This window comes from Geotrypetes seraphini, chromosome 6 (assembly GCF_902459505.1).
Source record: "Geotrypetes seraphini chromosome 6, aGeoSer1.1, whole genome shotgun sequence".
In the NCBI taxonomy this organism is placed as follows: domain Eukaryota; kingdom Metazoa; phylum Chordata; class Amphibia; order Gymnophiona; family Dermophiidae; genus Geotrypetes; species Geotrypetes seraphini.
In genome coordinates, this window is record NC_047089.1 from 196,356,767 (window position 1) to 196,418,646 (window position 61,880).

General features: G+C 42.2%; 1 protein-coding gene across 1 annotated transcript; it reads left to right on the forward strand.

Moving 5' to 3' along the window:
- The first annotated feature begins 21,918 nt into the window (after window positions 1–21,918).
- LOC117362757 (indoleamine 2,3-dioxygenase 1-like) lies at window positions 21,919–60,432 on the forward strand. The gene is made up of 10 exons (XM_033949669.1): window positions 21,919–22,030; window positions 35,852–35,947; window positions 36,071–36,190; window positions 38,779–38,897; window positions 46,833–46,847; window positions 49,643–49,742; window positions 50,865–50,982; window positions 55,637–55,688; window positions 58,186–58,334; window positions 58,450–60,432. The coding sequence occupies exons 1-10, from the start codon at window positions 21,938–21,940 to the stop codon at window positions 58,815–58,817; spliced, it is 1,230 nt and encodes a 409-aa protein (XP_033805560.1). The 5' UTR covers window positions 21,919–21,937; the 3' UTR covers window positions 58,818–60,432.
- Window positions 60,433–61,880: the final 1,448 nt, after the last annotated feature.

Below are 61,880 nucleotides of genomic sequence, written 5' to 3' on the forward strand. Positions count from 1 at the left end.
CTGTAAACCAACCCGGCCTACGATGGTATCCTAAGGCAGTATCACTCAATAAGGACCGAATGTGATACAAATGAGAAACGAATGGAATGTGAGGAATATTAATATTGAGTGAGATTGCCTTGGATACGTGGCAGTTGTTACAGGGAAAACACAAGTACTCTGAAAACAAGTCGTAAACACATACTGATTGGTGATCACAAAAGCACATCAGCCCAGCATGCACGAGCCAGGCTAGGTGTTTTTAACACATGCGGATTGGTAATCACAGATCAGCATGCGTTTAGCACGCATCTGATTATCCAATCCACAATGAGGGGATGGGTACTCAGCTATCCAATCCACAAGGAGGGGATGGGTACTCAGCTCACAAGTCAAGCCAGATGTTTTTAACACATACTGATTGGTAAACATCAGATCAGCATGCGTTTAGCACGCATCTGATTATCCAATCCACAAGGAGGGGATGGGTAAAAAGTACAATATAAATAGTGCTTTCCCTGAAAGAAAGGGAGGGACTTTTCCACTGCTGACGAGCTGTGTGATGACATATTGAATAAGCCTTCCGATCGTGGTCCCCCGACGGAGTGATGATGCAATAACCGGTAACGTATTGATTCAAACTCTGTACTTAATTAATGATTATGGCTAGAAATACTATATTTATGTAATAAAACTTAATTTGTATACTATTTTGAACTCCTGGTATTCTTCCCAGTGAGGAACAGTGACCGAAGGTCTTTGATAAACCCTTTTAAATAGTAATACAAGTATACAAACCCTCAAATAGCAAACGCATACTCTAGCTCTACATAGAAAACCTTCATAAGAGAAATTGAAACCGAAAGGCAAGATATCAGAGATACACATTTTTTGAAAGCTGACATACTACCTTTGTCTCTCTTTTCTCTGGTTGGTTGTTGGTTTATTTTTTTCCTTAAATCTCTTTCTAGGAGTTTCCTGTCCTTTTAACATTTCTCTTTTTATGTGCACTATCCATTTTTCCTCTGCATCCCTATCCCTATCCTCCCCCATGTTCAGCACCTGCCCTCTCAGTGTCCCCCAAACTTCCTCCATTTCTAGCATCTCTTCTCTTTGTCCCTTTCCCTCTGCTTACCCAGCCTTTCTCTTTCCCTTTTTCTACACGTCTCAACCCAGGCCTATCTCTGTCCTTCCACAGTCTGATATCTCTCCCTCTCAGCTTCCAGTCAGTTTCTCTCACTCTTTCTTTTCCTCTACTTACTCTGGGATCCTCATTTCTCCTCCTTTCCCTTACTGGTCTCTCCTGTATCTCTTCCCTCCACAACACTCCCTTAGATCCAGCTTCATCTCTCATCTTTTCTTCCCCAGGTCTCTCCCTCTTCCCTCTTCCTTGTTCCCCCACCTCCCTGCAAGTTTGTTATACCTCTCCTTCATTGCCCCTGCTTCTCTCTAATCCCTTCTTTCTCCCCCCCTGCAGGTCCATTATTTCCTCTTTCTACCCCCATCCTCAGAAGTCAAAGCATCTCTCTAACCCCCCCCTCTGTTCTCACCATAGCTCTTGAGATCTGTAGTGACCAGTGATCAGAGGCAGTGAGATAGACTGCCTATTGGCACTGCCAGGGTTTTTTCACTACCCACCCAAGGAACTGACAGCAGTGCTAGGGCACAGCAGTGGAAATGACCTGGAGGTGCCTATAGACAGTCTGTTTTCCTTGCTTCTGATGGCTGCCCGCTGTGGGAGGATATCGGAGCTTTGTGTGTGTGTGTGTTGGGGGCGGGGGGGGGGGGAACGGGACATGTCCAGGCATCTGACGGCTTTTCAAAACCTGGCACTTTTTCTGGGTTTTGAAAAGATTCCAGCTTGGGATTACGTTGGGATGGCTTCTGTGCATGTGGGGATGCAACACAGTTACATCACATGCATGCGCAGAAGTCCTCCCGACGTGGCTCCGAGCACAAGAACAGGTTGAGGGGGGCAGGGCTGGGGTGGAACGGGATGGGCCTGGGAGCGGGGCCATGGGTCCAGATTTTACAATAGTAAAATCTGGTAACCCTAGGGGGCATGAGAGGGGAGAAATGCTGTGACCTATAGAGGGAGAGAGAAAGAGAGATGCCTGGATGGGCAGGAGAGGGGTGCAACAGCAGGCAGTACCTACCTTTGGGTGGCCCTGGGCATTTTGCTGGGCTTGTTCAATGGTAGCTATGCCCATACATTATACCTTAGGGGTCCTTTTACTAAAGCTTAGCTTGTGCTAATGAACAGCAGCATACACTAAGGGGTCCTTTTATCAAGCTGCGGTAGGGGTTTAACGCGCATAATACCGTGCGTTAAACCACCTGCCGCACTAGCCGCTAATGCCTGCATTGAGCAGGCATTAGTTTTTTAGCCGGCCGCGGGGCTTAGCCCGTGATGAAATGTCCAATGCACTAACCCCGCTAGCGCGGCTTGATAAAAGGAGCCCTAAGTGCCATTTGGCCCATAGGTATAAAATAGGATGCACAGTAAAAGGGCTCCTTAATTTGATATACTGCTAAATCAAAATGTACAGTATATGTAAGTGGTTTACAACTAAAAATAAAAGAAACATAAGCATTGCCATACTGGGACAGACTAAATAACTGTCCATCAAACCCAGTATCCTGTTTTGCAGACAATTCAGATCACAAATATCTGGAAAGGGGTGAATAGTCACAGTAGAAAACAAAAGGAACCCTAAATTACAATAATATATAATAAGAGGTAATGATGTATTTATTGCAGCATATTTTTCCACTTGTATCTTATACAATGTTATAGCTATTTCTTCACACATTAAGCCCTGCTTTATGGGCATATAAAATTACCCAAAGTAGTACATGCATAAATATACATAGAGGGGCATTTTTGATAGGAAGTCTAGTTTTTTTCTTTTTTTGAAAATGACTCATCTAGATATTCTGCGGTAATCACTCCAACGTCCATAGGGAATTAATGGATGTCAGAGTGTGTGTCATGCAGCAGCTGCTAGTGCGGCTTTGTAAAAGAAGTCCTTATTTATGATTGATTTTTATTTATGGTTTTATTCATTTAGGGGTCCTTTAATTAAGGCACACTAATCGATATAGCACAAGCTAAATGCTAAGACATCCATTATATTCTATGGGCGCCTTAGCTAAATCGATTAGTGCACCTTAATAAAAGGACACCTTATTTGTTTATATTTTATTTCATTATTATTCATTCATCTATTCATTTGCCTAGTTATTTAGGGGTCATTTTACTGAGGCACGCTAGCCGTTTTAGTGCACGCTAAATGCTAATGCATCCATTATAGTCTATGGACATAAGAACATAAGAATTGCCACTGCTGGGTCAGACCAGTGGTCCATTGTGCCCAGCAGTCCGCCCACACGGCGGCCCTCTGGCCAGAGACCAGTACCATGAGACTAGCCCTACCTGCGTACATTCTGGTTCAGCAGGAACTTGTCCAGCTTGGTCTTGAATCCCTGGAGTGTGTTTTCCCCTATGACAGACTCTGTATTATAGAAGTTCAAATAAGGCGGGAAGATTATTGGAAAACTACTGTATCTTAAAGCAAAGAAAATAAGGACAAAAATTATTGCAATAAAGGATGAGAAAGGAGTTACACATGGAAAACTCAAATTGGAAATATCTTAAGTCAATTTCTAAATTTTTATAAAGACCTATATTCTTCTGAGCCTTATGAATATAGGAAAAAAGATGATTTAGAATTTTTGAATCTAATTATTAGACCGAAGGTTCCTGAACATATAAAAAGAAGTTTGGAAGAGCCTATATCACTAAAAGAATTAGAAACAGCGTTGAAATCTCATAGAATTGGATCCGCTCCAGGTGGTGATGGTTTCACAGTAGAGTTTTATAAATCATTTCAAATTACCCTATTACCTCATTTATTAAATTTATATCAGTACCAACTAACTAAAGGTTGTATTACTGGTACTATGGCAGAATCATTAACAATCGTTTTGCCAAAGCCAAACAGAGACCCCACTTTGGTTTCAAACTACAGGCCTATCTTGTTAATCAATGTTGATGGTAAACTTCTAGCTAAGACATTGGCTTTACGCTTAGCTAAGGCTCTCCCTTTTATTATTGACATGCACCAAATGGGATTTGTTGCCAAGAGACATTCCTCTAATAATACCAGATTGTTTTTTCATATGTTAAATTTAACAAAAGCCATGAAAGATCCGGCTTTCTCTGTCTCTTTGGATGCCGAGAAAGCCTTTGATCGGGTTGAGTGGACTTTTATGTATCAAGCATTAGATTGGTTTGGTATAGGTTCGGGATTTACACAGAAGTTTCCGCAGAAGTTTCGTCAGCAAGAGATCTGAAGTTATGGTGCCGTTGTACAGAGCCATGGTGAGGCCTCACTTAGAGTACTGTGTTCAGTTTTGGAGACCACACTACCGAAAGGACGTGCTGAGGATCGAGTCGGTTCAGCAAACGGCCACCAGGATGGTCATGGGGCTCAAGGATCTCACATATGAAGAAAGACTAAATAAATTGCGGCTGTACTCACTTGAGGAGAGAAGAGAACGGGGAGATATGATTGAAACGTATAAGTACATCACGTGACGCATCGAGTCAGAAGATGATATCTTCTGGCTCATGGGACTCTCGACCACCAGAGGGCATCCGCTGAAAATCAGGGGAGGGAAGTTTCATGGCGACTCCAGGAAGTACTTCTTCACCGAAAGAGTGGTGGATCACTGGAACAGACTCCCACTCCAGGTGATAAAGGCCAACAGCATGACGGATTTTAAGAAAAAATGGGATACTCACGTGGGATCTTTAAGGGAGTAAATTCAGGGGGGGGGATACTTGGAATGGGCAGACTTGGTGGGCTATAGCCCTTTTGTGCCGCTTTTTTCTATGTTTCTATGTTTCTAAATGATTCAGACGTTGTATAGCTCCCCTGCTATAAGATTGTATATTAATAATAATTTATCAGAGCATTTTAATTTGCAGAGGGGGGTTAGGCAAGGCTGTCCATTATCTCCTTTGCTTTTTGATATTATATTAGAACCCTTATTATTAGCCATTCAACAAGCAAAGGGGATACAGGGTATTCCCCGTACAGATTGGGAATATAAAGTTTCTGCATATGCAGATGATATACTGCTTTATTTGTGAAATTCATAAATTACCATTCCATGCTTGCTAGAGGTGATAGAGAAATTTGGAAATTTCTCAGGATATAAGATAAATTGGAGTAAGTCAGAAATTGTTCCACTTAATGTGCATTGTACTAAAGGCTTATTTGATTCATTCTCATTTATATGGAAAGAATATGGATTAAAGTATTTAGGTATTAGAATAGAAAATACACTAGAGGACACAATGAAAGAGAATGGAAATGGCTAGAGGGCGCGATAGGAAATGGCAGCGTAGTTGGCTAGCTCCGGCGATACACACTAAGAATCTATTAATAATCGCTGATATTCCTCATAGATTTTCTACACTTATAGCCCTTTTTCTTCGCCTCAATCGATGGCTTCATCTAAGGTAGGCAAAAGGCATAAGCCTGAGCCCACCTCGCCACAAAAAGCAACTGAAGACAAATCGGAGCCGGAATCCAACCAGGCCCTGTTGACTGAACTGCGTGCCATAAAAGAAATCGTTAACGAAATGAAAGAAGACACGTCGGAAATTAAACAAGACCTGTTGGAGTTGAAGCAGGATATGGCACAGCTTACCACCAGGCTGGATAGCGTAGAAGCCACACAATTGTCGGCTCAAAGCTCCATAAAAACCATGCAGGGCCAACTGAAAAAAGTGCCACAACTAGAAAAAGACCTGGAGGACCTCCAGCTTCGCTCGCGGCGGAACAATTTACGTGTTCTAGGAATTCCGGAGGGCAAAGAAGGAGCTTACATCCTCTCTTTTATGGAGAAACTAATCCTGGATATTCTTGACATACACTTCTCGAGGGAATTTGAATTAGAGCGAGCCCACAGAGTCCCTTCGTTTAGGCCGGCGAATGCTAGATATCCCAGGGCTATCATTGTCAGGTTCCTGCGTTACACACAGTTATCTGAAGTTATGCAACGGGCCAAGATAAAATCGCCACTCAAGCTGGACACCCACACCATTCTCTTCGTTCCAGACCTTACAAAAAATGCAGCTCTAAGAAGAAAGCAACTCCTCACCTACCGTCCGAGACTAAAGGAGCTTAAGGCTCAATATGGCATGCTCTTTCCAGCCACGATGCGGGTCACGATCAACAACCAAACTAAAAACTTCACCGACTCTCAACTACTATCAGATTTTCTAGAAGAAATTCAACCGACCAACATCGATAGAGTTTAACATTTCTCACCACACTGGGAGGTTCATCGGAACTTTTTGATTTCATCGCTCAATAATTCTTGCGGCATGGCGTCCATATTTCTACAACCACGTGGAAGCTGGTTCATCTCCACCATGTCTGGGCAATGGCGGACAGATCTCTGTTAGACTTTCTCTGCGTACAACCTCATGCTAACCAAAGTAGAAGTGCTTGAAATGGACACTCTTCATCACAAATTTGACATCCTGTGTTCTTCTCCATTTATTATTAACTACCTGGTTTATTAGCTTGTCTTTGCAAGTGCTTTCATGAATTATTATATGCATTTCTTTTTTTTTTTTATTAATTAATTGATATTCTTATGTTGATCTTAAAGAGGCATTCAGTTTGGTATCTTTAGACTTCAAGCGTTATCTTATCAATTAATTTTAAATGCGATGAATGTGTTTCTATATCATTTCTAAGGCTGCTTTAACAAATTTTTCCCTTTATGAATTATTAATGAATTTTGGTTGGTCACACTATCCCATGTGCACTGCTCACTTTTTCCTCCTTACATATTAATTGGATTTATCTCTCTGTTGTTCTATCATCTATGCATAATTCTCCTCCCTATTTATGGTTTAAGTACAGTAATTATGGTTTAGGACGATCGCTAACACAACATAATTCACCTATAAAATGCTTCTTTTCTTTCCCATGCTGTAGCGCCTCCTATACATTATTAATTTGTTTATCCCCTTATCGCTCAACTGCTCTCTGCTCACTGCTTTGAATTGTAAATTTAATTTTAATTAATATGCTGCTATGACGGTTTTAATCCTGATATGAAATTTGCTATCTATGAATTGTGTCCCGCGCCCCTTTTCTAACTTTATTGATACTCCGTATCCAGGTTATGATGTGTTGCCTACACGGCTTTTATTATTATGAATTACTACATATTTGTCACCCCGCTGTGTTGGCTACAACACTTATATTAACTCGTTTTCCTCTCCTATACCAGTTCTTTCTTCTTTACCGATTAATTTAATGAACTCTTACTCAATTAACTTACTGCTTTGATTACTTTAACTTCAACCATGAATTTTACTCACTATTGATCAAGCGTTGTGCCTTTTCTTGATAAGGGATGCATCTTACACCCAAAATGAATTGTCCTTCATATCCCATTTCCTACATTCCTACTCTTTTTATGGACTGTTGTTTTAACTTCCAAACATATTTCTTCTAGACCCATTAATGCACACACTCTATATTGATGTCACTATATCATCACCTTTTCATCAACTTTATACTTATGAATTACCTCTTTCCCTCCAAACATGAAGTGTTGTCTCCTGTATCTATGATAAATTAGTTATTTCTCCCTCTCAGTAGATTTTTGTTTAGAGCGTATTTTAACGTATATTCCATTAGTTATCTTGCTGCTCTATATATTATATATACACAATGAACTTAGTTGTTTTTAGAATTTGTGTTCTGATCTTCTTGGCAATATACTTTACTAATATCAATTATGTATTACTTAAATATTATAATTAACCGCTCTCTATTGTATCAACTCCATTGACTCATCAAGCTACTGCCATTATATTAGTTTTAAATATCAACCCTCTAACCTACTATTATATAATTTATGTGTTTACATATGATCTCTTACATTTATCCCTATTAGGAGTGGGCATTATTTTAATTGCATATCTTTAATTATTTTACTATGTTCCTGACATTACAGGTATAATATAAGTATAATTATTAATTATTACGAATTAGACATTCTATTATATATATCAACATACTTTGATATTATAATTAATTATTATTCATCATAAGTATTTCTTAGTATAAATATGAGGATCTGACATGCACTGTCTGCTTAAAGTTTGTAGCACTATATTTTGGTTACTTTGCCTGTCATTGTTCCTTTTCACAATAGGTCGGACACTTATGCATAACAATTGGCTAAGCTACACATATTGTACAATTGAATAGTCTATCTACAATCTAGGAGGTGTCTGTGCTAATGTCGAGACGTGTTTACCCTGCTTTTATTATTGGTGTACTGCTCTCGGGCCTCCTAGATGACGTCATGCTAGATTTGAACATGATAGCCGCATACCAGACACCTTGCGTGCTGCAAAATTGTATTATTGTGGTTCCTCCCATATGATCTAGTTTATGATCTAGTTTACTGTTTGTTAACAATTTGTTTTCATCATTATACACTACGATAGTGCCTCAGAGTTAGCACTCAACATGTAAGCACTAGTTATTGATATCATTGCTTATCATCTTCGTTGATGTTTACACATAGTTGATTATATAACTTCCCTATAAATCTTAGGGTCAACTATTCAACATTAGTTGCTTAATTATTATCTACTGGGCACATATGTCCATCTTTATGAGGATATCATACATAGTTGTCGGAGTGCTGAGTACTCTGCCCTTATGTTCTCTCTCCCCATGGTGTTTTACTGCACAAAGTCCTTTTCAGGACTGGGCAGTATTTATGTGTGTTTGTATATTACATTAATGTTCACTCATTTTGATCATTACAACATACCACATTATATTTATGTTGATTGTTTCACCAGAAATGTCTCTCTTCTTACTAATCTTTTTCACATTTATTCATGGTAAAAATACTCTCATTGAATGTCAAGGGGTTTAATAATCCTATCAAAAGGAAAAAGATTTTGGATTATGTATCTAAAAAATCACCAGATATTGTATGTTTTCAGGAAACACATCTAACTATGCTCGAATCAGCTAAACTAAAGACCAGCTGGTCACTACCTGTTGTTGCCTCACCTGTAGCCCAAAAAAAGAATGGTACTGCCATACTGATTAGGAATTGTGATTATATCAGGCTTTTGTCACATACTACTGATACAGAAGGACGCTGGATAGCGGTTAAACTTCTCATTCATCAGAAAGAGATTACATTGCTAAACATTTATGCTCCTAATCTGGATAAACCAGAATTTTTTGATAATCTATTGGCCTCAATACTTGAGGATAAAGCTCACTCGCATATACTAACTGGCGATTTCAACTTGACCTTGGATCCAGCGATCGACAGGAAGTCATTGGTCAATCATAAACCAACCAAATCTTGGCAAAGTCTTCACAATCTGATTACACATTTGAAACTTGTTGATGTATGGCGTATCATGAACGGAGAGGATAGACAATACACCTTTTACTCTGCTCCTCACAATTCATATTCGAGACTTGATTACTTTCTAATTAGTAATAATCTACTGAATGCTGTTTCACATTCCAATATCCATGAGATATCAGTCTCGGATCATGCTGCCATTGACTTATCATTCGACAGCCATTTGCTTTCAAAAAAAGGAAAAGTTTGGAGATTCAACAATGCCCTCTTGCTAGATGATGAATTCAAGAAAATTATCAGATCAGAGATTGCTGAATATTTTGAATTTAACTCTACAGATGAAGTTGGGTGGCCAATCTTGTGGGATGCTCTCAAGGCTACTCTCAGAGGTACCATAATATCTTACCAGTCCCGACTATCTAAGCTGTTGTCTAAACAAATCTCAACTCATGAACAATCGATTAAAGATTTGGAAAAATGCCATCAATCCAATCCTGCGGACATGATAACTTTAAAGTTACTGCATCAAGAGAGGCTGAGTTATAATTTGATGCTTAGCAAAAGAGCAGGGAATGCCATCTTTATGCAAAAAGCTAACTATCATTGTTCATCCAATAAAGCTGGAAGTGCCTTAGCTCAATATTTAAAGATTCAGGATGAGCGATTATCCATATCAGCCATTAACAAGGAAGATGGTTCCCTTACTACTGATCCTCACACAATCTCTCAAACTTTCAGTCAATTCTATGAAAACCTATACTCAGCGGAAATAACCCACTCTGATCCGTCCAAAATTTTAACAGATTCACCACATCCTAAGATTACACCTGATGACAACAACTTTCTTTCGTCTAATATAACTGAATCGGATATTTATTCGGTTCTACAAAATATGGCAAAAAGGAAAGCTCCAGGACCGGATGGCTTCACATCAGAATTTTACGCAGCATTCCATCAAGAGCTAGCACCATATCTAGTTAAACTTTTTGATTATTTTGTAAGTTCTGGGGATGTGAGAGGCACTTTTACTGAGGCAAGTATAATAGTGTTGCCTAAGCCAGGCAAAGATCATCTACTAGTTTCCAATTTCCATCCACTTGCTTTAATAAATGTCGATGCAAAAATTTACGCAAAAATTTTAGCTACTCGCTTGCAAAAATTGCTTCCTAAATTAATTGGAGAAGATCAAAATGGCTTCATGTTGAATAGACTATCAAGTGACAACTCTCGAATGTTTGCAAATGTTATTCTACATGCCAATTTACAAAAATCCCCCATGTTGGCGTTAGCACTCGATGCGGAAAAGGCATTCAATAGGGTGGAGTGGGACTATCTTTTTAAAACTCTACGTTGGTTTGGTTTTGAAGATTCTTCCATACAAATGATCAAAGTACTATATACAGCTCCCACAACAAATGTAAGAATCAATGGACTTACATCTACTCAATTCAAACCCACCAGAGGAACGAGACAAGGGTGTCCGCTCTCGCCACTCCTATTCAATCTTGCCTTGGAGCCCTTCTTACACTCCATAAGGATTAACAGAAGTATCACTGGAGTAAAATGTATGGATTCTGAAATAAAGTTCTCAGCATATGCAGATGATGTCCTATTGTACCTCACACCTGATTCTATTCCTCCATTGCTTTCTCTTATAGATGACTACGCGGCTGTATCAGGTTATAAACTCAATAATAGCAAAACTGAAATCATGCCACTAAACTCACATGTGCATCAACACTCCATCACTCAATATGGCTTTCGTTGGACAGAATCCTCATTGACGTATTTGGGTGTCCCTTTTGGCAAATCCCTGGACCTCACCATTGAAAATTGTTCTTCAAAACTACTGGATACCATCAAGGCTCAAACTTTTAAATGGAATCCTCTGAATCTTTCGTGGTGGGGAAGGTTAGAGTCGATAAAGATGGTGTTGGCTCCCAAAATACTATACACTTTAAGCATGTTACCTATACTCTTCCCGCTGTCAGTCTATAAAAAACTGGAGTCTTTGCTAACTAAATTTCTTTGGAATAATAATACACCCAGAATTGCTCTTCACAAACTGAAACAGTGTAGAACACATGGGGGTGTAAATTTTCCGGATTTATTGGACTATCATCTTGCTTTTCTGTCTCGTCAAGGTGCTTGTTGGTTGATCTCTGACTCCTGTTCGACACAAATCGCTCGCTGGCTAACTTTTGAACAAGCTAGATACTATCCTCACAGTTTACAACTCCTTCCTTTCATGCTACCACCCTCATCACCTATTGTTCGTGATCATATATTACTATCCATGATTCAAGTTTTTAAACGACTAGAATTGACACTTCATACTAAATGGATGGACACATTGCATACACCCATCTGGCGCAACAATGCCATTCGTATACAAAACAATGTTGTTGACTGGAGAATATGGCAATCTGCTGGAGTATACCAACTAAATCAGTTGTATGATGGTTCTGTATGGAAAGCCTTTGATCAATTATGTGCTGCTACTGGTCTGCCGAATACTCAGCAATATCATTGGCTGCAACTCAAACATGCTATCACCGCACAAAATAATCACCAAAGGTTGATGGCAACTACACCTGATATACTTTTGCTCTGTGCTTCCATGTCTAGTTGTAAAAAAGCAGCATCTAGATGGTATAAATACATGCGATTAAAAAAATTGTCTCGTCCTTCTGAAACAGAACATAAGTGGTGTCTGGATCTTCAAATTGAAATTGATGAAGAAAAGTGGGAATATTTGTGGGCACGAACCCATATCATTTGCAAATCGGCATCCTTTCTCCAAACCTCATTATTTCTTACACACAGAGCTTATTGGACTCCTAGTCGGCTGGCTCGTTTCCATCATGGAGTATCTGACAAATGCTGGTCTTGTGGCGCTGCTCAAGGTAATCTCAGACATATGCTTTTTGAATGCTCACTACTCCTTCCCTTTTGGACTAAAGTGATAGCTGATATTAATAACTTATTTCAGGCGTCCATACCACTGACTTACAGCTCTATTATCGTGGGAAGTGTTGAGTCAACGGAAGGATTTACTAAAGATGAAGATTGCCTCATTCATTTACTTCTCCTTATAGCAATCAAGACTATACTCTCGAACTGGAAAAATCTTGAATCTGTGAGCTATGATTCCTGGTGGAACACTGTTTGTTTGGTAGTTAAATATGAAAAAATTGCGGCGGAAAGATTAAGTTCAATGTCTAAATTCAACAGACTCTGGAGTCCACTTCTTCAATATGCCGATTCGCCATTTATTAATGACTAAAGCCCTCTACCATAGCATTAATAATATTTCAATGACCCCTCAGACGCTAACACTTCATCATTGTCATTGTCAATTTTATCTTCTCTTTTTCTGGTGATGTTATTATATTTAGATGTGGTATGTTCTTTTGACTGATTGTATACAAATGACACATCATTGCTATAGGTCATGTATCATCCACTGTTTCTTTCTCCCTTTTTCTTTTCCCTTTTCTCCCCTTCTTTTACACTGTTATGGTGTGCTGAATTTTTATTGCCTGGTTCAGGGCTTTGACTTGTACATCTAATGATTTCCAGTACAGGTAAATTTGTCTAGATCTCTTGTTGTGTATTAGTATTGTTTTATTTTTCTGTTATGAAAAAATTTTCAATAAAACATACTGAACTTAAAAAAAAAAAAGAGTAACAGAAATGTGTGAACAATGGAATCCCTTACATCTTTCTTGGTGGGGGAGATTCCAAACTATTAAAATTATGATTTTGCCTGTGGTTTGTTATCAAATGAATATGATACCAGTTTTTTTTCAAGAGTCCTTTTATAAAAAGCTAAATGGTATTCTTACAAAATTTATTTGGCTGAGTAAAATGCCTAGAATTGCTATAGTATCTTTACAAAAACCAGTTGTGGAGGGTGGGGTAAATTTTCCAAACTTTTATAGGTATCATCAAGCCTATATTTTACGCCAGGGTATGTATTGGGTCCTTCCAGAGCTCAAGGAAAATACCCCGGATTGGTTGTATTTGGAATGGCGACTCTTGTTTCCTCTAAATTTATTTCATGTTCTCAGTATTAAGATGCCTAGGAAATATAAAGAGAACAGAATATTGATGGATACATGGAAAACATTGCGATATGTTAGTAATTTAACACCTAACCCAATAAATAAATCAACAAATCAATCTATTTGGATAAACTCCAAGATTCAAATTGGCGGATTTGGAAGCATTGGATTATTGCAGGTATACGGACTTTAAATGATGTTATTTCAAATGGTAAACTGCTTGATTTTTCACAGTTGCAACATAAATATGGTATTAATAAATCATAAGTTTTAGATGGTTGCAACTGAAGCAGGGCTATTCAGGAGGGTTCCCTGAATGGAAAAATCTCAATAATCAGTATAGTCTGGAGTTCTTATGCTTTCAGGCGGATTTCTTGGGACACCAAGATGCACAGTGGTATAAATTGATATCTGGATTTATGAATAAAAAACCAAGGACTAGACTTAGAGACATTTGGAGCATTGAGATTAAGCATCAAATTTCTGCATCTCAATGGCCATGAATTTGGTCTTGGAGAATGAGATGCACAGTGTCTGCATCTATGAGACAAACTTGGTTCTTTTTGTTACATAGAGCACTTTGGACCCCAGTTCAATTACAAAAGTTAGATAGCTCTAAGTCTAATAGATGCTGGCATTGTAATCTCGAAGCAGGGACCATAGATCATTTGATATTTTATTGTCCCTATATCTTAGTCTTTTGGAAATCAATTTGGTCTCAAATAAATTCTTTATTAGAAAACCATGTAGCATTATCATATGATACAATTCTGTTTGGTATGTCAATGAGAACAAAAAGTCAAATTTCATCAAGCAATAATAAACTTCTATTGATTATGACAAGAGTCGCCATGCAACATATCACCAGTAACTGGAAAAATTACAATAATCTTAGCTATGCATTGTGGTGGAATTCGTTGTGCTACATTTACAAAATGGAACGAACAATTGCTATACAGAAAGGGAATTATAATAATTTAAAAAAGATTTGGGGCCATTGACAAATTATTGTAATGATTAGACATCATTTTCTACTGACAATATATTTATACGTAGGGGGGAGGCGGGATGGTATAAAGTTCTATTGAAAGTTTAATCAATAGATAAGAATACAATATTTATATGATATTTTTGATTGAAATTTTTGTAGGAAGGGTGGGTGGGAAGAGAATAAATTTATGTACTTACGATGACAATAGAAAGAAATTCAAGTGATGTGTAAAAGTTTTAAATAATATAATATTGTGTACTTGTTGTAAGATGAAAAAATGAATAAAGAATTTGAAAAAAAGACTCTGGAAGAGCGTTCCAGTTTTCTACTCACCCAGTTTTCTACTCACGTTTATACGGAATCTATCCCCTTTCAATTTTAGAGAGTGCCCTCTCGTTCTCCCTACCTTGGAGAGAGTGAACAACCTGTGCTTTTCCACCAAGTCTATTCCCTTCAGTACCTTGAATGTTTCAATCATATCCCCTCTCAATCTCCTCTGTTCGAGGGAGAAAAGGCCGAGTTTCTCTAATCTTTCACTGTATGGCAACTCCTCCAGCCCCCTAACCATCTTAGTCGCTCTTCTATGGACCCTTTCGAGTAGTACCATGTCCTTCTTCATGTACGGTGACCAGTGCTGGATGCAGTACCCTAGGTGAGGGCGCGCCATAGCCCGGTACAGCGGCATGATAGCCTTCTCTGATCTGTTTGTGATCCCCTTCTTTATAATTCCTAGCATTTTGTTCGCCCTTTTTGCCACCGCTGCACATTGCGCGGACGGCTTCATTGACTTGTCGATCAGAATTCCCAAGTCCCTTTCCTGGGAGGTCTCTCCAAGTACCGCCCCGGACATCCTATATTCGTGCATGAGATTAGTAAAAGGACCCCTTATTTATTTATCTACGGGTTTATGTTTACTGTGTGTATATATATATATATATATATATATGTGTTTGGATATGGATATTTTCCTAATCAATGTATGATGGGTTGTTGTTTTTTTTTTATTTGTTTTAATGTCTCAGCTCATTGTCCCCTTCTTTTACAAAGTTGCTAGCTGCTGCTGCAATAACTGCCCCAAAGCCTACAGAGATTTAAAGGGCTTTGGGGCTTTTACTATGTGGCTTTGTAAAAGAGGGGGTGTACTTAGTTCTATTCATGTTTTTACTATTTTTTTTTTTTTAATCAAGGCTTATGTTGACTTCCTGATGCAGGTTACCTGCCGAAACACGGTTGTGTTGAATCCTCCTGAATTAATTGCCCTTGTGAATAAAGACTGTTTTTATACTCTCGATTTCACCACTGCCTGAAGGTCTTTTGAGCTTCTATACCTCATTTTGTAGATCTTTTTGTGCATACTGCCTTGAGGGGTCTTCTCCTTTGTTTATTCAATTTTCTATACTGTTCTCTCAGGAGAGCTCAGAACAGTTTACTTGAATTTATTCAGGTATTGAAGCATTTTTCCCTGTCTGTGCCGGTGGGCTCATAATCTATCTAATGTACCTGGGGCAATGGGGGGATTAAGAGACTTGCCCAGGGTCACAAGGAACAGCGTGGGTTTGAACCCACATTCTCAGGGTACTGCGACTGTAGCTTTAACCACAGCACCACACTCACCCTGAGTCAGAAAACTCATTCATACACCATATAATAACAGCATGTGACTGTGAGACATGGTTCCTCTGAACTCAACAGAAGGCATTTATTTCACAATCAGACTGTCTGTTATGTGTCCTTAGATACTTTTTATTGGCCTGCTTTGCACTGATTCTCAAAGCAAACATGCGCTTAATTCTACTTTAAAACTTGGTGATATAACGTTCTCATGGACATCAGCAGCTACTTTTAGTGCATGTACTTTTTTCATGAAAACTAATGGGCATAGAATTGCATGTGCATGCTACATTTCCTCCCCAACCGAAACTTGTCTCACAAGTCTCCTTTAAATGCATTGGTCTAGCCAAATTAAGGAAGGACAATTTTCAGACAGTTGGTTTTCATACTATTAATTGCCCTGACATTGGAGCTAATCTATGACAGTAAGACTTTTGCAATTGTGGGGTAGTAAAGGATTGTACTGCTTGATTATCCTATCACTTTGGGAAGAAGAAACATAAGAATTGCCACTGTTGGGTTAGTACTCCAGGTGAGGGCGCACCATGGTTGTGTGGAAGCTGTGTGGAAACTGGGAGGACTCCAAATACTACATAGCGGTTATTGATAGACCACTACAGTGGTACCATTGCCTTGCAGATCAAGAAATTAACTCTGCAAGGGTGGTTAGGAGAAGTAATGTAATGTAATGTAATTTATTTCTTATATACCGCTAAACTCCGTTAGGATTCTAAGCGGTTTACAGAAAAAATAGACAATAGGGTGCATTAAAATTATAAGTAAAATAGGTACTTAGATATTCCCTTACTGTCCCGAAGGCTCACAATCTAACTAAAGTACCTAGAAAAATGACAATTAGTAGAGTAGTGAAAAAATAAAAATAGAGATAGATGAGAAAAAAAATAAGAAAATAAACATTCTAATAAGACTACAATGGTCTAAAGGACTTTGAAAGGTTGAAAAAGAGGGGGAGATAGGAAATAGAAGCAGAAGGGAGAACCGTTGAAACTATAGAATTCTTGGGAAATTTAAATTGAAATTTAAATAATAAAGTAGGAAACAAAAACCAAGTGGCAAAACAATGAATGAGATTTAAAAATAAAAATATCATAAACTAAAAAAGAAAGTGAAAAAATAAAAAACAAAACAGTCAAGACTGAAGTCCAGCTTGAAATGACTTCACTGCGAAACTTCTCCAGATGTCATCCGAATCCTTGTCAGCAAACCGGAAGCCCCAAATCCAGTGTCTCCGGTCATCAACTCGCTAAGATATTCACATCTCCTCCGCCTGCATGTCAAATTCGCTGAATCTGTCTCCTTTCAGGACAGGCACCGCTCGCGTCTCTCTTGACCATTTGCGGCGCCAACCATGGCCTCCCCCTCGTGGTGACGGTGGTGGTCGTGGGGGTCGCTCCTCATCCTGGCCGAAGCTAGCGGCTGCAGCGCCTTCTCTGAGTCGATGCTGCTCAGCAGGCCTAGGCTGGCGTCAGGGCCGGGTGCCTCTAGCAGCGGGCGAGCACCGGGTTGGCTGCCGGCTTCTCGGCAAAGGGGTGACGGCGATGATTGCGCCGGAGGCATCTCCTTGCCCGCATACTTCAGCTCCAACTTGGCAATCCTCACCGACGCGACCTGCCCAACAATGCCCGATAAAACTGAACAGTGACATCATAAGGGAGGGGAGCGCGTTGTTCTGGGCGCCATATTGGTCGGGGGAACATTAATTCTCCTCTTTTTCTGCAGCAGAGTTGGCAGCTGCGCTGAGGTGCAGGAAGGACCAGTGATGACTCACTCACATGCCAAGCCCTGGAGGAAGGGAGGTGGCTGGGAGCCCTGGAGATGTCAGTAGAACATCTTTTTGGTCAGTGGGTAATGCAAGCCAATTTCCAGTTCCATATTTTGTATGAAAATAGTTTATAGTAAATTACAGGGTAAAATAACGCTACAAGTATACAATGTGCAATGAACAAACAAATATCTATTGCACTATAACTACACAAGGTGCATGAAACTAATATTAAATACAAGGAAGGGCTTTATAAGAACATAAGAATAGCCTTACTGGGTCAGACCAATGATCCATCTAGCTCAGTATCCCATTTTCAGGAGGCCAATCCAAGTCACAAGTACCTGGCAAAAAACACAAATTATAGCAACATTTCATGTCATGCGATCCAGGGCAAGCAGTGGCTTCTCCCATGTCTGCTCAACAGAAGTTTTATGGACTTTTCCTCCAGGATCTTGTCCAAACTTTTTTTTAACCAGCTACATTAATCGCTACTTACCACATCATCTGGAACGCGTTCCAGAGCTTAACTATTTTCTGAGTGAAAAAATATTTCCTCATATTGGTTTCAAAATTATTTCCCTGTAACTTCATCGAGTGTCCCTAATCATTGTAAATCTTGATGCAGTAAAAAATCGAACCACTTGTACCCATTCTACACTACTCAGGATTTTGTAGACTTTGATCATATCTCCCCTCAGCTGTCTCTTTTCCAAGCTGAAGAGCCTTAATCAATGATTATGTGTTGGTTGGCATGGATGTTTTACTGATAATCCATGCTAAAGCATTACTGAGATCTTTTTCTTCCTTTAAAATGTTCCTCTGTAATAATATATGAGTGGTATATACTTACTATTGGTAGGGTTATCTTATTTGACTTTTGCAAGTTTTTTAGGCTGTCAGTAGGTTATAATAAAATACACAATATGCAAACACTATGAAGCAACTGCTGAGAATGTTTTGTTTTCAATTTTTAATTTTAATTTTTTGTTTGTTTATTCAGAATAATTTCATTTCTTCCTGAGGAAGCTTCATAGCAAAACTTAGATCTGAATAGAGAAAATGATGATGTTTGAGAATATGTATAAGGGTAATTATTTGCGGAACCCATTATTTTTAACTATCACATCTGCCTGACCAAGATAGTCCAATCTGCTCATTTGATTTATGGATTAACATCTATCACATAACCAAAGATAAGCTTATAATTACATTGTTGATGACTTTCTATGATATTGTGGATTCACTCTTGATTGTGAAACTGGTATTAAATAGAATGAGTGAACTAACAGTTCATAATGGAAATAAATATTATGCAATGATGGTCCCCTAAATGCTAGCATTCATATTTTTGTGACTGAAGTGTGATGAACTGATCACATTAGTACATTAAAATTAAAAATTTAACCTTAACATTAACTCCCTCTTCTACGAAACCGCGCTAGTGGTTTTTTAGCCGCAGGGAGCTGTGCTGGATGGCCCCGCACGGCTCCTGATGCTCATAGAGTTCCTGTGCGTCGGGAGCAGCGTGGGCCGTTCAGCGCGGCTCTCTGCACTAAAAACCGCTAACATGGTTTCGTAGAAGAGGGGGTAAGATTGTATTATATTAAGGGCTCCTTTTACTAAACAGAGTTAGATGTTTTTAGTGCAGGCTGGCGAGGTAAATGCTCCGATACTCATAGAATTCATATGAGCGTCTGAGCATTTACCTCGCTGGCTTGCGATAAAAATCAATAGTGCTGTTTAGTAAAATCCAGCATAAGTTTGCTCAACCTTACTATATGGATTAAATTACTTGATGAGTTATATGAATTTAACCTATTTTTCAGTGCAGGTGATTTGGTCCTAGGTGGTTGAGAGAAGAAGTAGCCTAGTGGTTAGAGCTATAGCCTCAGCACCCTGAGGTTGTGGGTTCAAACCCATGCTGCTCCTTGTGACCCTGGGCAAGTCACTTAATCCTCCCTTGTCCCAGGTACATTAGATAAATTGTGTACCCACCAGAACAGATAGGGAAAATGCTTGAGTATCTGATTGTAAACTACTTAGATAACCTTGATAGGTGTTATATAAATACCTAATAAAAATAAAAAATACACAAATCTGAGGTTACATACAGAGCTTAAGACAAGGACTACTTTAACTGAGTACAGTGGAAATTAGCAGTGTGGTCTACCATTAAGATAGGATATTTGTAGACTTGCTATATTTTGCCTGCTTTTGATTTGGGTCTGTAGAATGTGACAGTTGTGTTGTTATATTGTTGTATTGACATATATTATGTACTAGTGTTTTAGCCGTTACATTCGTTACACTAACGGGTGCTAGAATAGCCTCACCTATACCCTGAACCTGACTCTGACCCCACCCATGCCCCGCCCCTATCATGGGACCCTGCCTTCCACTGATCCCAGTCGCACCACCTCACCTTTCACCATTTCCTTTGTACCCTTTTGGCCCTCCTGACAGGGTCTTTACTTACCCGAGGCGGCAGCAGCAGTCCTGAAGTACCAATTTCCTCCCTCAGTGCCCCAAAGCAGCAGTGGTCCTACCATTTCCATATCTCCCTTTCCCCCTTTCACACCTCTACCGTCTCTCTCTGACCCTGTTTCACCTCTTTTGCCATCTTTTCATTTCCTGTCCCCTCTGTCCTTCCCAAGACCATCTGCCCCTCCACACTCCCTGAAGTCTATCTCTCTATCCCCTACCATCTCTCCTGGTCCCCCTAGTAGCTCCTCTGTCCTTCTCATCCATCTGTCTCTTTCTCTCTCTCCTCACCTCCTGCCTCTGCGGAGCTCTCGCAGCTCCTCCTCGTCTGTAATAAAATGGTATACAGAGTTTAACAGCCAGCGGATAGGGGGTCTTCACTCTGGTCAAGGCTCCCTGAGGCATCTTGTTTAATTGTTAAAGGGAATCAGTGACCTCTGGAATCAGTCCAGGATGGAAGCAGCATCTGGTGCTAAAAGTGGCATAGTATCAGTGTGCCAACTAAGGCAGTCTGGCGCCTTAGAAATTTGGGTACTGGGGACCTGAGCAAAAGAATGCACTGGCTTGGAAGCTATTGGTGCACCTGCTGGCTGTGCCACATGAGCTGAGTCCATAAGGTAGGCCTTCCACATCAGCCAAACATATTCCGGGGAAAAGCCACACACGGGGCCCGAAGATGGGTCCCAACGGACTGCAAATGACTTCTGCAAGAGGTCCACAGAATAAGCATGCCTGCATTTTGTGTCGCCATCAAAAACTAGTACCAGGTGGGATTTTCTGCCATCTTCCATCGCGGCCTGCAGCTGCCGACAGCCGCCGACAGCTGCCGCGTCCGACATCCGCCTCGGGGGATTCTCGCGCATGCACACCCCTACCTGAGGTGCCCTACAGCACATGGAAAATGGGAGCATGCAGGTGGGAGTGTGCACGCGCGCTTAGGGCTTTATTATATTAGATGTTATTGCTGTAATCCGCTTAGGTTTTTAAGCGGAATAAACATTTTAAAAATAAATAAATACATAAATTTTACCAGAAGGCATGCTATTATAGCACAGGGTCAAATGGGATCTTATGCTAAAACAGAATGACTTGTAAAATAACCCATCTTAACGATAGCCCACACTGATAATTCTCCACCCCCACCCCCCACCCCCAAATCTACAAAAATCAGGTTGCCTCTTCTGAAAAGGGTATGTTAAAAAAAAAAAGCAATGAAGTGGGTAAGTTTAGCTGAATGCTATGTTGCTGAGTTGAAGACTAGCAGTAGTGGTTATTTCTTCACACAGATTTTCAGTTTCAGGAAAGTCCTGTTTAAAAGCCGCTCTAGAAGCAACCTGACTGTTAGCACATACGATGCTTGAGTTATAAAAGGAAGTGAAATTAAACAGCTGTAGTGACGGTATTGAATGAAGTGAGAAACAGAAAATACTCCTTCGCAATAGCATATCATATGAGGATGCTGGAAATTCCATGGCTAATCATGCATGGGGAACGTGTGAACTGCATCTAGCTCTGGGCTGCTCTTTATAAATATAGATGGCTTGAACAGAGGCAGACAATAGTAGTAACTGCAGCTGGGTAATGGAACAAGATAAAACCTCAGCTGAAAATCTCATCAAAATCGACCGATATCTTATTTCAGAAGACTATGGGTTTGTTCTTCCACATCCACAGGTAGGATGATAAACTATATGATGAAGCCTGAGTGGGCATTTCAATGATAGGATTCTTCAAAAGACTGGCACACTCTTACATCTAATCTCATTACAGCAAGTTAATGTTTTCTTGAAGTACAAATTTTTGTAATATATTGTATGTTTAATGTAGCACCTATGAAATGTAAAAATATAAGAGTTTAATGCATGTTATTACTGATGTCTTTTCCTACGTAAGAACGCTTTCATAAATTTTGCACCAAACGTACTCATGGAGGTATTGAAATAGCAGAAGCCATTGGTGAAAGCACACAGCTTGCAGTGCAGAAATGGATACTTTGGATTTCTTGAAGCCCCAACTGTTTCCAGTGGCATCAAAGCTAATTCTAACAGTCAAGGAATCTATCATTATTGTAAAACTTGCACGTGTTAAGCTATTTCAATAAATTCCCAAAGGGGGAAATAAACAATATTCCTTACTCAACAGTGTCCACCCTTATACATATCTCAATTCAGAAACACCTGCTAGATATGATAGAAGCCAGTTAATATGAAGAAAAATAGATAAGAAAAAAAAACCCACAAAAGAAAAAATAGAAAAGTAAACGGGGAGGTTGGTGGTTGGTGGCTAATGATTATAACTCAGCCATTACAATGTTGAATATTAATGCCTGATGGTGTGTGTGTGCTCTAAGTCTGAGGCTATTCCTCCACCGTATACTAATAATTGAGTATGATATAACCTGGGAGGGACTTCAGGTAGAAACGCAATGGAATAGTAGTAATACTAATTAGTTTATTGCACCCTTATACATAACCAGCAGTGTGATCTGAGGCATAGCTAGGGAGGTTGGCGCAAGGAATGGTGGTGCACAGCCTCACCGCACCTTGCGCTCCTGCTCTTTCTTACTGCACCATATGCCCCTGGCTCTCACCACTTGAGTAACTCCCCCGCCCTCCCATACCTCTTGAAATGCTCACTGCTACGAGCAGCATATTCCACCTGATGCTCATGCCAGAAACATAGAAACATAGAAAAGTGACGGCAGAAAAGGGCCAAGGCCCATCAAGTCTGCCACTCTGCCTCCTAGCTACCCTTTGAGATATCGTGCTCTGATGACCCATCCCCTTAACTTTACCCTCCTAGAGATCCGACCTGGGCATCCCATCTGTTTTTAAAATCTGACACGCTGCTGGCCTCGATCACCTGCACTGGAAACTCATTCCAATTGTCAACTATTTTCCCTATCTGTCATGGTGGGTTCACAATTAATGTATCTGGGGCAGTGGAGGATCATGTGACCCGCCCAGAGTCACAGGGAGCAGTGCGGGGCTTGAACTCACAGCCTCAGGTTGTTGAGGTTGAAGCCCTAACCACTCCTTCCTTTTAGTAAGCTAGAGGGTACAACTGTGTACTGTTAAAAAACCTGAGCAAGTTCAAACCAGGTCAATCAAGTGCATAATCACAACAATCATTTTAATTTTTCTAATAAAACTGGTTAAACAATTACCAAAATAGATAAACTGCATGTGTCAAGATAACTAATTCAGAGTAAACCAAAAAAGTTATTTATATATTGATTGGTCCCTATCTGACATCATTTACAATACACTAAAATTATAAGCACCCTAAATGGTGCAAATCAAATCCATTCTACCTTAAAGTTAGTTATTTCACTATTCACTGCATAGTAGGTCAGGAGCCTTTAATGTCCACAGAGAGGATCTTTATAGGAAAGGCACATCTCAAACAGTATAAAACAATGGAAGCAATATGACTGCAGGAGAGTGCAATGCTTGTACTCTTAACTTCCTGTGGCTTAGCTTGTGACAGACCTGATCCAATGTCTATTTAATGGAAGGCTCAGTTTTATTGATACCTGTTCCAATGTTTAATGGATAATTGCAGATAGAGGGATAATTAAACTGAGCATTACAGTTTAATCCTAAATTGACTTTGAAAGGAAGATTTCAAAGTTAGGATTAAATATAGGAAAACCTGAAAAGTAATAATCTTCTAACTAAAAGAACCTGCAGTGTGTAGAAAAAGTAAAAGCCACAATTAGATGGCCTTTTACTGAAAGATATCTATTGATAAGTAGAAATTCAAACTATGCCCAGAACAAGCCCCTTTCAAATTTGTACATGTGGATATACACATGCTTTTCTAAAATCATTACATACACATCTGTGGTCATTTATTCAAGTAATCAACTTTATAAAGATCATGTGTAAATGGTGCCTAGCCCTTTGTGACTGCCTTGAGCTGTTGCTCTGATGCAGTAAAGTACTAGGGACTGTTGGTTCAGTAGCTGCTGATGGAAGAAGATTAAAAGTTGACAGAACTATCCTTACAGCTGAGAGATGAAAGCAGAATCTGAGCACTGTAAAGCACCATTTTCTAATATTAGTCATGATAATAGCCCACAAAATCTGGATATAAATACAACAGGAGTACCTTACACTTACTAAGGAAAACCACAGTATATAGGCTTGCTTGCAGGCAAACTATAAAAATACCCTTTTCCTTTGCTTGTTGGCAGTTTTTAGTCTGTCTTCTTCTGGTTGTTGTTTTTTTTTCCATTCACTTTATATGTTTGTATGAAAGTGATAAACTTTTTTAGTTACTGATATGTTTGAGACTGATGAATGAGTCCTGAGGGTTATGGGGAGTGTGAAACAACCTACTGGGAGCTGTGTGATCCTGGGTTTTTGTGAGGTGACAATGTCTCTAGAAATCATCCCGAAGTAGCTTTTGGCCATGCTATTTGCTCAAAGGCAGCTAAAACCAGTTAGTGGTTAAATGGTGGGTTGAACAGGGACACAGGTGCTAAAGGCAGCAAGACAATGCAGTGCTTGTCAGGACCCCGTAGTTCAGCAACTCATCACACTGGGGGAGGGGAAGTGATGAAGAGGATATGCTAGACTTTGGAAAGGCAGGCAAGGGGAGATCCTTGTTATGGAGGAGTATGGAAGTGCAGATGCTACATTACAAAGGACAGGGGTGAGGGTAGAGGTAGCACATAGAGGAAGGTTTTCTTAGGGCATTAGATACCTTTGGGCTTTCCCTGTTCTTTCCACTGGTCTCTAACTTCACACTGTAAATTGAATAGGTGACTAGGACTGTCATTCAGTTCTGTATGTATGATAAGGTGACCATACGTCAGTTTTGAAGGACCTCCCGTTATTACACGCCTGTTCGTTTCCCACGCACTGCTTCAGGATGCCAAAATATGTTTTCAGTGTGTGAGGGCATGTAATAAAAGGACATCCCGTTCAAAACCCTGGAAGAATGGGGACGCGTGCATCTCAAGATGTCACCTTACAAGCCAATGCTGCTTTGACCTACTCTAACACAACTTCCGCTTTGATTAAGGAGAGACGCATCCAAGGGGGAGGGGTTATAAGTGAAAAGGGTCAGTGCGTGATTTTCGGGGCACATTTGACGGGTCACCTGCGAGATTGATGGTGGGCCTTGGTATGGTTTCACGGTAGTATGGGGAGGATTTTTTTTCCCGGGAGAGGTGCTGTCTCGGATTAAATTTGCCCTCAACAGCAGCAGCTTGCACAAGGTTGTGGGGCTGCAGTTATAAGTAGGCAGGATGCCGGTACAGGACACATTTTTGAATTTGGTGCTCTGTTCATGGGGTGGAATGCGAATGAAGGAGAGCGGCTCTTCTCTTCGGGGGGCAGCCTGGTGACTTTTCAGCAGGGGGGCTGTGGCTGGGGACTGCCTGATGTTGTAAGGATGGTAAAAATGTTTGCAAGCCCAAATGGAGTGCAGAGACTGAAGCAACGGGGGATTTCAGAAAACTTTGCAGGTAATGTAAAATGTTCCTGTACAGCACAGTAAAGACAGCCAAGTTAGCTACTTCCCCAATAGATCACAAGCATCCAGTAAACCACCAAAATGACTGCTGCTTGCCAGGGGAGATAAAAACTGGACAAATCAAACTCCCATGCATAAGTTGTAGGTTCACAGCTCCAACCAATAGAAGTGAATCATTCTCCTCACCCTGTGACAAACAGAGCAAATGTATCATTTGCATCAGTCTGTACTACTTAAGAGGTAGTTTGTATTTGTTGGTGGTCAACTTGGGGGTTTTGTGCCTTGTGCTTTAATACTGCATTAGGTATTTTACTCAGGGGTTTGCCAGAGGGCGTTGTTACTGACCTGTATTTTCACATCCCTGCTTTCTGGGAGATTTTATGTACTGGATGCTGAATAAAAAAAATTAACTCTCCAAAGCAAATTGGGCAAGTTCTGTAAGCATTTCTGCTCTGACCTATGTACGTGCTTGTTCACGCAAGAGCATTTGTAGTAAAGTTTTGGAGAGTTGCTGTTACCATGTGGCAATGGTGTACCCTGTGACAAACCAAGATAACATCAAAGGTATCAGTACTGAAGAGTTGCAAACAAAGGGACCTGGGCTGTAGTCTGTCAACAAACTTGATAAGATGTGCAAAGGTCAGGTAGTTTGGGGAAGAAATTGACCCTAGACACAATGTCAGAGAGAATCTAGAAATTTAATAGTGACTCCAATTTATGAGGGATAATTAGCACCCCACATCTTAGTCACCAGTATTTCAACTGATTTACAAAAATATAATTTATTGTTGATATCTTCTGAACCAAGTCTCAACTTTACAAATATAAGAGGTTAAAATCCTTATCCTCTCTCTAGAGCTGTACACCAACTCCTCCTTTGCCAAATTCTCTTCAGTCACACACAAAAAACACACATTCATGCAGGTAGACAATCCTATTTTTCTCACTCACAGAAGCAGTCTCTTTCTCACACACAGAAGCAGTCTCTATATCCACTCTATATTTTAATATTTCTCGGTTCTATTAAACTAATTCCTGCACCTACAAGTATCAGGCGGTCACCATAACTTGTTTATAAGTTTGGCTCCCTGTTTGATGCTTACATAACTTTTAACTGGTGTTCCTGAGGCTAACTGATCTGGGGTATAAAGCCCTCCAGACTGCAAAACTCTTTGTTGAGCTTCCCTTTGATACTCACTATCCCACATAATGTCTTTCTAGTCTTGTGATATTAAAGTATGCGTTCAGCCATTGATTCAAATATCCCGGCTGTGAAATTAATATTGCAAAGGATAATGGTTAAGTAGCTATCTGTCCTGGACCATTAGGATCTTGGGCATATGTGACTGGATAGGCTTGAATTAAATCTTTCATGTCCTTTGCTGCTAAAGGCCCTTCCTCTCTGGCCTTTTTTTTTTTTATCATTGCTTCAAACGCGCTTAAAGGTTGCGCTAATGTTTCTGCCTTTTTTTTCTTTAAAGGAGCTGGGGATACCTGTGCTGCAGGTATGATTTTTGGATGTGTGTTCTGACTTGAATAGTCAGGGGGGGGGGAACAGTTAACAAAATCGTTGCCACCTTGGGAGGCGCCTCTGTCCCAACCATTTCCAAGGCACACTCGCACTGATGCGATACCCATTTGGCTGCCGAAGCCAGAGGCTCAGCATACAAAACTTTCCCGACTCTAAGCCAATCTTCTAATGTTAATAATCCCTTTTCTGAATACTGGGAGCAGTGCTCTCCTATCTCTTGTACTTAACAGTTTAACTGTGAATCAGAACATATGTCAATTCTTTCACATGAGCACGCTGTAAATCTGACAGGGAATTGCCCATACTTACTCGAAGGGATCCCGGAGGATGAGGTGCACCAAGTCTAATCGTCAGACGGAGCAAGCAGGGCGAGGGTCGGCGATGGTCCCTGTTCGGACGTCACTTGTAGGAATACCCCACAGGAAACACACACACGAAGTCTTAGAGTCGGGAAGGAGGCACTCCAAATGAATGGTCTCTCCCCCTTTTTATTGAGAATCATAGCTCCATTAATTACTTAGTTAATGCTCTACAAGGTTATAATTTCATAATGCATTTACAGTGAGGATTAGATCAAGGCAATTCATTGTTTACATATTTCATGTGCTTCTCAAAGTTACTATCTCATGTGACATCTGAAGACCCTAGGCAAGGGGTGTCCAATGTCGGTCCTCGAGGGCCGCAATCCAGTCGGGTTTTCAGGATTTCCCCAATGAATATGCATGAGATCTATGTGCATGCACTGCTTTCAATGCATATTCATTGGGGAAATCCTGAAAACCCGACTGGATTGCGGCCCTCGAGGACCGACATTGGACACCCCTGCCCTAGGCCTTCACAGATAGACCACTCAACTCTCTTTATGCTGATACAAATAATATGAGGTTTAATAATCAAATAGTAATAGTTTACAGGAACAAATCACACAGCATACAGAGTGATAGAGCATACACCAGACTGGCCAGGCTGATGGAGAACTTCCGATGAGTTCTGAAACTATGGTCCAGGGAGCTTTCTTTTATATGATTCTGGCAGCTCTGGCCCATGTTGGTGCATGTTACATTTCACACTTTCATTAGTTAATTATATTCATTATCTCATATAGTAAGCTATGGATTGATTAACATGATTGAGTGATTCTGTGTCACACCTTTTTCCATATGCTTCTCCCTCACTTCCCCGTAAATGTTCTCTTAATATATCAAGAACCTCCCTTGAGCACCTGGGCCTAACGGTTTTCCAGCTCTGTGGTTAGCCTTCTTATATACTTATGACCGTGGTTCGTCTTTCCTCTGGTGAAAGTTATCATGTTGCTTGTCTTTCTTCTGGTGAAAGTTATCATGTTGCTTATGTTTTTCATCAGAACTGTTTTTCTCTATAACTACGCTCGCTGTTTCTAGGAAAAAGCAGAAGTGTCTTTCACAACTCATAGCTGCTCTCAGAGCTGACAATTTCTAGTCAGAGAGTCCATATGCTTTTTCAGCAACCATTTTAGGTCTTTGCTATACTGGCCTTACTTTGGCCTGCTATTGCTGTGACAGGGAAATTCTCGGGAGTCTTCACCTGAGCTTACAGGACTTTTCCCTCCCCCTTCTCACATCTGAATACATATAATGGTTAATAATAAAGTGATTCCCAATGTGTACATTTCTGATATGTCTCAAATCTTACTATAGCATGTGACAGTCCAAAGGTTATAATGCATTCTTCTTAAGCTCTCTTGATTAGCCTTATAGCCTTAAGTCAAGGCCTGCTCAGGCAAAGTATGATTGTTGCCCATAAACAAGATAAGGAATAAGGGTAATGTGTGTCAGGTTAAAATGTGACAGGAAGGGAGGAGAAATGCCTCAGCATTCTGTCACAAGGTGCAAACCTTGTCCTTGCTTAGAATGTATACGTGGCAGGAGGGAGAGAGAATGAGAAACAGGGTCTCAGATCTAAACACAGGCCTAGATCCATACACAGGGCCTAGATCCGTACACAGGGCCTAGGTCAGTGTGCCAACCTGGCCTGGTTCAGAACCGCCTGTGTGCTGACCTTGCCTGTGTTCTGATGCCCTAGATCAGAATTTATCAGATCTCCATCCCTACAATGCTCAGCACTGTATTGAGAAAAAAAGTACTTACAGAACAAAAATGGAAAGTGTGACTTACTCTATTACATTATTAGTGCAATAGGTATGTTATTCTCAACAGTAGGGTATTCTCCCCATGCTCACGAGCCACCCAGAAGGAATCCATTCCAGGTTTTCAAATCCTCCTGCAGAGGGGTCTGCTGTCCCCTTCAATTTTTCCTTCTGCATGCAAGCTGGAAGGTGTCTTTCTGATCTGCTCTGTATATTTCTTTATTATTCTCAGCATTTATCACAGTTTTTGCGGTTATCGGTGCACCAGAGCTCCCCAGTGCGGACAAAAATCTCTGTCTGTATGTAAAAGAAGTAGACTTGCGTCTGCAGGTAGCAGGCTAATCCTTTGGGGACCTGTTTGGTCAGACTACAGAAAACTTTGTGGCACAGAAAACGAATGGCCACCCGGATGGTCTCCGGACTCAAGGATCTCCCGTACGAGGAACGGCTGGACAAATTACGGCTATACTCACTCGAAGAACGCAGAGAGAGGGGAGACATGATCGAGACGTTCAAATACCTCACAGGCCGTATCGAGGTAGAAGAAGATATCTTCTTCTTCAGGGGTCCGACGGCAACAAGAGGACATCCATGGAAAATCAGGGGGGGGGGGGAAATTGCATGGCGACACCAGGAAATACTTTTTCACCGAAAGAGTGGTTGATCGCTGGAATAGACTTCCACTTCAGGTGATTGAGGCAAGCAGCATGCCTGATTTTAAGAAGAAATGGGATCATCACGTGGGATCTCTGCACAGAGTTAAATAGGGGAGGGTTATTAGGGTGGGCAGACTAGATGGGCCGCGGCCCTTATCTGCCATCTTTTTCTATGTTTCTATGTTTCACTCAGGGTCTATATCCCTAGTAGCTTAGCCTGTCTACTGAATCACAGGGGCTTGAGTGCAGGCTGTTAGGTCTCCACAGGGAGGTTCAACAGGGCTCTTCAAGGTGCCGACTGTGATTTTGCCTCTCCTCTTAGTATGTATGGTTCCATGGGAGTTAGAATCAGTCCAACTTCGGTCCGACTGGCAACCCGAAGATCTCAGCATATGGAAGACTGGCTGATTAAGTCAAAGATTCTTCTCCCAGCCCTAGCTACTGCTTAGAGCTGAGGCAGGCTGCAGCACCTTCAGAACACATGTCAGCCCGAGTAAGGCTATTACAGCCTATGGGAAAAATGGGGGGGGGGGGAGGTATCTGAAAAACCTATTTTTGAAGGTTTCTACAACATCCTATAGGGTCCCTCACCTCTAAAATCTTGTATACTGATTTTTTTTTATTATAGGAAAGTTATTTTTGAGCCTTTTTTGGCACCAAAATGCTGCCACTGTGGCAGTGGTGTAGTAAGGGGGTGCTTACTACCCTGGGTGCCATCTTGTTGGGGGCGCTGGTACCTCTCCTCCTCTGCCCTACGGCATACCCCATATTCCACCTCCTACTCGTGTCAGCCTTGGCTCCCTTCTGATGACACTTCCTGATTGCAGGACCATGATGTGACGTCAGAAGGGAACTGAGTCCAGCGCAAACAGGAGGTGGAAGATGCTGCTTTTGCCAGTGAACATTTTAAGAGCTACGTGGAGGGAGAAGGGTGCTTGAGCAGCGGGAAAGATTGTGGGGGATGTATAGCATGATGATGGTGGGCACCTCCCTCCCTCACTACGCTACTGTGTGCTGGCTATCTTGGAATTGGGCTCATCAAAGACTCCATATACTTCATAGTGCCCATGAAAGGCTCAGAAGTTTGGAGACCCATTCTGAATCTTACACATGTCAACGAGGCTCTGAGGTTCCATGCTTTTGAATGGAAATTGTGTGGTCAGCCTTCACAGCGGTAGCTCTGGGGAAATATCTAGCTTCCCTAGACTTGATGGAAATGTACCTGTACATTCCTATATTTCTGGAACACAGGAGATTCAGGAAATTCCATTCCAGAACACAGGACATTCCTGAGATTCCAAGTGCAGAACAGACATTATCAGTTCTCGGCACTCCTCTTTGGGTTGGCAACAGCACCCTACACGTTCACCAAGGTAATGATAGTGGAAGCAGCGCATCTCTGCAGGACAGGATTGCAAGTGCATCCATATCCTGACTGGCTGATTAGAGCTCCATCGTTATCAGAAGGGGAACAAGTGGTGGCTCAAGTAGTCCAGGTCTTACAGAGCCTGGGCTGGATAGTGAATTTTCAAAAGAGTCAATTGGTTCCATCGCAATCCCTGGAATACCTGGGAGTGCTATTCAACATGGCAGAATGCCAGGTCAGTCTTCCAGAAGCATGCAGACAGAAGCTTTGCAATCAGATAATGGGCATGATGGTCAAGCCAACTCTGTCTGCATGGCACTACTTTCAAGTACTAGGATCCATGGCAGCCAGTATAGATGTGGTCCCTTGGGCAAAAGCTCTCATGCATCTTCTCCAGAATGCAGTACTGTCTTGATGGTCCCCACAAATGGATTTCCTTTAAATGACTCTCCCGTGGACTCCAGAATCCTGTTGCAATATGAGTTGGTGGCTCCATCCACAGGCATGCCCCTCAGAATAACTTTGTGGGTGATTTTTACAATGGATGCCAGCTTGTTAAGCTGAGGAGGGCCATTGCAAGGATGCCCAGTCTATAGGTGGGGTGATCAGCCTCCCAGAGAAAGTGGTCCATCAACAGAATAGAATTTCGGGTTAAACATATAGTGTTAGAGAAGCTAGAGAAGAGTCTGGAAGGACAGGCAGTCCGAGTCTTCTCAGACAATGCTATAGCAGTGGTGTAGGTCAATTGCTAAGGAGGCACCATAAGTGCACAACTGAGCCTGGAAATCCTACTTATTGTCCTACAGGTGATCTCTGCGGTGCATATAGTGGGTGTGGACAATGTCCAGGCTGATTTCCTCAGCAGACAGACCCTTAGTCCCGGGAGAATAGATGTTATTTGCAGCAGCATTTCAGTCCAATGTTTGTTGATGGGGTCGGCCAAACTTTTCATCCGATGGCTATAGCAAGGAACAAGAAGGCGAACCGCTTCTTCAGTCGAAGATCAGAGCCCATAAGTGAAGGCCTAGATGCACTCGTCCAGCTGTGGCCAGAGCTCCTGTAATGTGTTTCCTCCATGGCACATGATAGGGTCTATACTTTACAGAATAGCAAACCATCCAGGAAAAGTGGTCCTCATAGCACCAGATTGGTCACACAGGCTATGGAACACAGACCTAATGTGTCTCAGAAGGACAAGGGTCTCAGATTGCAGGTACAGCATGAATGTCTGTCTCAGGGCCCACTGGTCATAAAAGATCTAGATTGCATTGGTCTTATGGCATGGCTTTTGAGCACGTGGCATTAGAGTGCAAAGGATATTCACAGGGTAGTCATTGCTACTCTCCTCAGGACCAAGAAGCCTATGATGGTCTCCGCTTATGCTAAGGTATGGGAGATGTTTCAACACTGGTGCACAAAAAGAGAAGGTAGAGCTGTTTAGTGCTCTGATCGTAGTAGTGCTAGCTTTCCTCAAAGCCTATCTCAACAAAGGCCTTGCAATGGCGTTACTCAGGGTTCAAGTGGCAGGTTCTCATGTTTCAGAGCTCATGGATGCAAAGCTCCCCTGGCTTCTCATCCAGACATAGCGAGATTCCTAAAGGGGGCACTAAGATTCAGACCCCCATTAAGATAACCATTTCCATCATGGAACTTTAGGCCCTCTTTTACAAAGGTGCGCTAAGCATTTTAGCACGGATTTAGCGCATGCTAAATCAATGCATGTGCTAACTGCTAACAAATTCATAGGTTAACATGCACATGTTAGCATTTAGCATGTGTTTAGATCGCACTAAAAAGCATAGCACACCTTAGTAAAAGAGGGGGTTAATATGGTTTTGCATGGCCTCAGTCAGATTCTGTTTCAGCCTATTCAGAAGACATCTTTGTTGGATCTTACCATCAAGGCAGTTTTCCTTGTGACCATAACGCCAGTGAGACGAGTCTTGGAGCTGTAGGCCCTGTCGTTCAGGGAGCCCTTCCTCAATATCAAGGAAGCAGGAGTTTCCTTGTGAACGGTCCTGTTCTTATTGCTGAAAGTTGTTTACTTCATCTGCCTACTGTCTCAGTCAGGAAATTTGAGTCAAAATTGAGATTTTGATGTTAGTCAGACCTTAAAGGGTATGAAGAATAATCTATTGCTATAACACATTGGGAGAATGTTTGAGCTCTATAAATGTTTGATTGGAATGTGGAAACTTTTCTTTTATATCTAGTCTTTTCCAGATCCTGGGTTCAGACCTCAGAGGCAGTGGAAAGTAAAGTAATGAAACAATAACCAGGAGTGATTTGGAAAAGATATATTATATATATAAAAAATAGGCTTATTACAAATGTAAAGAAAGGGATATCATTGGTTATAAGAGCTCTTTCTGTGTAATGTTTAAGGAAAAATGGTTCTGTCCTTCTGCAAATGGCTGAACTGAGTCTATGTGTGTGGATGTATGGAGGTGTGAAAAGGCTGAAGGAGAAAGAGAGAGCAGAGAACAAAGAGCAGAGTGGGAGTTTTATCCTGTCTTTATAGACTTGACAGAGTTTTATCCTGTCTTTAATGAGAACATACTCAGAATCTAAGGTCCCACACCATAAGCATCAGAACAGGGGAGGCAACAAGGGCCATGGCCTCCCCAAAAATTGGCCGTCGCTGGCTGGTGCCTGTCCTCCCACCCATTTCCTAGTATTGTACTTTAAATCTGTGGGGTAGCTGCTGTGCTGCATCAGTGAGCAGGCCTGCCCCAAAAATTTAAAGTACAATGCCGGGAGGAGGTAGGGGGTGGAGTCAGGAGCTGATGAAGGGTGTGACAGGGAAGCCCCTGTCCCTGCCAAAAGAACTACAAAACCCAGCATGCATCCTGCCTTGGGCCCGGGAAAACCTGGCATGGAGCCGACACTGCTGGCCCCGTCCGGAAGGGAAGAGAAGAACCAGGTCGTAGCCCAGCCTAAGAACCAGAGGGGGAGGGCCCTTGAAGCTAGTTCTTTCCCCTATCACTCCTTTCCTCCTTCTCTGAAACCTAAGCCCAATTTAGGAGAGGATGGAGTTAACACTCGGGGCGTGCAGATCAAAAAGCCTCAAATACAAACCAGGGGAGGTCAGAGGGGGAGCTCAGATGGGACTAATTCCAATCAGCCAGCAACCAGGAAGGATTGCAGCTACCAGAGAGCTCCTGTGCCTCAGCCCCATTGGCTATCTAGGAGTCAGCCCCTCAGGAGGGAAAACGAAGGCCCTGGACCAGACCTTGCCAGGCTGTACAAACCTGGGAGTAGTGCACCAAGAGATTGGCCGTGGAAAGGACCGGTGGGCAAAGAGCTAACATCCAGGCAAGACGGGGGTTTGGGAAGAGGCAGCCCGAGAACACCAGGTGGAGAAAACCAGCCAGGGCTATGGGTCTATGGACTGGGAGATGAAACAGTATTCCTGGGAAAGTGAGCCTGGGGAAGATATGGACTTAGGGGAGACTGATATATGAGATGGTCTGTCCCATTCTCTCAACAATCCAATCCAGGCTAGGGAAGCCTTGGACACTAACCGTGTTTGAAGCAGGGTCAGACCAATCCTGGCCAATTGAGAAGTAATTATCAGAACTGTTTAATACCTTACCTCTGGTGGACTTGAAGGGGGTAAGCGACTTCTGAAAGTTAGCCCATGGTGGGCTTGTTACGTTCAGTAATCCAGGACACATTCTGTGTAGGAGGATCTGGAAGTCAAGCCTTTGTTTTATTTGTTGGAAGGTTTGGGGTGTTAATGTGCCTTGTTTTGTGGACCTGGAAACTCCAGGCAGGGCACAAGGACTGAAGCCCAGGTTATGCTCGAGGGTGAAAAGTGTGAAGAACGTACTGTATGTTCCAACATGTTTTTTTTTTCTTTTTGCAAACTTTAATAAATCCGGTTCCAGTTCCTAGGAAATCCGTCTTCCAGGTTTTCATTCATCCAGCCATATAAAAGGCACAATAATAAATCTACCTGGGAACCGGCCCAGTCACAAGGGCTATGCCACAGGATTCCTCTGATGCTATAGCAGAGATCCTGGGCGCCCCCAAACCAGAACAGCTTTCGTTGCCTATGTACCATATGATCCATTTCAGAGTGCTTAGATTTAGAATCTTCATATACCCTCCCTTAGCTGAGTGGGAGTGTTGGTCTCCTTGGCAGTACTGGAAGAGATGACCTACCAAATTGAGAATCTCTCTTTGAATGTGGGAGTCCTGGCAAGTTTGTTCACCTCTGGTGGTGCACATTTCAATCTGATTCCTAACTTAACAATGTTCAGAGAAAAACTTTTACTAAAAAATGTTTAGTGTGCAATTGATTTATATATATTATTATTATTTGTTCTAGACAGAGCTGCCAAGCTATTTTGATCCATGGATGGAGATTGCCAGCAATTTGTCCCAGCTGATTGAAAATTGTCAACTCCATTCAAAGGTTGAGAAGGTATCTTCTAATTTTTCTATATTAGTGATACACTTTATTTAAATCTGTATTCCTGATGTCTTTGACCTATTGACTGTAGATTATCCAAATACTTTGAGTTATGGCTTTCTTTGGCTTTTGTAGATGCCACTGCTTAGCACTCATGCCCTCACAGACTACAAGGAGCAGCGACTGGCACACCTGGCTCTTGGGTTCATCACAATGGGATACGTGTGGCAAGAAGGAAGTGATAAAGCTCAGAAGGTCTGTGGGGTTTTCTACTCTCTCATATATAATGCCCCAATTTCTCCCCTAATACCTGTATATAGAATGAAAAGAAATAAGAGAAAACAAATAAAGGTAATACCTTTTTGCTTTATTGGACTAGCTTAGTGCATTGTTTAATTAACCTTTAAAGGTGAACCTTCTTCCTCAGATCAGAAATAGGCAAATGATAACTGTCAGTATATTTATTTATTTATTTACTCATTTATTTTTAGCCCATCCTCCCAAAGGAGCCCAGAAAGGGTTACAAGGTACAATCATAGTAGTGTCGAGATAGGACAGAGATGACATAAATTTACAATATAGACATGATAAAATAAACATATTACATTCTGCAGCATCTGGGTGAGAGTAGGTGGCACAGTTACATTGAACTCTAAGTGGCATTTCTGAGTGCATGTCATTAAGGCACTGGATTTGTAAAGAGGAAGGTTTTCATGGCTTTCCTGAAGCTCCATAGTCCATCTACTGTTCTAACAGTTGAGGGGATGATGTGCCATAGTCTCCTGAGATACCAAGCAAAATCTTTACAAAATGAGCAAAAATTGGTCCTGGGTTTCAGTTAAGGTTAGTAGGTGACTGACAATTATCTTCATTGCAGTTATACCCTATGCCTCCTTACCCCTCCTCCCAGCATACTTCACAGTAACTTTTATCTCTTTTACATGAAACCCAATCTGGCTTCAGACCTCTGTTTAGCACCGAGACAGTGATTGCGGCGATCCTGGATTACTTACGCTCCTTATTCAGCAAGGGCCATAACACCCTGATCATGCAATTTGACATGAGCTCAGCCTTTGACTTAATCGATCATGAGAAATTGTTACAATGCTTAGATGCAATTGGCATCAGAGGTGAGGTATTAGTCTGGTTCCAAGGTTTCCTTATGTCCCGCACCTATCAAGTACGTTTCAATTACAACCTCTCTAACATTTGGAGAAACCCATCTGACATTCCACAGGGATCACCATTGTCCCCACTGCTCTTCAATGTTTACATGTCATCACTAGGTGCACAGCTGGCCCAGCGAGGCATAAAATTATTCAGTTACGCAGACGACTTTACAATCATTATCCCGTTCGCTACTTCTCTCTCTGAAGCTAACCCCATGGCAACAGAAGTACTAAACTTGATGGAACAATGGACAACAGAATTCAGACTGAAGCTTAATCCAGAAAAAACTAAATTCTTTGTGGCCTCGCCACACCCACTTGTCACCACAACATCACTATGCATCAACAAACTCAGCTACCCTATTCAACCTACAATGAAGGTTCTGGGGATAATACTGGACCAAGGCCTAACCATGAAAGACCAAGTGAGCTCCCTAGTCAGAAAGGGTTTTTTTACTCTCTTGAAGCTTAGGTCTATTAGAGCATACTTTGACGCTTCATCATTCAGAATTCTGGTACAATCCCTAATACTAAGCCATCTCGATTATTGTAACATCGCCCATCTGACAGTCTCCCAGAAGAACATGCAGAGACCGCAACTGGTGCAGAATGCGGTGGTCAGGTTGATCCTTGGATTGAAGAAGTCCGATCACATAACCCCTTCCTACCGACTCCTGCACTGGCTGCCGATGGAGGCACTTATGAAGTTCAAGCTGGGATGTTTTTGCTTTAAGGTACTAGCCGGTTTAGCCCCTAAATATATAATTGACCTCTTCTACTTCTCAACCAATAGACATAAGAGAAGTACACACCTGAAGTTCATCTCCCCACCTGTTAGAGGATGTAAATTTAAAAGACACCATCAACATCTTCTCACTTACCAGGCAGTATTATGTGGCAAAGACCTGGAAAAACTAATTATAAACATAAATAACTATGTTGAATTTAGGAAACACCTAAAGACATACCTGTTCTTGAAATACCTTGGTAGCGGATCTGCACAATCTCTCCCATCACAATCTCCCATCTCAATCCCCCCCCCCCCCCCCCATTACAACTGTTCCCTTAAACAGTTAGCCACTATTCTTCAATTATGTTCTACTCAATTTGTAGCATCTTTCTAATCACTGTAAATTGCATAGAACTTCATGGTCCTGCGGTATATAAATTGTTATTATTATTATTATAACCCATAATAGTATATGAACTGTTAAGAACATAAGAATTGCTGCTGCTGGGTCAGACCAGTGATCCATTATGCCCAGCAGTCCGCTCACTTGGCGGCCCTCTGGTCAAAGACAGCGCCCTGAGACTAGCCCTATTGAGAATCCCCTTCTTCTGTAGGCTTATTACAATAGTTTGTAAATAAAGGTCAAGTTCTGTTATGCATTTGAAGACCATTTTACAGTTCTTTTTTTTTCACTTCCTATTTCTTCCATTGCTATATTCTGATTTGCTATATGTTCTTTTATGTTTTTGCTTTCTTGCCATGTCGAAAATTAAATCAGGGCTATAAGCTATAGCAGCTCTGTTTCATAAGATGCTAGTCAAGGCTTGACACCGAGTATCATCCCTGTGTAATTTTGGGATAGCTATAAATCATTTTATTCCTAATTGTTCCTCTCAGGTCCTCCAATGGAATTTATAATACTGTAAATTCTTTGTTTATACTAGGTCCTTCCAGAAACACTTGCTGTTCCATTCTGCAAGCTATCTGAGATCCTTGATCTGCCACCTGTTCTGGTTTATGCTGACTGTGTTTTAGCAAATTGGAAGAAAAAAGATCCATTTGGGTATGTAGAATGCAGCAGCACATAACAGGTTACCGCTGAGGGATGGGAAACCTCTAGCATTCGACCCCCTCAAAGTCCTTCTTTGAAGCCCTAACATTTGGCTGAAATTCATTTCAAATCTTGTAAATGCGTTAATTTCAGTCTTCCCTACTTGATATAATAAGTGCAAACAATCTCTTCAGTGTATACTCAGGTGCCTCATTTATGAAATTTGTTCCTGATGACAATCCAAAATAAAGTGAGTTGCTAAAATATATTCTTGAAGTATTTTAGAATCAATATTATGGGGAGGGTGTGGCGCAGTGGTTAAAGCTACAGCCTCAGTACCCTGAGGTTGTGGGTTCAAAAACCCACGCTGTTCCTTGTGACCCTGGGCAAGTCACCTAATCCCTCCCATTGCCCCAGATACATTAGATAGATTGTGAGCCCACTGGGGCAGACAAGGAAAAATGCTTGAGTACCTGAATAAATTCATGTAAACTGTTCTGAGCTCCCCTGGGGAACACAGTATAGAAAATTGAATAAATAAATAAATAAATATTAATTTTTAATGTTTAATAACCAGTCTGAGCAAACAAAATTAGCATTATGTTTAAGTTTGAAATGTTTTGTGTTGCCCTCAGAGCTTTCTCATATTCACACTGTTGCCCTTCATATGAAAAAGGTTGGAGACCACTGCTGTAGGTTTTTTTTCATTTGGTCCATGATAATGGATCCATGCTTCCTCCTGCTCTGATTGCTATTTTGTTCACCCGAAGTGTGCTGACAACATGAGGACCCTTTGTTGCAATGGCCTCCATCTGGCACTGAATAAAGGAGGAGCAGCAATGACTGAAGCCCACTGTGGGGTGAGCAGGAGGCAAGAACTCAGTATGGCGCTTTCCTACCATATTCTAGTTGTTACACACTGTAATTACAACTCCCCTTCTCCCTTACTTGTGGTGGGGATCCTTTCATTGCCACCTCCAGTTGGGGCAGGGATGGGAGGGCAGGAGGAGAATTGGGACAGGGTAGAGAGCAAGGAGATAGGGGATACTTATCTATTATTTGCCCGGAATCTATTTATTATTTACAGATAAGTTTAAGACTGATGTTTTTTTTTCATTTTGGCACAATGATTGATATAATTTTTGGAACATTCTTTTAAATGAAAACTATTGCTAACTGTTTGGATCATTGATAAAGTTATGCGGCTTGCCTTGTTGGAGTCTTTTAACACAACGTTTTTTCTCTCAAAGTTGAGTTTTTTCTGTTGTGTTTTTTTTCTCCAAATGTAACTGGGACCGATAAAATACTAGGACTCCAAATTCACAGGTATAAAAAAATGAATGTCAACTACCTGGTTGGAGCTTTGAGGTTCCTATTTTGTATAACTTTTGAGTTGTGAAGAAGCTGGGCAAGCAATAGTTTTCAACACATGTAACCAGCATGTGTTTTACACAATTAGGTACTCAGCATACAACATAATAATGACATCATACATAATAAAATCAGATTAACTAATACAAGCATTAAAACTAATGAATAAGGATAACATAATATCAACTAAAACAAGTGCAGATAAAAAGTACATTATAACTACATGATAATATGAAAATCAATAATATATTATACTAGCTGATGCCCCGGCGTTGCACGGGTATTTAATTATAGCAATAACACTGTAAATGGATTCAAATAAAGATACTTTAAAGTGGTGAATGAAATTATTGTTTTACAGCTTAATAAAAAGTAAAATATTCAAATTATAATGTGAAATATTTGACAAAATGAATACAATACAACTAACGCAAAACGTGATTAAAACCAACATTTTTAGTTTCACCTCCAGGAGCAAGAACATATAAATTGTTGGGTGAACCCACCCTTGAGCAAGCAACATAGAGTTGTGGGCCGAGAGACCCCCAGAACATATCACCCCAGGTAGTGAGGGATCTGCATACCAAGTTTCGTTCAAATCGGTCAAGCCGTTTTTGAATTAATGTGAGAATGGCAGCTTTTTACATTTTTTCCATTGACATGAATGGGTGAAATCTGATTTTCTGTTTGTAGCTCCGCCCACGTGTGCAGGTGGGCCGCGATACCCCCAGAACATATCATCCCAGGTAGTGAGGGATCTGCATACCAAGTTTCGTTCAAATCGGTCAAGCCGTTTTTGCGTGATCGCGGCACATACACACACACATACATACACACATACATACCTCCGATTTTATATATATAGATTGTTTAAATAAATGGAGGTGAATAATCAAAAAAATCGTCTAAGTCCCCTTTTGACCTAAGGCCTTAAATGTTGAAAGTAGAAGCAGGGAAAATGTTCATTATAAAAAAAAAAAAAATGTCCAAAAGGAGGTTTTTTAAAAATAATGGCCTGCTTCTACGTTCAGCTGTTTAAACGCCTAGACCACTACTACGTCTAAACTTACACCATATAATCAACCTAAAAATAGCCTAAGTCCCAAACGCCCAAAACAAGGGCTTTTAGGCGAAGGAGGAGCCAGTCCTTCGCCTAAAAGCTGGATTCTGTAACCGGTGTCTGTCAAAAAGAACACCGGTTACAGAATCCACCCCCCCTACAATGATCCGGGCAGGAGAAAGTCTATGCCCTCCTGCCCCAGTGGCACCCACCTTCCCCGACACGATCGGGGCAAGAGGGAGTCCAAGCCCTCTTGCCCTGCGGCACCCAGACTACGATTGGGCAGAAGGAAGCCCAAGCCCTCTTGCCCTGGTGGCACCCACCTTCCCCGACATGATCGGAGCAAGAGGGAGCCCAAGCCCTCTTGCCCCGCGGCACCCAGACTACGATCGGGGAGGAGGGAGCCCAAGCCCTCCTGACCAGGTGAACCCCCCACCCCCACTAAGATACGGGCAGGAGGGATCCCAGGCCCTCTTACCCTCGACACAACTCCCCTATGACTGCCCCCCTGAACCCTCGATCGGCCCCCCCCCACCGACCCGTGAAACACCCCACCCTAATCCCCCTCCCCGTACCTTAAATTCGATGGTCGAACGGACAGATGCCAAGCCCATCTGTCTGATAGGCCAGACATCTCCGGAATGGCTGGCCTTAGGGTCTGATTGGCCCAGGTGGCTCATACCACGCCCACAGTGGGGCCTGAGGCACCTGGGCCAACCGGAATAGGCCCAGTAGCATTAGGCCCCTGCAGTGGGCGGGACCTTAGGCAAATGGGCTGGTTGGGTCATCTCTCCTGCCGCGATGTTGATTGCCCACCCCCTCTGAACTGCGGCACTTTGGTACCGGGAAAGATGGTAGAGTCACTGATAAAGGACAGCATCATTGATCAGCTTGACGGACACAGGCTGATGAGGACCAGTCAGCACGGTTTTAGCAAAGGCAGATTGTGTTTGACGAATTTGCTGCACTTCTTTGAGACAAGGGCAATCCGGTCGACATTGTATATCTGGATTTTCAGAAGGCATTCGACAAGGTTCCACATGAACGACTACTTCGGAAAATTGCGAGCCATGGAATCAAGGGTGAAATACTCACATGGATTAAAATCTGGCTGGAGCATAGGAAACAGACAGTGGGGGTAAATGGACAATACTTGGACTGGAAGAGCGTTACCAGTGGGGTGGCGCAGGGCTCAGTGCTTAGACCCATGCTCTTTAACATCTTTATAAATGATCTGGACATAGGTACGACGAGTGACGTGATTAAATTTGCGGACGATACGAAGTTATTCAGAGTAGTGAAGATGCAGGGGGATTGCAAAGATCTGCAACGTGACATAATCAGGCTCGAGGAATGGGCATCAACATGCTGATGAGGTTCAACGTGGATAAGTGTAAAGTGATGCATGTCGGTAACAAAAATCTCATGCATGAATACAGGATGTCCGGGGCGGTACTTGGAAAGACCTCCCAGGAAAGGGACTTGGGAGTTCTGATCGACAAGTCGATGAAGCCGTCCACACAATGTGCGGCGGTAGCAAAAAGGGCAAACCGAATGCTGGGAATGATAAAGAAGGGGATCATGAACAGATCGGAAAAGGTTATCATGCCGCTGTACTGGGCCATGGTGCGCCTTCACCTGGAGTACTGCATCCAACACTGGTCGCCGTACATGAAGAAGGACACGGTACTACTCGAAAGGGTCCATAGAAGAGCGACTAAGATGGTTAAGGGGTTGGAGGAGCTGCCGTACAGTGAAATATTAGAGTAACTGGGCCTCTTCTCCCTCAAACAGAGGAGATTGAGAGGGGACATGATCAAAACATTTAAGGTACTGAAGGGGATAGACTTAGTAGATAAGGACAGGTTGTTCACCCTCTCCAAGGTAGGGAGAACGAGAGGGCACTCTCTAAAGTTGAAAGGGGATAGATTTCGTATGAACGTAAGGAAGTTCTTCTTCACCCAGTGGTAGAAAGCTGGAATGCTCTTCCGTAGGTTGTTATAGGGGAAAACACCCTCCAGGGATTCAAGACAAAGTTAGACAAGTTCCTGCTGAACAAAAACGGGCGCTGGAAGGGCTAGTCTCGGTTAGGGTGCTGGTCTTTCACCTAAGGGCCGCCACGTGAGCGGACTGCTGGGCATGATGGACCACTGGTCTGACCCAGCAGCGGCAATTCTTATGTTCCTCCCCCTCTCTCTGTAGTTTGGCATCTCTCTCTCTCTTCTCCCTTTCCTTGTCTTCCCTGGTCTTCCTTCTCAATTTGTTTTCTGCCTCTGTCTAGAATGAATTCTTTCATACTATTCAGTTCTCAAGTTTCCTCTTTTCACTGTGTCTACTGTGACAAACCCATTGCCAGCTCAGGATTTGTCCCTAAGAAAAGTCAGGATTTGTACTAGTTCACATTTGGGTGCTTGTTCCTTTAAGTTAGACAGCTGCTAGAGGCAGGAGAAGGAAGCCTGCTCAGCAGTATGAAGAGTCCTATCTTTTTTTCCCCGCCCTGGCTTAGGGGGAGTGGCTTGGAGCTCCTTAAAGGCAAAATCAGATTACATGATCAAGAGAGTGAGGACTGGACCAAGAGTAGGTAGGCAAAGCAAGAACCAGAGCCAGAAGGTGAGCAGGAACAAAAGCCAGGGTGAGAAGCAGCTGGAGTTTCCTCCCAGTACTGACAGAACAGACTGGGTTATGCATGAAGTGGATGAGGTTTCACTTAGCTCAGCTGTAGATTTGCCTTCACTTCCAGAGGCCATGGAAATTGCAGAATGTGTGCCTGAAGTCTATGAATATGAAGCCATGCAGGCCAACTAAACCAGTGTGAGTTGTGTATTACTCTGTCTAATGTTGGCTAGGTTGGCTGCAAGAATAATTATGTTTTGTTTACTGGTATAACAAATGCTCTCTTACTTACCTGCCTACTGAAAAGTGGTATTGTTCCATGAACTTTGAAATTGCAGTATTTGGGGAAAAGCTTATGTTGAAAAAGAAAGAGTTTGAATCAGTATTGGTTGGAAACAGTTTTCCTTTAGCCATTTGCTGTAATCAAGTATGTTCCGTCCAGCTGAGGCAGCTCTAGGAGGTTGCCACAGAGACCAGGGGCAGATTAAGTACCTGCTCCTTTCTTTGTCTCTCTCTAATCAACTTCCATCAGCATCTTCCCAATCTCTCTCCCTCTACCCCAATTTTACTCAGTATCCTGCCCCCTTCTCTCTCCACCCTACTTCCCCCTCCCTCCACCCCGATGCTGCTGCTTTCCTGGACAGCTTTTCCCCTGGGTTCACAATGTCAGAGAGAGTCCTTCCTGTAGTTGAAGCCTAGAATTTTGGCTGCTGAGGGATGGGCAAGGAAACAGATACATATCTATGAACTCTAATGATTTATAAAAGTTTTGCTTGATACGATGCCATGATCTATCATCTCTCTTTATGGTGGTTGTGAGGTTTTGAAGGGTTCGGAGTTAACAGGATCAAAGTTTTGTTTAGCACCTGGATGTCTACTCTATTGTTTCCTTTGTTTTCCTTTTGCTGCTCTGCCCTCATTATGTGGGTTGTTAGCTGTAAGCTATCAAATTTTCTTGTCTCTCCCACCATATTTGTTGTTATGTATTTTTATCTCTACTCCATAATTACATGATTTGTCATGTCAATTACTCCTTATCTATATGCTATCTGTATTTCATATGTAAATCTGCATATTGTGTTTCGATGAATGTCCAGCTCTCTTGATTGTAAACCACCTAGAAGTCGCAAGATTGTGGCGATATAGAAGAATAAAGTTATTATTATTATTATCTGTTTTGTTATTCTTCTCTATCAATTTCTCTTTTTTTTTCTAATGTGTGGTGAATTGTGGCTCCAGTCTAGTTTTTTGTTAGTTTCATTCAGTTTACTGTTTTTACAATAAATGTTTAACCTCACCTCATGGGTAAAGTAGAAAGGGAAACCGAAAAGTGCAAGTAATATCTTATGAGTAAATTACCGCATTTTTCACTCCATAAGACACACTTTTTTTCCACCCAAAAGTGGGTGGAAATCTTGATGCGTCTTATGAAGCTAAAGAGCAAAATCTGAATCCCCCACACAGCTGCAACAGACCCCCCCCCCCCCCCGCACACCAGCCACACCGCCTTGCACGCCAGCCCCCCCGTACAATTGCAAAACACCCCCCTGCGCCGCACCACCTTTCACCACTGCTCACCTTTCAGCACCCCCCCAGTATAATTACAAAACACTCCCCCTACGCCACAGCAGCACTACCTTTTAGCACCGCTCGCCGCCCCCTGTACAATTCCAAAAGACCCCCCCGTGCCGCAGCCACCCTATTTTTATTATTATTTTTTTTTAAACAAACCCTCCTGCCGCCGCAAAACCTTTTTCCAAGCCTGGTGGTCTAGCGTACAGGTCTGTATTCCTGGCAGCAGGCGCACGAGTCAGGAGCGCGTTGGTCAGGGCCAAGCTTTACATGCTCCTGCTTGGGCCCGCGCCGCTTTCCGAATGGCTGGTTGCAGTTCTGCGGGATTCGTGAAAACTGCCGGCAGCCATTTGGAAAGTGGCGCGGGCCCAAACGGGAGCATGTAAAGCTTGGCCCTGATCGTCGCGCTCCTGAATCGTGAGCCTGCTGGCCGAAAATAGTAAGGAGCCATCAAGGGAGGGAGGAAAGAATTTAAAAAAGGTACAGGGTTTAAAAAAAAAAAAAAAAAAAAAGGTATGGGGGAGTATGATTAAAAAGGTGCAAGGGGGATGATTAATGGTACAAGGTGGGGTATGATTAAAAAGGTGCAAGGGGGATGATTAATGGTACAAGGTGGGGTATGATTAAAAAGGTGCAAGGGGGATGATTAATGGTACAAGGTGGGGTATGATTAAAAAGATGCCAGGGGGATGATTAATGGTACAGGGGGGTATGATTAAAAAGGTACAAGATGAGATGATTAAAAAAGGTACTGGGGATGCGTGAGAGATGATTTAAGGTACTGGGGGTACATGGGGGGTATGGGACCTGCTTGTCGCTAGGCCTGCCTGCCTGTCACTAGGCCACTAGGCCTGCCTGCCCTGTCCCAGCCTACCACTAGACCACCAGAGGGGGGAAGGGACAGGGTACAGAGCCTGGCAGGGAGGGGGGACAGGGTGCAGAGCCTGGCAAGGAGTGTGGAGTTGGATGCAGAGCCCTGGCATGGAGAATTTGGTTCAGAATGTTTTTTTTTTTTTCTTGTTTTCCTCCTCTAAATCTAGGGTGCGTCTTATGGTCAGGTGCATCATATGGAGTGAAAAATATGATAGTTCATGTCTCCCTTTTTAAACACACAAACTTGTGCTACATCAAAAACAAAGCAGTATGCTAAGCTTAGCACACTTTATTATGTTGTCATTGAAGTGTTTCAGGTTTAGGTTTAATATGGAGGTCATTTTCAGAACTAATAGTAAACTAACCAACATTGCTGCCATTACATTATTCACAGTTACTTTTCCTGTTTTTTTTTTTATTTCCATTGGCATTTCTTCCATATATCCTGAATATTTAAGACCACTGAGTATTGAGTAAGTATATATACAGTACATGTATATATTTAATATCTTTTCCTACTGTTTTGATTGTGGCAGCCAGGTTTACTATGAGCTGTCTAATTCATATTTTATGAGAACTAACCATGGAATGGCCAAGGAGCAAGAAAGGGGATGTCCTAAGTGGAACTACACATGTAGTAGAGACAGATGGGAAGAAGACAGGGGATAATTTGGAAAAGGCGGGGAAGATTGCTGGGGTCAGGCTGGGAAGGGGAACAATGGCCAAATATGAATTAGGCTAATGCTTCTATCTGTCTGTCTATCTATCATAACCCAAGGGCAGGAGGTGGTTAGATAAGCCTACTTCCCATTGCTTACAAAACAATATGTGCTGGAACCAAATAGAGGTTGGAGAGAAGAGGGGCACCCCACAACTGTTGTCAGAGGGGAGGAGAAATGCAGCCTGAGAGTATGGCCTCTGAGCAACCAGTAGAGAGCCTTGAGTCTTAGAAGAAGAGGAACTTTGACCTGAGAAAGAGATGGAGATTGCTGCAGAGAACCAGAGCTTGAACCATGGCTCTGAGATTGAGCTGACTGCCAGTTACAACAACTTGCCCGGAGGGCTCAATTGTTGAAATGTGTGGCTTAATTATATTGTTAGAAGTACAGAGCTGGTGTTAGACATGCTGGGGCCCAGGTTAGACATTAAGGAGGGGGCTTCCCAATTCATCTCCTCCCCACCCCTTACCTGATTTACCGACCCACCAAATGCTCTTCCTTCTTCCTCCTTCCCTCTCTCCCCACCACCCCCGGGCCCAATGAATGCTCTCCCATCCAGCATACCTCCCTTCATTTAAAAATCAGCTGCTTAAGAGTATCCCCATGGGTCAAGATGTCCTTGACTTGTCCTCACCCTGTTCCGAAGCCCTCCTCACCTTTTAAAATGCAAGGGGGTCACTGGCGCAGCAGCAATTCTCTGGTGTGGCCTATGATCACTTCAGCTCTATTCCTCTGCCACAGTCTACCCTAGTGGAAATTGGAAGCTGTATCGGGGGAGGGGGGGAGGGGGGCGCTGGACCACTGACCTAGAAATCTATCCTGTTAGTTGCTGCCACTAAACTATGCTTCATGTCACCTTTAACATTTTGGCTTTTATAATGAAAATGTGACAGCTTTGGCTCCACTGGAGGCTTTGTTTCAAAAGTTCAGATTTGCAAATAACAGCATCAGAGTCTCAGCCAATCCTATTGTTTCCATTAGCATCTCTTTGCTATCCAGCACAGTTATAAACAAACAGGAGTTCTGTATGTTCCTACTTTACTCTGTGGGTTTCCTTTAATTAATCTTTTGATGATTAGTGAATGCCAAATGAATTACGAGGTGATGCTTCCCATAGATAAAGCGCTTAAATATTTGTGTCAAATTACAAAAGATGCTACATGTGATTTAGATGTATTTTATAGCCAGATATCTCAAAAGCAATACGAAAGCAAACACATAGCAAACATTAAGAAAGTTATGCATTTGTATTTCCACTGGAATAGCCTTTGCAAAATAATGTGGGTTGTTTTTTTTTAACTCTGAAACATAATATGGGGCATTGACAGTTCCCTCCCACCCCCTAAAATTACATATACAACTTATTGGCATAACAGGGCTGCAGATTTATTAGCAGACAATATAAAAGCAGAAATGTCAGGTAAATATAATTGCAAACAACAAAAGGAATCCCAAAGAGTCTGCAGTGCAACAGGCAAAGAGCAAGAAACAAAAACACAAACTGCAGACTGGTATGTACAAGATGCAGGCGGTGTTTATTATACCAAATATTGAATGCAGTTAATGATACCACCTCATTACAAACCAAGGGACCCGACACTGTCCATGTTTCAGAGAACACGCCTTCTTCAGGGGTCCATGGTTGATAAGGTATGAAATAAACCGCAATAAAAAGGTATAAAACAAGCGCCTGTGTGGATTAGATTTTCAGGCCAACTGTGCGACGTGAAAAAAGTCAGAGAAAAATGGCAAAAGGTCAGATCAGGATCATGGCTGTAGTGTGCTTTGATGGCAACTCTAGTAGTTGGGAAGAAGGACTGGAGGTGGGAAGACTTCTATGGTCTGTACTCCAAAATTAAACATAAACAAAATACTCTGTGGAGAGTAGATGTTCAAGAAGTAGGCTTTATTAAAAATTCAACTTGGTAATCCACATGAAAATGTCTAGGACCCAATACACTGGGAACTTTGGACCCAACATGGTCCGTATTTCGACAATACAGTCTTTCTCAGGGGTCCTATAAATAATGATGTGATAAATGGATATAATATGATGTGTATAAAAAGCTGATATCTTGTGTGTAGAATGAAGTGAAATTAGATCCAAGTGACATCAATGGTGTAAAAGTGACTAGTACCATCATCTATAAATGTGAAGAAATGACTGGTGATATATAATATGTGAACATGTAAGATGGTGCCCCAAAATTGGCAGGGGGAGATTGTTATATGATATGGGGGAGGGGGGAAGGGTGGAAAAATATAAATCATGCTAGTCAGCAGTGGGGAATAGGAAGACATTCTTAGGGTTAAAAGCAATGGTATGTTCCATGATTTGTATCATATAACTGCACATATGAGGTTGGGAAGGCTCGTATGATACTAGTGTTTAATCGTGAGGAAGTGGAACCTGTGCAAGTACCAGATATGAGTCTGGACATCTTGTTGGGCACACTGAACGGACTGTCTAGGTCTTTATCTGCCGATATTTACTATGTTACTTTAATTAATAGACAATTTTAAGTACTTGTTCAATATTTATTTACTAGAAATCTGGATGTCATTTTCTCTTTCCCCGGTGGAGAAACTTCTAAAGGTTTTTTCCTGGTCTCGCTTCTGGTTGAGATGGCAGCTGCTCCAGGAATCAGGGTAGGGTCCATAGTTTGATGTAATGTTGTGTAATGTGTTCTCCATAGCATGGATAAAATCTGTGGTACTGATCATATTAGAACAAAAAGGGAAACAATGTACAATCTCATTCTTTCCTCCCCTTTAGGAGAAGGGGAGGGTATGTGTAGATTGGTGGTGTTTCTGCATGAATTTCTGACCTAAAAAGAAGATGGGAAGTACAGAGCAATACTCAAACATTCTGTTGGTTCAGAAAGAACAATAATTCAATGAAACTAAGTGTGATAAAATATAAACCAATTAGAAGTCATTGTGAATAGATTTCAAAGGATGAAATATAGCTTAACCACAGGGTGCTCCTGTACAATGGCAACAAGTATCACCATGTTTCTCTACCACTAGTTGGCTGTAGACATAACCAGTAGCAAACTATGGGGTTCAGTCTCTAGATGTCACCATACATCAGGGGCCTCCAACCTTTTTTTATGCAAAATGGGCCTGTCGGGGCATGCTAGAGACACTGCATTAAAAGGATAAGTAAAAAAGAAACCTTTACTGTTGTATAGTCTTTATTTATTTTCTAAAGTATGATAGAAAGCCAAGCAACAGTGATCAAATATATAATACAGTATCAGGAGGCTATGAAGAGAGCCAAAAGTGGATGTACACACATTTTGATGTGAATGATATTGAAGGCTTTTGCCATCCTGTGATTGAACCCAAAACAGTGAGGTGTTCATCCGTTATGGTAACTTTTCAGCACCCCCTCGTAGATCAGTACACTTACTAATTCAGTTAGGTCATAGTTACAAAAACATACAGTAGTTACAAGTTCCAATAGGTCTTTGTTGACTCATCATTATGTCCCAGGAGTTGCATTAGACAGTTTAGAAATGGGCTTTTACAATTACCGTTTCAGTTACTTCAGGGTTGGCTCCCTGTCTTAGTATAGAAATGCTTTTAAAATTGTATTACAATCTTGTGACCTAAGATTGTGGTCACAAGATTGTAATGCAAGTGTTAGTTGGTTCCAGCATTTTTCTAATTGGATAGATAAGGCAATTTGCCTGGTAGACTTTATATTGTTGCATGCTGGGAATTTTAAGTTGTCCTGAGAATGTGCTTTAATATATTATTTTGAAGGCTATTCCAAAGATTATTAGTGCTGTGCTCCATGAAGACGTTGCATCTCTGGAAAATGCATTGCAAGATGTAACCTCGTCTATCTCTAAGATGCAGGATGCCTTTAAATTAATTCATGGTATGTATCCCTGTGTAATAATTTTGATCATCAGAAATAAGAAAGCAGCAACCTACAATTTTTCTCTTTTAAACAGAACAAACTAAGGGTTAGAGTTACTAACCTGCACTAATGTATTTAATGCACATTATTAGAAGCTTCTTTCACTATGTATCAAATTGTTCTCTGCATGGAACTTTTATCTTAATTCACCATTAGATTACAATAGCCACAGCTTGCATTTTACAAATATATTACAATGCAGTAAACTCTCAGTTATCCAGCACCCATGAGGATTGGTGGATGCCGGATAATTGTAGTTTCTGGTTGCATGAGAGTTACTGTAAAAATAGCTTTGTCTCTCTTCCCACCTCACTCCATCATTTCCCCATCCCCACTTGTAGAGGGTTACCAGATTTAGGATCACAAAAACCTGGACACATGGCCCCACCCTATTCTGCCCCAGCCCGTTCTGCCCTCAGCCCTGCCGGGCTGCGTCTGGAGGGCCTCGAGCATACGTGGATGCATATGACATCAGCGCATGCTCAGAGGCCCCCCTCCCCCTTCACAGCTGGAGCTAATCGGGGCTTTCCTAAACCTGGACAAACTGCCAGGTTTTGGAAAGTCATCCATGCACCTAGACAGTCCTCTAAAAAGAGGACATGTCCAGGTTTTGCCAGACATCTGATAACCCTACACTTGTAGGTCTAGCATCTGTCCTTCCCTTTTTTCTAGGGCACTCTCTCTCCCTTTTTCTCTCCACTTTCTCTCTCCCTCTTCTCCCCCTACTTATGGGTCTAGCATCCATCTATCTTCCCTTCCTTGCACCCTGCTGGACCCTCCCCCCCACAGGCCCACATGCACTTCTGGTTCACCTAGGGTTATCAGACGTCTGGATTCCCCCAGACATGTCCTCCTTTTGAGGACTTTTCCAGGGGTCTGGACGGCTTTTCAAAACCTGGCACCTTTGTCTGGATTTCAAAAAGCTTTCCTTTGTGTAGGAGGGCATCCACGCAAGCGCAGATATGACACAATGATGTAATGTAATTGTAAAATGTGACGCGATGTAATCTGTTATAATAAAACCCTTAGCATGCATGCGCACTTCAAACTCCATGTTCCATGCCTCCGTGGAAAATCTGGTAACCCTATGCAGTGGTGTACCAAGGAGGAGGGGGCGGGGGGGGCAAGAGGGGGCGGGGGGCAGGGGTGGGCGGTCCGCCCTGGGTGCAGCCTTGGGGGGGGGGGTGTACAGCCGGACAGGTCCAGAAAATTCCTGGGCTGTGACGGCACTCAGCAGCATAGGTGCCCCCTCTCCGCGACCGCACTCAGCGGCATCGGTGCTCCCCCTGCCCCACGACAGCACTAAAGTTTGGCCTCCTTCTCCCAGCATCAGCAGAACTTCAGATCAGCAACAGGTGCTCAGTCAAAAGCTTCCCCTGACTGAACTGCCTGGGCGGAAACAGGAAGCTGAGTCAGGGGAAGCTTTTGCCAAAATCGGAAAGGTGAGGGAGAAAGATGGGCCTGTGGTGGATGGAGAGATTGAGAGAAGGGGACAGATGATGGAAGTGGGGGAGAGAGAAGAGGGTAGATGATGGAAGGAGGGGGGAAAGAGAGAGAAGGAGCAGATGATGGAAGTGGGGAGAAGGGGGAGAGAGAAGAGGGCAGATGATGGAAGGAGGGGATAAATAAAAGGAGGGCACATGATGGGGGAAAGGATTGAGTTAGGGAAATACTGGAGGGGGTGAGGGAAAGAGGTAGCGAGCTGTAGGTAGACAGTTAAAAAGGAAATTGATGAGAGAGTAGTAAGAACGTAATTTAGATGGATGCAGAAAATAAATTGAAAAGGAAAATGAGGGAAGAAAGGGATTGCAGAAGAGAGGTGTGGGAGAGGGGAGAGATGCCAGACCTATGGGGGTGAAAGGAGAGATGGAAGGGGAAGGCATTTCTGGAAGGGGCATAGAAGGAGAGAAGATGCCATATAGGGGCAGAGAGATGGCAGACAGTGGATGGAAGGAAGAGAGGAACAAGAAGATGAGGAAAGCAGAAACCAGAGAAGACAAAGGTAGAACAAAAATTTTCAATTTATTTGTTGCTTTAGGAGACATGTGTCACTGTTTCTGTGGTGTTGCATTGTATGCAGAGTCCAGCTTCTTGCTGGTTCAATTTAACCTTTGTCTATGTATTTCTATTTTATCCCCCCTTTTACAAAACTGTGGAGCGTTTTTTAGCGCCAGCCATGGTGGTAGCAGCTCTGATGCTCAGAATTCTATGAGCGTCAGAGCTGTTACCACTGTGGCTAAAATCCACACTACGGTTTTGTAAAAGAGGGAGGGGTTAGTTTGTGTTGACATATTCCATACTAGGCGAAGGTGTTTTCTGTGTTCTGTGTGTTTGAAAGACATGGTTTTCTGTTAGGATTGACGGTGTAGGATTGATCTGTACTAGTCTGGCTTGTTTAGTTTTACAATGGGTGTATTGATGTTGTACTGCTCACTGCATATGTAAGATGCTGCCTTTTCCTAGGTACTCATGTGTGACGTGTGGCTTGTTACTAAAAATCATGTTTTTTGTACAGATGGGGGGAGGGGGCAAAAAATGATGGGCCCCGGGTGTCACACATGCTATGTACGCCACTGACCCTATGTCCACCTTTCCCCTGATCTGCCTTCCCTTCCTCCATCTGGGTCTGGCCTCTTAGGCACCCCTCACTTACCGAAGCAGCAGAGGCAGCGCTGAAAACAGGCTGCTCACAGCTATGCCAGCAGGGCCTTTCCTCTGCTGCATAAGAAGTGATGCATCAGAGAAAAGGTCCTGCTCTGACTGGCCATGAGCAGCCGGTTCTTGGCCCTGCCTCTGCTGACTGGCTGCCACTGGTACATCAGTAAGTGGGGGGAGAGAGGAATGGAGAGGGGGGTTTATGGCTTAGGACCACTGCTGCTGCTTTAGTAAGTGAGGGAGGGACAGAGGGGGGTTCACGGCTCAGGACTGCTGCTGTTGCTTTGGGGCTGGAGGGAGGAGGGTTTGCAGCTCAGGACCGCTACCGCTGCTTGCTTTGGGGCTGAGGGAGGGGAGTTCACGGCTCAGGACTGCTGCCACTACTGCTTGGGGCTAATTTCTTTTTTTTTTTTTTCTGGCAAATTTTTTGCAGGTTGGGTGAGAGTGCCAGTTTCTTGAATACTGGTTCAATGGGATTCTACTATCTAATATAATAAAACGCTAGGCCGCACATGCACACTTCCTAAGTGTGCGCCGGTTTTCCGTGAGCTGTAGCGACACATAGGAAGTGCGCATGCGCGGCTTACGCTCTGTCCTGCTCCCTGTTGAAAGACGCAGCGTCTCCCTTACAATAACTTTGCCGTCGCCGCCTCTCCGCTCTCTCTCTCTTCCTCACGCACCACTGCCTCTCCGCTCTCTCTCTTCCTCCCCCCCTCCCCCAGAGTCGGATGTCGGCCGCGGCGGCCCGAGTCGGATGTCGGACGCGGCGGCTGCTGGTGGCTGTAGGCCGCGGCAGCCAAACCCGAAAAAAAATTACATAAGTAGGGCATGCAGTTCAGGAGGAAAATACTGCACAGGGAAGTGGGGTGGGAGGGAAATGCTGCAACACACGGAAATGGAGGACAGAAAAGGAGTTGATGGACAGGGGAAGAGGTGCTGATGAACAGGGAGGGGGGGGCAGAAAAATAAAGACAGGTCTACTGCTGGACAGGGGGAGCAGGAAGGAGGTGATGATGGACAGGGGGAGGTAAAACAAAGGGAGAAGGGCTTCTGCTGGATAAGGTGAGCTGTGACACAGGGCAGGTAAAAGGAAGGGAGAATGGACAGGGGGAGCAGGCAAGGGGTGGTAGTGGACAGCCAAGGGAAAAAAAAAAAATAGACAGAAACCCGGAAAGCATTTTAACATAAGTAGGGCATGGAGTTCGGGAGGAAGGTATGGGGGGGAGGAAAATACTGCACAGGGACACACACATATATATTCTAGCACCCGTTAATGTAACGGGCTAGTACAGTATAAAAGTGAAATAGCCAGATCCTTACTGTTTGGCCCTTATTGTGGAAGTGTGTGTCTATCTCTTGGTGATATGGAACTGGCTGTTTCAAGACCTGATCCTCTGTGCACACCAACTTAGCGATTTTCAGCTGATCTCAGACAGGGTGCTCAAATATTTTTAGTGCCAGGCCATTTCTGGCAACTGGCATTTTTATTTGGCTGGCTCTAATTTAACTGGCTAAATTAATATTCAGCACTGGCTGATTAATAGCAGGGCAAAGATAGGACTGCTATTTATGCAGACCAATATGCATGTTAAACTTATATAATATTATTATATTTACTGTTTATTTATTATATTTAAATGTTCATCTACCCACATGGTGCTCCTAGACACATTTGCTGTTTCTAATGAGGAAGGGCTGTGGCTCACTGGTTGAGCTGCTGCCTCTACACGCAATGCTACTCCTTGTGACCCTGGGCAGGTCCCTTAATCCTCCAGTACCCACTGCTTTGAATGTCAATTTTGAAATACCAAAGCAACGAAACAGCAGTATACAAGTCCCCATTCCGTTTCCCTAATTGGAATCCAGCACTGAGATAGCTTAATATACAGTTCTCTATTGTCTGCTTGCCAATGTAAGGGTATTACTGTAAGAAAAATAAATTGAACTTTTTTTGCAGGTTATGTAAACCCAGAAATTTTTTTTAATACATTACGCATCTACTTGTCTGGGTGAGTTCTCATTTCCTCTTTTTTTTTTTTTCTCATTTGCAACTGAACAGGAAATAAATGTGAATAGCTTGAGCTGTAGAGATGTCATTCTCTTTACATAAATACTCTGTAGAGATGTTATTCTCTTTACAGAAATATTCATTCTGTTGTCCTGTTGGCTCAGGTCTTCTGCTTTTCAGGTCACCCATGGTGGCTGAGATTGCTGTAGTGTGCAATGCTTGCAGACCTTTGGATAAGAGTCAGTCAATGTTTAACAGTGACAGCTAGTGGTCAGATTTAGAAGTCATGATTGCAGGATTCTGCAAGGTGCTCTGGTACATGACCCTGGTAGTCACTGAAATAACTGAATTAGAGCAGGCCAGTAGGGGAAATGGAACACAAGGGAAAATCTGACTGGTCATGAATGAAGGCTTATTGCTCCAGAGTCTAGCTCTGGTTGTAATTTAGCTGGAAGCCCAAAAGGCAGGAGAAAACTATTAATTTAGCTGATCCTCCCCTCACCGGGCCTCCCCCCCAAAAAAAAAACTAAACTAAACAACCTATGGCATAAGAGTGGAAACTAGGAGAGTTTTTAAGCAAACAAAAAGCACAATTTTCCTTTTTTTTGCATTACCGCTGCCTGACTTATTCATTTTATTCGGTTCAATCAGCACAGTAATTGACTGCACTGATTAAAAAACAATTAAAATGTAATTTTAAAAAAATGAAGGAGACCTTAGGTACTTCAAAAAACGGTGCCTTTGTCCTGACTAAAGAGGCACTTAAGGGCCCTAGTGTGTCTTTCTAGACATGATTCTTGTGGAAGATAGGTGTAGATTTTTATAACCCTGGCCTACATTTCCAGTGCCTACATTTCACATAGCCACAATTTCTAAATGGCATTGTTGCGTGATTGACATGTGATTGGCAGCCATTTTGTAAATGGCCGACAATAAAGGTACCGTTGGCAGAATCCGGCCTTCAGTATATATGGCTAAAGTATTTAAAGCATGGAAACAAATGTTATAAATAAAAACAAACAAAGAATAAACTGCTACCTTTTTTATTGGACTAACTTAATCCATATAAGCAGTAACTCACTATTTGTGCATATAAAGTAGACCTTTTATTTAGTTGGCTTAAATTATATATTCTGCCCCCCAGTCTGCCCTTAATTCTACCTCCAGCTCTACACATACGTGTGTAGAAACCAAAGTGAATTAATAAAAAAAAAAAGGATGATGACATACATCAGCATCGGTGCCAATCTTATAACTCCTGATGCATTATTTAACACTTACTGGTTTGGTGAAAAACCACGGTTAACTAGCACTGTGCAGCAAGTCTGCAGAATCTTGGCTTCAATTATCTGACAGCCTCTTCGGGGGCAGGAAAAAAATCCCACTCTTTCCTGCTCACTGTCGCTTATGTAGCTGCCATCAAAATGGTTTCAAAATGGTTGCTGAGACTTTATGCGGCAGCCTTGCAAGATTCACGGAAGTGTTGTGAGGTTGTTGCATGAATTCTTGGCAGCCATTTGAAAAGGCATTAATGGTGGCTACATCAACAGCAGCATGCAGGAAAGAGTAGGATTCTTTCCTGTCGCTAAAGAGGCCACTAGACTAGAAGGGTTGTAAACGTAGGTCTGGTGAGGGCTGACCTATTCCCTATTACCATGGTATTGGTCCCTGTTCCCAAAGCACTACAACAGATTGGTCTACCATCACCACGGTAATACCAAGCAAATTATTTTTATTTTCGCAATTATCTACTACTGATCATTTCTATAGTGCTACTAGACATACACAGACTGTACATACAGAGCTTACAATCTAATTAGACAACCAGGACAGTTGGGGTAGGGAACTTCAGAAAGAGTGACAAAATAGACATGGGTTTTACAAGTGGGTTTGAGTTAGGAGTTAAAAGTGGCCTCGAAAAAGTGGACCTTCAGCCTGGGTTTGAACACTGCCAGAGACAGAGCTTGACGTACTAACTCAGGCAGTCTGTTCCAGGCATATGGTGCAGCAAGATAGAAGGTATGGAGAAGGGCATAGTTAAGAGACTTACCCAATGAACAGAGTTCCCAGGGAGGAGTATAGGGAGAGATAAGAGAGAGGAGAGATACTGAGGATCTGCAGAGTGAACACACTTGTATGTCAATAAGTGGAGTTTGAACTGTTTCCAGATAGGGAGCCAATGGAATTACTTGAGGAGAGGGGTAAGGTGGCCATAGCAACAGTAGCGGAATATAAACCATGCTGCAGGATTCTGTACAGATTGAAGGGGAGAAAGATGGTTTAGCGGAAGACCTGTGAGAAGCAGGTTGCAGAAATGGGTCCTGCATCATTCTCTACTGTAGAGGATAGCATTACTAACAAAATGCAATGGACCTATGCATTTTTCTCATTGTACTGCAAAATGGATATAAAAGAGCAGATGATGCTTATTGCAGGTGTAATTGCAGTTCTAAGTAATGCAGAGTATATAACACAGTTTTTTTTTTTTTCTTCTATAGCTGGAAGGATAACCCATTGATGGCAGGGGGTCTGTTGTATGAGGGAGTATGGAAGACTCCTCGAGAATTCTCAGGGGGAAGTGCAGGGCAAAGCAGCACTCTTCATTGCTTTGATGTACTACTGGGAATCTATCCAAATCTTGAATGTGGTAAAAAAGGAGCAGAACAAATTCATTTGAATGTTGACGGAATGCTACACCTTCATTGGAGCTGGAAAAATATACTGTAGTTGTAAACTAAATTTTATACTTTTTGTGGTTTTAGGCTCTACTGCTGCATATCTTCAAAGTTTGAGGGATTATATGCCTGCCTCTCACCGGGCCTTCATCCAAGCCATAGCTTTGGGCCCATCTCTTCGCCACTTTGTTCTGGCAGCGGGAAATGACAGCCTACAGGAAGCCTTTAACAGTTGTGTGTCTGCTCTAGTGGCTCTGAGAGACTACCACATCCAAGTTGTCACTAGGTATATCAGTATTCCTGCAGGAAAGCAGAAACATAGAGGGTGCTTATTCCACAATGCCGTAGTGACCTTCCCAGAGAAAGGCACAGGGGGTACAAGCTTCATGTGCTTTCTAAAGACCATTAGAGATTTAACAAAAAAAGCTCAGCTGCTGGATGTCAAGACATTATGAATGTGAATCATACTAACTGTAGGATACTTCTGATTTCTTCCTGCTCTTCACTGTAGAAGTTAAATGTATCATATCTTGTACAGATACATTATACTACAGTACATGTAGTGTATTACCATATGTGGGCCAAGCACCCTCTACCTCAAAAGTGGCTACATGTTATAATCATCAAGGTTCCTATCTAACCAGATAGAACTCACAACAACAGGCCTCATACAACAATACACTAAACCTAAGCACTAAAGAATTGACTTCCCTCAAGAAATCCTTATCAGCAGCATCCCCAAAAGACCCAACATCTGTTTAAAGATTCTTGCTTCTCTTCAGGTCTCTAAAGGCGACCACCTTCACTCTCAGGGTGAAAAGCCAAAAGTCAACATAAAAATTCAATAATAGTCCATTCCTCTTATTTCATTAAAAGAGGGGGAGAAGCAATCACTGAGGACAGCCCCCCTTTTTCACTTGGAGGCAAGTCCTTTCTCTTCTGTGCTCATTCAAACTTTCCTCAACCTTATGCAAATCAGAATTCATATAAAGTCCACCCAAAATTCCCTTCTTTTAGTTTCCAGTAGTTTGCTTAGTTTTTTATTAGTTTAAGGAACCCAACTTACTTTTTCTCATTACCCCCTTCCGGAGATATCTGACAGTAACATCCCTTGGGATAGTTCTTCCTCCTAACAGGGTCTATCCCAACACCCCATGCTGTCACTCCAAGTAAAAGGGACAGTTGGAAATTTCTCTTCCCCATTCCATAGCCTGAATCTCTTTGGGATCCTCAGTGTTGGTTTAATCCAGATTCTCTAGTTTTGATACCAGATTTTCCACCTCTATAAGGATCAACTCTCTTCTATCGCACAAGTTCTTTTCTCCTAATTTATAGGTTGGGAGCTACATACTGTCTATGTACTCATAGGGTTTATCTTCCTGGACAGTTATAGGAGACACCTTTCTAACACAGATAGTAAGATCAGGGACTAGCTTTAGGAAAGGTATACAAGCTTTTTCCTGATTATGACAATATATATCTCTGAAATGCTATAAAAATAAGTGTTGGTAGTATCACCAAACCTATTATGGTAATTTAATGACTCCCTTAGCATCCTTTCCCATGTCTCTTATCACCCCATCACTAGCATCTGCTTCTGTTTCTTCTATTTAGAGCTGCCAATGAGGAACAGGTTTTAAGAGGAAGATTTTTAGGACATGGCATTCCACATTGCCACCACCATAACCTTTTCCCTATCCTCTCTTTGCAGTAAACGCAACTCCATATATAGGAATAACTTTGTGCAAGTATTTAAACAATGTGGGACCAACTTCATCAGCATCAACAAGTAACCTAAAATAAATACATACAATTTCTTCAATCTCAAAAACTATTTTCTTAAAAGAAATTAGATATTAAGAATCCCCTTAGCTATGAAAATCTCAATTTCCAGTGATAGCTTTAAAGGACCTATAAAATGAGATATCTGACAGCACCATCACCATATCACAGCTGCACATGCACAGATGCCCTCTTGAGTTGGAAGCTTTTCAAAACCCGGACAAAGTGCCAGGTTTTGAAAAGCTGCCCGGACATGCCCTCTAAAAAGAGGGACATGTCCGGGTAAATCCGGATGCCTGGTAACCCTATGCTGAAGAGAGAGGAAAGATATATTTAAGGACATAAGAATTGTCGCTGCTGGGTCAGACCAGTGGTCCATCACCCTAATTGAGACCAGCCCTACCTGCGTACGCTCCGGTTCAGCAGGAACTTGTCTAACTTTGTCTTGAATCCCTGGGTCCAAAGTTAAGCATTACCCTGCCTGAAACCAGAGCAGACATAGAGGGACTGCTGAAATGAAAAATCCCCACCATTAACAAGAATTTAATGGTAGAAATTTCACTTAGTGACTGGGAGTAGGAAGGAACCAGTCAGTCCAGGAAGGGATACAGTCCCTGCAGAGCAAAGAAAAAATTGCTTTCATCACAACATACATAAACCATGTGACTGAGAGGTTTCTCACCCAAGTATAGATTTATCCACCATCAACCAATTTTTTTTTTTTTTTTTTTCTCAACGCCTTTTGGCTGCCTGCTCTTGGCAGCTGAGTATTTTGGCTAAGGATAGTTTTACAGTCCTATATGAGCACTCTAGGACCAGGGTTCCCATATTTTGTATAAAGGGTATATCCTAGTCATGGAGTGATCCATTGCTGGATCCACACCCCAGAGCCTCTACCATGGGCATCAGAACGGGGGAGGCCACAGGGGCCATGGTCTCCCCAACGATTGGCGGTTGATGAACAGTTACCTCCCACCCCCTTCCTGGCGCTGTATGTTTAAATCTTTGGGCAGCCGTCGCGCAGCGTCAATGAACAGGCCTGCCCTGGAACCCTTCATTCTACTTCCCGGGACAGCCCTGCTTGTTGATGCTGCAAGGCAGCTGCTCGAAAATTTAAAAGTACAGTGCTGGGAGGAGGTGGGTGGGGGAGTAGGGAGCTGGTGAAAGGCTGTGCCAGAGGATTCTGCTGACTGGGGCAGAGCCTTGGATCTCTCCCCCCCCCAAAAAAAAAAACAGGACAGCATTCCACTGCCTAAGGCCTCTACAGATTATTTATTTTTTCCTGGTCCTTTCCCACTTTGCTCTTAGAATGTACATTCTTCTGCAAGGGAGCAGGTAGTGGGTTCTCTCTGGAAGGGAGTAGAGGCTGGCCTAAAGGTCCCTCTAAAAGATAACAGATAAAACAGATATTGGGAGCTCCAACTTTATTGAACATGCATGAAAAACAAGTACTGTTTTGAGGTAGTTTTTGTGTCTTGAAATTGTAAAACACTGATTAAACACTGTAAGGCTGCATACTCTTCCTCTGTGTCTTTGATCCCTTTTGAATAATATATAGTCATTTTTTTTAAAGTAGTAGGCCTCCTGAGTTCTGAAGATTTAGAAGACTGAAAAAGAATAGGAGTAGGAGATTGCTTTATTCACCACCATGTATAAAACCAATTACCGGTACTAGCAAAGGGAGAATAGATCGCAAACCAGAGTGACAGTGTGTCCCCCTGAATCAGATATTCTCC

What these genes read in the sequence shown, in the direction of transcription:
- LOC117362757 (XM_033949669.1), top strand. Translation starts at nt 21,938, where the DNA reads ATGGAACAAGATAAAACCTCAGCTGAAAATCTCATCAAAATCGACCGA. An exon ending in TCCATTCAAAGGTTGAGAAG is followed by an intron (nt 35,948 to 36,070) that starts GTATCTTCTAAT and finishes TGGCTTTTGTAG; the next exon opens with ATGCCACTGCTTAGCACTCA. An exon ending in CTATCCAAATCTTGAATGTG is followed by an intron (nt 58,335 to 58,449) that starts GTAAAAAAGGAG and finishes TTGTGGTTTTAG; the next exon opens with GCTCTACTGCTGCATATCTT.